The sequence below is a fragment of the Natrix helvetica genome (genome assembly GCF_964273705.1).
Source record: "Natrix helvetica genome assembly, chromosome: 8".
NCBI lineage: Eukaryota > Metazoa > Chordata > Lepidosauria > Squamata > Natricidae > Natrix > Natrix helvetica.
In genome coordinates this window covers 27,169,562-27,237,106 of record NC_138559.1, presented here as the reverse complement: position 1 = coordinate 27,237,106, position 67,545 = coordinate 27,169,562, and the positions used below count along the sequence as shown (strand labels likewise).

Below are 67,545 nucleotides of genomic sequence, written 5' to 3'. Positions count from 1 at the left end.
CTTTTTCTAAAAATGTGTATTATTTGTCAACCTCAACTCCTCAAAAAGGCGATGACAAAATACAGGTAATCCTCAACTCACAATAGTTCATTTAGTGACCGTTCAAAGTTATAACGGCATTGGAAAAAATGACCGTCAGGCTCGGAAGCCATCATTGACTGACCATGGGATGGACCTGTGGGGGTGGGGAGGGGGCAGGGTCTCGAACTTTCAACTGGGTGGGGAAAACGGGGAAGCCTTCAGATTCAGGTTTTCCCAGATGTGCCAACGTGGCTCTCTTCATCCATTGGAACTCTTGAGGAATCCTTTGCCTCGGACTCTGATTTGATTTGGATGCCATTTGGGACCCTGACAGTGACTTATGACCATTTTTTACAATTATGACCGTTGCAGGCTACTGACTCATATTTATGATGGTTGTAGTGTCCGGGGGTGTGTGTGTCAGGTGTTCAGGGAAGCCAGATTCACTTAACAACCTGTCTTATTAACAATTACGGTGATTCACTTAACAACTATGGCAAGAAAGGTCATAAAACAGGGAAAATTCACTTAACAACTGTCTTGTTTAGCAACAGATGTTTGGAGCTCAATTTTGTGGTGGTAAGTCAAGGACTATCTGTACGTTTTCAGCAAAGTTAAGCGTAAGCTATAAAGCCTTCAAAATCCCCACCGAATTGTAGGGCAGGAGAACCTTGACGTAGCACCTAAAATGCCAGATGTTTTCCTGCCTCACTGAGCTTCCCTTCCCAACCTCTGCTCATCCCAAGTCCACCCTCCTCTCTCTCCCACAACTGGGAATTCTGGAGGGCGCCAGCCAGCTGAAGGAAAAGTCCAACACCGAGCGTTCAGTAACCTGCAGAGCTCCTTCACGGTGCTGACGTCGATGATCCGGTAATGCAGATGCTTCATGAACTGTGGCATGTGTTTGTCAAGAAACTTCTTGTCGGCATGAACAGAATTTCCTGTCCAGAAGGAAAAACACCAAGTGAAACCAGGATTCTCAGCCAGGAGAGACAAAGGAAAATGCAAAGGCCAACATTTCCTCTCCACTGATCACAGTCGACTCTGGATTTAACAGACTAAATGTCCCTTAAAGCCAAACGTCCATTAAATGGAGGTCCTGAATACCAAAGGAGCAAGTTGCAGTCAATCAAGTCCTGGCTGCCCTCTTGCCCCCCCCCCCCCCCCAGCAGCCCCTGCCTGGCCACCCCATTGGCCTGACTCCCCCGGCCCCCACCTCCAGCTGCCAGGGCCAACGTCCCAGCACCATGGCATTCTCTTCCAGGGATCGTCTCCTTAAGTCCCTTAAGCCAACCCCTGGAGTCTGGTTCCCAACCTCTCCCCCTTTAAGCCATGCAAACGTCAACTCCCAGAATTCCTCCAGACAGCTGGCTGGCTGGGGACTTTTGGGAGTTGAAGTCCAGGCGTCTTTAACCTTGCAAACCTTGGGAAACCCCGGTGGAAATGGGCGAAAGAGACCAAGTCCAAGGCTCCCACCTGCAAGAGGGCAGAGCCCCGGCGGAGTCTGTTGTCGGATGAAGGACAGAAACTCGTACTCTGCTTGGCGCAGGGAGATCGTGCTCTCCTTCACTGCCTGGGTAAGGCCGGACTGAGAGGAAAGAGAAGAGGCGGGTGAAGAGCTGCATCAAGAGACACTCGGACCCAACCGCCACAGCCTTCAAGGGACCCACTTCTGAGGGATGGAGCCCAAGAGGGCGGCTCAGAGCAACAAGGCCAGGCCTGGGGAGGCGTTTTGGAACAAGGGTCTCCCTGAAGATGTCAGAAGGCAGAAGATACAGAACAATTAGAACTCGGACCACGCGTCTTTTATCCCAGAGCTATAATTGCACTCAACAATGAACTAAAAGGTCACCATCAGGGAGCTGTTGGGCAGCACGGCTTGGTCTGTTGTGTGGATGCTTGGGGGGTTTAAGGGCGGGGGGTTCTTTGGGTGGCTGGGGGTGTGCTTGGGTATTGTTGTCTGTGTTGGGCCTCTGGGGGTTATGTGAATTTCGTTGTATGTGTAAACTGTGTATATACGTAAAATGACAATAATGTAAAGAAGGGCTAAAAGGTAAAGGTTCCCGCGCACATATGTGCTAGTTGTTCCTGACTCTAGGGGGCAATGGTCATCTCCCTTTCAAAACCGAAGAGCCAGCGTTGTCCGAAGACGTCTCCGTGGTCATGTGGCTGGCATGACTCAACGCCAAAGGCGCACAGAATGCTGTTCCCTTCCCACCAAAGGTGGTTCCTATTTTTCCACTTACATTTTTACGTACTTTCGAACTGCTCGGTAGGCAAAGCTGGGACAAGTCACGGGAGCTCACTCCGTTATTGCGGCGCTAGGGATTTGAACCACCGAGCTGCCGACCTTTCTGATCGACAAGCTCAGCGTCTTAGCCACTGAGCTGCTGCGTCCCTCAAGAAAGGCTAAGCAGGCTCTATTATTCCAGAGCCTCTGAAGGGACCCCCACTCCAGGGGATCCAGGGAAAGAAAACTAACAGAGACCACCACTGGGAAAATTGCAGATATAGAAGGTCCAACTTTCTATATCTGCAACCTTAGAGAAATCCAACTGTCTAGTAGCACTTTTTCCTAAGTATCTGCATTCCCAGACGGCGTTTGTCTTGTTGATGCTCCTCAACAAGGGGCCCAGAATCGCCTCTGCCTCGGTAGGTTCATGACCCCTGACCCAAAACAAGGCTCCCTTCCAATTATTCAGAGCAGGACGGGACCCTGGCCCCATTGCTGGGGGGAGACCTCTCTTTGCAACAGAGACATCAATGGCCTTCCCACCCATGAGCTCCTATCACAGTCCCTCTAATAAAGAGTGGGAGGATTGAGAAAAAGATTTAAATTCAGATATCAGGTCGCAGCAGGAATCGGCGATCTCCGAATCCCCAAGCTTTGGTTCTGCTGGCTGCAGCTTCGGTGCCCACCTCTGTGCTACAAAACCCAAGGAAAAGGGTCCCTTCCTCAGGAGGGGCAGAAGGAACCCTAGGAAGGGTGGGAGGAGGGATGGCGAAACCAAGGAGATGAAACCATTTTTCTTACTTGGGCACAGCATACTAAGAAATTGGAGGCCTTACCTTCCCATGATGCTCTTTGCACCAGTCTGACATGCCATCAAGTAACTCATCTGGCTGGTTGATGATCAGGTTAGGACCCTATCCACCAAGAGAGGACATTTATGAATGAATGAATGAACGCCTGGAATGCACTACTGACTCAGTGGTTTCTTCCCTAAACCCCCAACTTTAACCTAAAACTGTCTACTGTTGATCTCACCCCATTCCTAAGAGGTCTGCAAGGGGAATGCATAAGCTCTGCTGGCTGGAGAATTCGGGGAGTTGAAGTCCACAAGTCTTAAAGTTGCCAAATTTGGGGACCCCTGGCATAGCAGCATTAAGTGTCCTCCAGATCAACTTCCTATTCTGGAATAAAACCAGTGGATGAAAGAGCTTCCAAAGCGGCGTTTCTCAACCATGATAACTTTAAGAGGGGGGAGACTTCAACTCCCAGAATTCCCCAGTCAGCAGAGAATTCTGGGAGTTAAAGTCCACAAGTCTTAAAGTTGCCAAATTTGGGGACCCTGCCTTTAACTAGCCGTCAGGAGAGCCAGGAGGAGCTGCAACTTACTTCGGCCAAGATGTTCAGCCCTGAATCTGTGATGAGGCAGGCCATCTCCAGGATCTGGTCCTTCTCAATGTCAAGGCCGGTCATCTGTGTCCGAGAGGTTTGGTTTAGTTTACCTTATTGCCATTGCACAATGTACAACAAAATTAAATGCCGTCTTCAGTGCACATTACAATTATAAAAATAAATTGAAAACCCGATATTGTACTACACAGTTTTGGTTCCTGCCCTGGGAGAGAAGCTGCTTTTCAGCCTATTTGTCCTTGTTTTTATTGTCCTGTACCGTCTGCCAGATGGTAATAGTTGAAAAAAAAAGGCTGCCCAGGATGAGAGATGGATCTTTAAGGATGTTTTGAACTTTCTTAAGGCAACGGGAGCTCTAAAGCTCTTCCAAAGAGGGGAGGGGGCAACCCATGACCCTCTGGAGGCTGTCCTATCTGCCCCTGTGCAATTGGCAAACCAGACACAGGGGCAGTAAGTTAGAATACTCTCTATAGTGCAGCGGTAGAAGGTCAGTTTTCCATTTGGTGGTTGTTTCCTGAGAAGTCTCAGGTGGTGTCATCTCTGCTGGGCCCTTTTGACCAGAAGCAGAGTCAGCCAGGGGAAGATCACGGGAATTAGGCCGGACCTTAAAGGAGGACTGCTAACTGATGGGGGAGGAAGGGGAGACGACCTTCCGCGGGGCGTGTGGTTGGTCAGGAGGAAGGAGGAGAGATTCACTATCATGCATTCAAGGGAAGAAGACAGGGGGGGGGGGGCAACTCAGGATGGAGAGCATCTAAGGGCCTTCCAGCGGGAGAGGCTTGCAGCTGGGCTGGGCACCCTGCCTGGTCAAGCCAGACCGGGTCTTGACCGACCACCTTGGAGGAGCCTTTCCAGGGGGGGCCAAGACCCCAATGCAACTCTGGGGTCCCCCCAAAGGTGGGGAGAATTCCGGCATCCAATGGGGAGCAAACAAGGGGGGGGGGTTTTCTAGGTTCTTCGCTTTAAAGCATGCAGACCCCATAAATGCCCCCGGCCCCACCCCATTGGCTTCTGCCTGCCCATGATGAGACCCCCCCTGCAGCCCCCCCCGCAACCTGGGGAGGGAGGTGCTGCGTCCCATCTTAGAAGAGGGGGGAGGGCTTTAGGAGAGGGGAAGCCTCCGCCCCCCTGCAGCCCCCGCCCCCGCAAGCTGGGTCCCCTCTTAGAAGGGGGGCAGTTGAGGGCTCGAGGAGGAAGCCCCCCCTCCCTACCTCCAGGTCCACCCAGACGATCCTGTGGCCCATCAGGCCGGCAGCCTCGGCCATGGCTCGCCTCCCGCCGCGCCCGGGGACGCCGCCTCCGCAGAGCCGCAGCCAGCCGCGGGCGCTTCCGCAGACGCCGCGCATCCCCGCCGGACTTCCCGGAGACTACGACTCCCGGCAGGCAGCGCGACCCGGCCCCGCCTCCTCCCCGCCCGACGCCCGTCCCAGCCCTGCCGCAAGGGCTGCCGGGAGAGCGAGTCCCGGAACCGACCCCTACGCCCAGCGGCCGCGCCGCGCCAGGCATGCTGGGAAGCGTAGTCCTCCCCCTCTCTCTTTAAGGAAGGCGGAAGCATCCGCGTTGGAGGTCGGAGGGCCACCCGGGACTGGCCTCCCAGGGCCCGGAGCGCCAGCTCCAGATGCCCAGCTCCTTCACCCTGCAGGAGGAGGAGGAAATGGGCAGTTGGCTTGACCACTCCAGCAACTGCCCCCCACCCCTCCATGGGCTGCTCTGGGGCAAGGTGATTTGCCTGCCAAGGGTTGGGGGGGGGGGATTCGAACCACCGACCCTTCTGATCGTCAAGCTCAGCGTCTTAGTCACTGAGCCACCGCGATCCTAGACGGTCATTAGCAATCTTAATAAATTCAATTCTTTGAGTTAGAATTAAATTACCAGGGGAAAGAAATGGCAGAAGGAGAAATAAAGCAACATATCACTGAAGAGAAAGAGTAGAGGGGCAGGTTAATATCCACCCCAAGCAAGGTTTGGACACACAGCCCCTCTTGGGGGCAGATCAATTCTGTCAGATCCTCTCTAGGAATTTAGATTTTAGGGGAACAGGGAAATTAAGATATATAAACCAGGCAGGCATTTTCAGACAGGTGCATATAGCTGACCCCATATGAGAGGCAAATACATTTGGAAAACTGAAAAGAACCACCAGCAATGAATGTAGACCTCAGTAAATTTTGTTTGCACACAGAGTTTTTACAAGAAAGGAATTTATTTTTTGCCATTATATACATATACATAAGCCTAAGGAAGGGCATGTTTAATACTCTCAATGATATTTCTTGGAAAATGTCAGAAATGAAATTTAGGGGCTTTTTAAATTTATGGCATCAAAATCATGGTCATTGAAATACTAGTAGAAAATGTTTTTTGCATATGAACAATGTTGTCAACATTAATATTAACAAAAATCAACCCCTTCAGACATGCAGTGTAACCAAGGCTTAAAAACTTTCTTCTCGAAACAAACAAACAAACAAAAAGCAAAGCAGCAACAGCAGCAAAAAAACACTAGCTCTGTTCTTTCAAGGAATTCTGTTTGGTAGAAAAAAATAACAGTGATCTTGGGACTGTAGAAGTGGGGAAAAGATTAGGGTGAACCAGGTTACAAATGCTGCTTCTTCCCTAAAATTCGCTCCAAGTGAAACATACACCAGTTGCCAATGCAGGCTGGCTACGAATTTCACTCAAAGCAGCAATTTGAAACACAATCCATGTTTCAGGTGTGCCCAGAAAACACAAACACTAATTACCACTCCAAAGGCTAATGTTTTTAAAGGAAGCACTGGAGATGCACACGGAAGCCAAGTGAAAGCTAGGCCAGCTAGTTTCTTATAATTAAAAGTGCTCCCAGGCAAACACCTTTCCCCAAGTGCCAAATCAAGATTTTTCAGAATACAAAGAACTACAGTTGCATGCAGTGATGGCATTTTAGGCGCAAAAGCCAGGAAGGAAGGGGGTGGAAGGGTGGAAAGCATGGAGATCGTTGGGGGGGGGGACGGGACTGAAAAGCAAGATTTCACTCTCCAATTACTGAGCATTTTGTGGTCTCATCAGGAACCAGTCATTTTATGATGAAATGTTTCATTACAAGCTTGCAATGGGTGCACATTCCATTCAATACTTACCTCTTTCTCATTTCATTTAAATATCGGCTTCCTAGCTTTACGAAAATGAGAACTTTCTATTTTTCAATGTGTTTATGAAAGAATTTGAATTTTTCTCCATGTGCTGTGTGGGGCAGAGGAATGCAATAATTTCCTGAGAAGTGGTAATCACTTAAAGATACTGCAGGGTCTCCTTGATATAAAAACCGCGAGATCACATCAGCTAAAAAAAAAAAACCCCAATGAGCCTGCCAGTGTAAAGAACCCATCCTTCATTACCGATTATCAAAGCCTCGGGCAAATTTGCTCTATTTGTAGATCCCACGAAGCAAAACACTTAATACAATGAATATTCAAATAACTTCATTCCCGTAGCAAAACAGTTACCCAAATTATCAACGGCCACCAAACTTTCTCCTTCCCGGCCCTTTTTCTGAGCAACACCAGAACCACCTCAGGGGTTCTTGCTATAAAAATACCAATGTTGGTTTCAAAATAAAACCAAAGCAGCAGAACTTTTTTTCCTTATAAAATAAAGACAATGTCTTCTTTTCTTTACCAGTTTAAAAGTGTGGCACTTCTTTTTTTCCCCTTTGCCTAAACCCTGAAGGGAACTTAATACAATTCCAAAAATTCTTTTCTCTCAAAATACAAACTGCAGATGATATGTATAAAACTTTTTTTCCCTCTTTTTAAAAGATAACTTGTGAAGTTACCGTCTACAAGCTCTCTGTAAAGGGAAGGAAGGAAGCTTTAAAAAGGGAAAGGATGTCCATAAAATCCACTCTGAATACTTGCTAGTGATGGGCAGGGGCGCCATTCCCCGTCCCAGTAACTCCGCCTGTGCTAATTCAGCTCCAGCCTCCATAGTTCCTGTCATCCTGGTAATGGTCTTCCCGGTTCCCCCGGAAGCTGTAATTTGAGCCGCAGTCCGCAAGCCGCCTCTGATCCTGGCCGTGGTGCCTGTGGCCAGACTGGTATGGGTGGGAGCTCACTCTGCCCTTGTGGGGAGGCTCCAAGCGCCAGTGCGCTGGGGAGGCTGAGGACCGGGGGAAGGAGTAGCCCTGCTGGCCTCCAGGCATAGGCTCGGGAAGCAAAGAGTTGTGTCTTCTGCCGTACGATGGGGCCTGTTGCCACGCCGAAGTCATCTGCATAGGGAGGCAAGAGGCCTGGGTCAGCAGGAGTCTCCAGCAAGAGGGGCGAGGAGAGGAGGGCCCCCGCTGCCAAGAAGAATTCCCACGGCAGGCGCAGGCCGAACCCAGGTGTCCACCCCCCCTCCTCCCAGCTGAGGATGGCAGGAAGGCTTCTCAGCCCTCAACTGCAGCCCTGTTGTGAAAGTGCAGAGGTGGAACTATAGTCTGCTAAGCCAAAGAGGCAGAAGGAAACGTCCTTCCTGTTTTGAATCTCTCATAGATCTACAGCAGGAGTCTCCACATTTGGGCTTGGCTGACTGAGGAATTTTGTCAGTTGAAGTCCACAAAAGTCCTAAAAGTTGCCAAGTTTGGAGATCCCTGCTCTAGAGGGAACAAACAAGGAGGAGGACAAAGTTGCAGCAGGCAAGGCGAAGACACAATATGGGCAATCAATGTACACTTTGGGGGTTTTACTGCACTTGCATATAAATGTGCACACGGAGTTCCACTGGAGCCATTGCTAAAATCTTTGGGAGGCAGTTATCCTGCAAGGGAGGGAGGGAGGGAGGGAGGGAGGGAGGGAGGGAGGAATCCTTGGCATGTGAAAAAAGAAGGCTTAGAAAAGCTGATGGAACTATCAAGTTTGAGGTTACTTCAGGTAACCGCAGCATAGAATAAACATGGCTGATGTTGCAGGAGTTCTGCATCTAAGAAAAGAAACGCTGCCCCAGAGGAAAATGCAGGCTCACATCCCATCTGTGAACCCTCAAGGGACCTGGCCTGTCCTCTTCCCAATCTCACTGGGCAGGATCACTCACCATGGCCTTTGCTTGATGGTTATCAACAGAGGAGCAGGATCTCTGGCCAGCTGGCATCTTCTCGGTGTTCCTCTCGAACCTTTTATGTCAAAAGCAGAAATTAGCTGTAGTAATCTTAATAAAGTTGGCATTCAGTTTTATTTTTCCAAGGGACCACATTCCATATATTTGTAAACTCATTATATATAAAGCAGTTCTTTAAAGAAAATTATAATTAACCAGTTTTATAACAGGCACCTTTATCAAATGCCTCAGGAGACCTAGTAGTGATTTCAAATCATGGATCTGAAACGATTCAGAACATTTAGATATTGTTTTAATAAGTGGCTTTGAAATATTTTTTAAATAACTCGCAGCTTCTCCACTTTAGTGCTGTTGTTTCATGAATTTCATTTTCCACCCTCTAACGTAAATTATGCCAGTTTAAAAGCCAGCAGAGAAGTCCTCACAGGCCTACCTGTTGCTGTGGGCTGCTGCCAGAAGCTGAGGACTGGAGGGATTTCCGTTTGCAAATCCATGTGGGGCACAGGGCGAGGCGACCTCTTGAGATGCATGGCTGCTCCCTGGAAGACATTTTGGAAGATGAATTAAAGCAAAAGGCTCTTGAGGGAGGCAAACTGCGAGATGCCAGCAGCCAAGATGGAGCAATTAACTGGCCCTCAAGTATCACACCAGAGAACTACTACAGCACACAAACAGATTTCCAAAACAAATGCTGCAACCTTCTGAAATACCCAGTAGGTGACAATGCAAACATAACGTAACACTAAAGCCACCGGAGCCAAAGTTAACTGCAATCTCATGTCAGATGAAAATGAACCACCTTGAGCTGTGAAAAAACCTACAGACATTCTTTCACAAATACATCAGCCCCATTCCGCAAAAGTTAATTTCACATTTTTCTTTAAAGTAAAAGTGAGATTTAAAGTGTATGGACACCCTGAAACCAAGACTCCAGAATTCACTTCAGCAATGGGGCTGAATTGGGAATAAATTTGTTTAAAGAGGCAGCAGCAGATTGTATTTCACAACTGAACAATTCAAAATGCATACGGCATTCAGTGAAACAGAGCAGCTGTTTGTAGCACAATGATTTGAGGATCTTCATCATATTTGGATGCACCATGTATTTAAATATAAAATCAGCTAAAATTTGGACGAGCCCAGCGATGGTTCTCCAGCACTGACAAACCACCCTCTTCTCAGAAGAATTAGTTCATGTTAATGTACACCCAATGCAATGCCAATATTATCATATCTTCTACCTAAAGTATGGCAACTGTTTAATCCAGAATGGTTACACACGGCCATTTGCCCTCATGGTTTACACACTAGAGCTCCAAGGGAAGTAATACAATCTTTCTACTTTGCCAAGATCATCTAGGCCACTTGAAAGGTTTCATGGATACCTGATCGGAACTGAATTTTGAGTGGTCTCCCAAAAAGTTTGATCCCATTAAGCAGACTCATGCCATAGGGAACAGATTCTTCATGTTTGAAATTCACAAATGCAAACTGTTTTGGTTTCCCATCCCTGTCCTTCGGGATCTTTACTTTAATGACTGGGCCTGCCTGCAAACCAAGAAACAAAACAAAACGTTAAATAAAAAAAGAGACCGGCTCTTTCCTGACACGAAGGGGGCGGGGCAGCGCTAGCCAATCGAACCGAAGCTATTGCCGCCAACAGGAAATGCCCCTTTGCTTGGATTTTAAAAGCCCCCTGCAAGGTCCCTCCCAGCTCTTTTCATCCCTGGGGCCATTTTACACACACCCGATTGCGACTCCATTTCCTCCCCCCCCCCCCACATGAAGGCGCCCACGCAGTCCATCCATCCGGCTTACCAATTCCCTGCTGGGGCTCGTCTAAAGGGGCGGGCGGAGGGGGCACCCCAGACCTTGAAAGGGGGGGGGGGGGGCGAGAGGCTTGCTTATTAATTTGTTAAATCCAGATGCCACCCAAAGCCACCGACTCTGGGCAACCTGCGGATTCAGCCCCTCGTGTTAGGGTGAATGGCGCCTAACCTGGAAGGCGCAAACAGGGAGTCAGGCAAGAAAGGAGGGGGGGGCTATGGTCCGGGGGGGTGGTCTTCAGAAAACAGCCCCCCCTAGCCCTCCCCTCTTGTCCTGGGACGGCTGTTTCCCCCGAGGACCCTCGCAACGTCCCTCCCCCCCTCCCCACGCAGAGCTGTTACCTTGAAGCCCCCCCCCAAAGGCCCTGGGGGCCAGGAGGCGCTTGGCGAGGGGTCGACGGACGGGGGCCATCCTTAAAGCACCCCCCCTCAGCCCAGCCCTCTTCCTCAGCCAGCCGGCCTACCTCGCAGGGCTGTCGGAAGGCGCCGGGGATAAAGCGCCCCCTCCCCCCCAGGCCTAGATCAGCGGCGGGACGAAGAGAAACACCGCCCCCCGGCCACCCGCCGACCCCTCCGGCCTCCGTACCTGGTGGAAGAGCTCGAAGACCAGCTCCTCGGTCACGCGGGGGTCGAGGTTGCCCACGAAGAGCGTCCGGTCCGCCTCCGCCGCTCCCATTGCCTTAGCCCGCCGTCGGCTCCCAGGCGCATGCGCGTTAAGAAGACGAAAATGGAACCTCGAAATCTCTCGCGGGCTCTCGGGAAGCGGAAACTACGCAGGCGCAGAAGGCAAGTAGCGAATGCGCGCGCGCGGGGAGGAAACCCAGCCCTCCCCGAAAGGGGCTGAGTCTGAGCAGCCCCAGATTGATTTGAATGCGTGTCTCCGCCCTCTCTGCGGGAGTCCCAGGTGGGAGGAGTAAAGGAGGATTTTACATTTTTTTAAAAGGCAACCCTGCCAGAAATGATTATCTTTCAGCAGAAGACCAGAACAAAAAAGTTAAAGATCTTATTTTTTAAATGCTTCTCTAAAGCAGGGGTGTCTGGCTGAGGAATTCTGGGAGTTGAAGTCCACAAGTCTTAAAGTTCCCAAGTTTGGATCCCTGCTCTAAACCTATTTTAATCATTGGCACTTCTTAATTTATATAAATCACCACAGGAGATTTAAGCATCCCTAAACCCAGTTTTGCAAAGCGGCCATCGATTATCCAAAAAAAGAACTAAAAACGCTCCACTCCTGGAATACCATCCAACCGAAGCCAAGGAATAGAAATTTGCAATATTCCAATAAGCCTTCAGCCCAGCTGTGGCAGGAGGACGGGAGTCATGTAACCGCCTGGAGAGACAGGAAGGGCTGCTTTCCCTGAGCACGAGAAGCAGGGGTGAAATGCAGCCGGTTCTGACAAGTTCTAGAGAACCGGTAGCATAAATTTTGAGTAGTTTGGAAAACCGGCAAATGCCGCCTCTGGCTGGCTCCAGAGTGGGGAGGGAATGGCATTTTGCAGTATCCTTCCCCTGCCACGCCCACCAAGCCACGCCCACAGAACCAGTAGTAAAAAATTTGAATTTCACCGCTGACGAGAAGCCTCTCTTGATTCATTCCACTTTCCAAGTGGAGTCTTGGAAAGCAACCAGGTGGATGGGCCTGAGTGGTCTCTGCCTGCTGGATGGCAGGATAACTCTCCAAAGACTTCACAAGAGGCAACCAAATTTAAGCTGTGGAGAGAAGCCGGCAAAAACGAGACTGGGCTCAACAAATGGGGTGCATCTGTTTGGGGACTGTAGAGGAAAATGTTCCTGGTAATTCCCCCAGTCCATGGGTCTGGCCCACTCCAGTCCTAAACTCCCCACCTCTTTCCTAGAAGCACAACCACGGATGCTGCCCCCTTCAATGCTGCCTGGAGAATCCACATGCACAAACGCAGAGAGACCCAACCTTAGGAAATAAGATGTATGGATTCATTTAGCGTATGGCATATCAGGAATGGACCAGCAATCTATACTAACATTTCACCTAGATCAGTAAAACACATCGAAGCATAAATGTTAAAAGCTTCTGTGTTCAAATACCAGTGACTAGGGTGGCATTCTTTGTTTAAAAAAGAAAAATCAGATGCAGGGCCAATATATGCCCTCAGCTCAAGTCAGTCATGATGTCATCAACTCTTTTTGTGTGCGTGTATAAAGTTTTTTTATTATTTTTTGTTACAAATTATAAAACCTCTTTACAAACAAAGTGTTGTCCTGGTTCCCTTTAATACATAATTAATTTTACATCACATTATCATTTCTAATTTTGGCCCCACATTTTCTTACCATATTTCTATCTTGAATTTAATTTTTTCTTAACAAGTAAGCAAAATCATTTTTTGCCCTTTCAGAAAAAAGTATACCAACTTTGTCATTTCATTTTCCATTTGTTATTTCTAGTTTCTATATGCAGCATATATCATCAAGTTGACTCAAACTGTATATTAAGCACTCATCTGCGATAAAACAAAAATGGACAAATAATACTTATAAAAAAAAACCCAGCTATCTAATTTTTCATGGGCTACATTTCTGGGCAAGAAGGATGCACCGCCCTTTTGCATCGGCTTCGGGCGGAGGGCAGTTGATCCTGATCTCCTCAATCCACTTAATGACAAAGCCAGCCTGTCTCACTGCCTCTTTGATCACCTCCTTCTCCAAGTAGAGGGCAGAGAACTGGCGCTGGCCCACCGTGTAGTAGTGCGCTTCAAGAGATGAATTGAACAGGAGGTGCCCCCCTGGTTTCAGGAGGGAACTGATGTTGCTGAAGGCCGATCGGTAGGTGGGGATGTCTTTGCAAGCCGCATCAAAGCACAAACTGGAGACCAGACAATCTGCGGGGGGGAGAACCAAGGGGGCCAAAGGGTTGGGTTGGGTCACGTCGCATTTCAGGTACCGCTTGACGGCTCTTCGGACTTTCTCTTCCTTCTCTGGCCATTTTTCCCTGAGGGAAAAGACAGGAAGAATGTGACCTGCTTATCTCCAACCTAGGTCAACCTAGAGGTGGGCTTCTTTTAATGGATGGAGATAAGTCAGGTTTCCCATGTCTACTGTCCTTCAAAAACAGGAAACCCCTTCGCTCCAGAAAATCTCCTTCTTGCCTCAGTTCAAATATCACTCTGAGGCCTGGAAGGCCTAGAACTGTGTCTCTCAACTTGACAACTCTCAAATCTATAGAAAGTCGTATTTCTAAGTCCAATGAAAGAAGAAAGAGAGATGGAAACTAAAGGACCCACCAGGAGAGAGAGCTTGGGAAGCGGAGGCCCAAAGAAGACATGCACCATTGACCAGGAGATGAATCTGCAGCATATCTGGAACAAGTGCTTCAGCCCTTCCGATTTGCTCCGAAGAAACTGGATTTACTTCCACTTTACTTTACAAGCACAATGGGCATAAAAGCTTCCACTTTACTTCCACTTTCTCAACAGCAGCTAGCGAAGCTTCCTGAAAGAGAGTCCCCTTTGGTTCTTCAGTGTGGACTCTTCCGGTCTGAACAATTGTTCTCCTGTTAAGCTCCTGATTGCAAAATCTCTCCTGCTGCATTTTCATACATGGACAGATTAGCCAAAGTGGAAAGACAAGGATCTGGTTGCCTTCTCTAGTTCAGTTTAAATTAATCTGAGTCTTGAAAGGTGTCAAAATCAAAGGATACCTTCTTCCTCTACCTACCTGTCTCCCTCCAGCTCACAGACGTATTTCATGATGGGGGTCCAGTCAAAGGCCCCCGGCTCCTTCTTCAGCCATCGCTGCATTTCTTCCTGGTTCTGGAGAGAGTAATCGGTGGCTATGATCTCCCGGAAGGACTCGCAGGCGGAGAGAAACTGGTAGATGGATGCGCCACTGCCAATGTCGATCAGGGTGTCTCCCTTGATGCCATCTGGAGCCCATCAAGCCAAATAAAGAGTTTTTCAAGCTCAGCCTGCTTTGGCTCCTTTCTATCTGCTGCAAGGCCCTCTATATTTTCCCCATCTAAACTGCCTCAGAAGCACCAGAGACCCTTTAAAGATCATTCTGGAGACCATCTTAACATCTAGCAACCCCTTCTCTTCTTGGCATTCCCACGAATATATTTCCAACTCACCCACTTGTCCTCTCTCAAGAAAAAAATAAACACATGTGAAAGAGATTGGGGAAACTTTGCAGAAAAGTTTGCAGAAAATGCCAAATAGTTAGATACTTGTTCTAACTACAGTGGGTTCCACCAAGGTCCTCTGTTCCGGTGGGAACAGAGGTTTAATCCTATTGGTCGAAGAGTCTGACAGCTCCCTATAAAAGGGCTGCTGTCAGACTCAACCTTCGCTGGATTGTTCTCATTTGTTGTACTTAATAAAGAGCTGTTAAGCCTGTGTGTGCCTATCCATTGCCCAATCTAACACTGGCGCCGAAGGTGGGATCAGAAGGCAATTAGGCGAACTGAAAAGAGCATAGCAATCCAGCAAGTACATCCAGCCCGGAGCTCAGCGCAGCTTGGAGCAGCCATTTTTGAGTGGAAAACTCAAAATGCCCTCTGAACACAAAATGGCCATGCACGCCCCACCGACTCCGTATGACCCAGTCACCGAGCACTGGGACTCGTACAAGCTATGATTTGACTGCTTCCTCGAGGCAAACGACCTCATGGGCCTTTCTGAAGGCTGCAAAAAGAACATGTTCCTTGGATACTGTGGCGGGGAAGTGTTCAAGATGGCAAAAGACCTCTCTGAGCCGACACCGCTACAATCAGTCACCTGGTCTGTGCTTCAGCAGACGCTGAGGACCCACTATGCGCCCAAGCCGTCCAAGCACGTTCGCCGGCATGAATTTAACATCAGAAACCAGAAGGAGGGTGAGTCAATTAACGAGTACATTGCGGCGCTCCGCAAGGCCACAGTGTACTGCGAATTCCGAGACCTGAACAAGCTGATTCTGGACCGCATAATTTGCGGCGTACGGGACATTAACCTACAGAGGACGTTACTCGCTAAATCTAACCTCACTCTACAGATTGCCTTGGACAAAGCCAGGGCATCCAAATCAGCCATCAAATCTACTGAGACTCTGCAGTGCCAAAGTGCTCCACAAGATGTGCGAAAGAGTACACGCATACATGGCGAGGCTGCAGAGCCCAAGAGCTCAGAAGGCCAAGAAGATTAGACCAGCCACACCCCAATTATTCTGCCTCATCGCCCCCAGACTCCACAAGTAAGATTCAGATATTTAGCATAGGGGATTCGGTATACGCCCACAACTACACCGGGGGAACTCTGTGGATTCCTGCCACAGTGATAGGCATCACCGGCCCTGGCTCTTACCTCCTAGAGCTTGAGGACAGTAGGAATTGGAGAAGGCGTATTGACCAACTCCATGGCCACCTCTCAAACTCCACTCTTAGACAACCAGAGATAATTCCTGCATGAGTTAGCCAAAGCCCTACCCAAACGGAGCAAACACTCACTCCTTCCACGGCCAGCTCAAGCCCGAGGGTACCAGGAATGTTGCAGGCCTGCAGCGAGCTCCGAGCAAACCAGCTCTAGAAGCTCCAGCCGCAGCCTGTCAAGGGTTCCAGGAGCTTCCACCAAGTGGAGCTGCAGAGCAAACAGTTTGTCCAACCTGTCCAAGGAAACCCCTCCTACTGAACTGCGCAGGTCAGGCAGAGCTACCCAAAAGCCCGCCTACCTGCGTGACTATGTAACAAGTAGGATTGTTCCATCCAAGAGGGGAGGGGTGTTAGATACTTGTTCTAACTACAGTGGTTTCCACCAAGGTCCTCTGTTCCGGTGGGAACAGAGGTTTAATCCTAGAGGTCTGACAGCTCCCTATAAAAGGGCTGCTGTCAGACTCAATCTGGATTGTTCTCACTTGTTGTACTTAATAAAGAGTTTTTGTTACTGTAAACCTGTGTGTGCCTATCCAATCTAACAACTTTCATTCCTTGTCTGTTTGTACCCTGAAGAGGACCTCTAAGTGGTGCAGATTACGATCAGCAGAATTGTGAAGATGAAAGCATGACTTTGAGATCTGCCTCCTGGCTCCTCCTGAGCATCTCACATCAACAAGCATCCCTTACCTTGACGTTAACATTGGGAAAGTCAAGACTTACCTAAGGTGAATGCCCTGTGGGCCCCTCTCAGGAAAAAGGTTAGAAACTGACCCACTCCTTCATCCACAAGGCTAACTTTGTAGTACTTTTCCAGATGTTCCCTGGGATCAAAATGCTGAGCGTAAAAATATTTCCCCGTGTAAGGCTCTTCCATCATCCCAAAAATACTTTTACCAACTTCTGGTCGTTCCTTTTATGCTCTGAGGATTATTACATCTTTGTCTTTGCTGGTTCCGCCTACTCATTTCCCTTACAGATTGCTTTCTCAACAAAGCTCACCTTTGCATGTTGCAGCATGAGCATCTTACCCACAATTTGAAGCCAGGGCCTGACATGACCTAATGGAACAAGGGAGACTGGTGGATCTCCCATTAAGAAAAAACATACCCCCCAGTCCCGGGAGAGATGATAACTTAGAAGAATGTGATTGCATAACATATAAATTTGAAATGGAGGAAATGGGATAAGACATGTCATACCCAAAATCTGAATAGGAAGTCACGAGGCTTGGCAACAGAGGTAGAATAACGAAATATGGATCAATTGCAGAAACTGCAAGCAAGTGCAAAGGCCACAAAGGGTTAAGAAGGTGTAACTCCATACAAGGTAATAGCTTAGAGGCAAGAACAGAACATAGACTCCTAGGGCCGGAAGAGATCTGATGCCTCCCGTTATTGAATCCAATATTCTCCCTTGGAAAAGAGGCATCAGAATAATGTAGAATAAAATATGGATTAAAATATAAGAATGAAGACATGGCATAAAAGGGACAGTTAGAAGCTTGCTTAAAGGGACAGGGAAATGTCATCAGTCTTCAACCACAACATGTTCCAGCAAACGTCCCTATGTCAAAAGTCCAAAAACCACAAGATTCAATTAAAGTTCATTAATGACACGTGGTCCATACCTGTAACAAAAGGAGAAGTAAGTCCCCCATCTCATTATAAGGCTTTTTCCTCAAGGTAACCAATAAGAAATGAGTTAAGTGTTTCCGTGTTACGCTGCCTTTGAGAATGTATAAGAATGCGTGCTCCGATAATGAAGGTCGTTCAGAAATTGCAAGTTAGCCATGTGCTAACTTTCTGAACCTGGCTGCCAAATAAACTTTTCCTGTATCCTGAGAAGTCTAAGCTTGTCATTTTCTGCAACAATTCTGGCGACCACGGCAAGACTTAGAGCGATATTTTGCTGAGGACGGAACGGACTGACTGGTGCCCCATCGAGGCCATCTAGCCTGTCTTCTTTGGAAGGGGGGCCGATGACCCCTCTTGGGCATCCGGAGGACACCACCGATCCAAGAATCTGACCAGGATCAGGACAAGTTAATAAAAATTGCGCTGGCTGAGAAAGAAGACGCCTGCAGGCAAGTATCAAAACAATTGTAGACCCACTCGGTTAGGAGTGGAAGAGGGGGACCGATCACCCCCCTAAGCCCGGGATAGTGTCTCTTCCAAACGGAACCGGCGTATCCTATTGAGGATCTAGATTTGTGTGGGTGGTTAAGTCACCGCAGTTCCTGAAGGCAACCGTGATACTCCGGCACCTCAGGTCAGTGACAGTGTCTTAGAAATAGAACATGGGAAGGTGGGGAGCGTTCCTCGAAGGTCTCTCCAATGCATGTTGAAAAAAAACTCTGAGAAAGTTTTAGTAAAGTCTCTGACAGAGAAATTATCCTCACCCCCATTGTACAAGCCTCAAGGAGGAAAGAAAAAGAAAGTCTCAACAAAACATTTATTTCCTGTCTGTTTTAACTTGCATGGTTGTCCTTGAAGATGTGTTTGAGTGTTTTTTTGTTTTGTTAAAAAAGAAAGAACAAACATTAGGTGGGGCCAGGAGGAAGAAAACCAAAAAAGTTATCGAAGGGACAGATCAAGTGGACCACAAGCCTGGTCCAAGGGAGCAGTTGAGATAAAAACTCAAATTGCCCCTAAGGGAATTTTATTGCCAGAAGCTGAGGGGGAGCTATGTAAGGTGTGGGTATATGCTCCGTTCTCAATGGTTGATTTCTATAATTGGAAAAATCAAATTCCTGCTTATAGAGATGCATGTCCTTGTTGCATCCATTTTTCTGAATTCACCAGTCTACTTGGGCTGACATTTAAAATCTGATGGAAATTTTATTAACCCCAGAGAAAAGAAGGCTGGTGAAGGGAACCATGAATAAGCCTTTTCAGAAGCATCATGCAAAAGATCCAGACTGGACATGGTTACTGAAAGAACCAGATTGGAAACCTAGTCCATTCAGCTGCAAAACTATTGGACCTTAGTTTTGTTAGGATTCAAACAAAAGTTAAGAATTTAGGGAAGGTCTGTTAAATTCAACAGAAACAGGATGAAAATCCAGGGGAATTCCTAGAATGCATTTATCAAACCTTTAGACAATGTACCTCATTAGATCCTGAGGTTGAAGAAAATAAGAGAATGGTCAATATGATCTTCATTGGTCACTCTGCTGATGACATTAGGGGAAAAGGGGGGGGGGCAGGAAAAGCATCTCTGAACTTGTGGAATGAGCATACAAAGTGTTGATTAATTAGGGCTCAAAACCTCAGAGAAGAAGGAACTTCAAAAGGCAAGAGGAAACACATGTTTTTCTTGCCAAGGCTCTTAGACAGAGTGGGAGGCCAGGGAACCTGCCGGAAGAATTGTCGAGGAGGTTGTTTGCGGGGATCAATAGTTAGAGGCACACATGCTGTTGTTAATCAGGTTGCTGCAGCCTGTCTCTGTTGTGACAAAACAACCCAAAGACAGGATGGAAACTTCCTTTGGAAGTCCTTCTACAGGGCTCCCGGGTGCTGTGTGGCAAATAGATTTCCCCACAATTTCCCCAGAAAGTGGGATTTAGAGATCTCTTGGTTTGGTGTGTACTAAAAGACATTGTGCCAAGGTTTGGGGTGCCTTTGAATAGGGCCTCAGATTCTGGCCACCACCAGATGAATCAAGAGCCCCACCCAGATGCAAACGATGTGTTAATGAAAGTCTCCATACATCTGAATGTGTCCTTCGATAATGAAGGTCGTTCAGAAATTGCAAGTTAGCCATGTGCTAACTTTCTGAACCTGGCTGCCAAATAAACTTTTCCTGAGAAGTCTAAGCTTGTCATTTTCTGCAACAAGACCCTCCCCGTCCAGGGAAAGAAAGGAAGGGGGAAAGAAAGGAAGGGCGAAAGGAAGGGGTGGGTCCCCTTACCGGAGATCAGGAGAAGTAGGGCAGAGAAGAATGCCTTCAGGGCCAGGTGTCCAAATAATTAGGTCCGCTTCCCTTTTCTGACCATCCTACTTCTGGGACAGAAAACATCTGTTTTGGGCTTGAAGCTTTTCTCGTGTTGTGCCTGGCTGCCCAATGCTCCTGTGAATCTCCCTTTCTCCAGGCCCCTTGCCCAGGGTTGTGTGTTAACAGGTTCCCCCTCCCTGCACATGGGACACCAATTCCACGCCTGTCCAACTCTTCCTTGGCAATTAGCGCTGGGGAAGGGAACAGCCTTTCTATTTTGGGACCGGATGCCAGTGCAGGGGCCAGGCTCCCCGGAATGCAGCTTTGCAGTGGGCAGCAGAATCCCTTCAGTGCCTCTTGGCTGTGGCATCCTGACTTTGCTCAGTGAGAGGCCTGGAAGTCTGCAGAGCAGAGGGAAATGCAAGAGGGCATTTGGGGTTGGAGCCTGGGTGCGATGCCAAAGGGGCCTCAGGGAGAGTTGAAATGAAGAAGTCATAAACCAGAACCCAAAAGTAAACCAAAGGCATTTCTCAGTTTCCTGGAAATATACTGTAAATCAATTATTTTTATAACTTATTTCCATAGGGGAATTCCAGGATTTGAAGCCCACCCATTTTTGAGCTGCCAAGGAACCACAGAAGCTTCTGAAGTAGTAAAGATCAGCTGAATCACCCAGCAGAGCCTGGGGCTGCCTGGGGCTCAGAAGGAGGGTTTGTGCCCAGGAAGAGCGTGCCACCTTGGCATAAAATCAGCTTGGCAGACACTGACCGACAAGTGAAGGCAGCTCAGCTTTTGCATCAGCCCCACGTGTCTCTCCAGTGGCACCAAAGCAGTCACCAATCAGCTGCATCTCCTTGGCACAAGTGCAGGAAGGTAGCCTGCCCCTACCCAGTTCTGCCTCTTTGCCAGCTGCGCTTCCTTGTCCCGACCTGCTCCACAACTTCTGCTTCTGCAGATTGCAGCATCCTTTAGAAATGGGGCAGCTGCCTGGCACGAGGGTACCTGTGGACAGCCTGAGCCATGCCAAGGGGCATGGGACTGATCAAGGTGGAGGAGGGGATGGGTTCATCATCTTGAACCAGCTCTGGCATGCAGCTGCTTTGCAAAGCAGCCTCCCCCCATGTCCTGGAAAGCCCTCCCCTCTCCATGCAGAAAAACTCTAGAAGACTCTCTCAGCTGGAAACACGGCTGGCCATGCCTGACCAAAGAACCAAAGAGCAATATGTTTGTCCCAGCCTTGCGAGAGCCAGATGTGGGCGGGAGACATTTGGAGATGGGGCCCTGGGCAGAGGCAAAGTGGGTAAGACCAAGGGGGCTGAAGAAGGCTGGCCTCTCACCTCAAAGCAACCGGTGGCTGATCTCTCTCTGCTTTTGAACTGGCTCAGCATTGCGGGGCATATGGGGCAGCGAATAGGGAGGGAAGGGTGGCTCCGACTTGGACAAGAGCAGCGAGAGAGGGTCACCCCTTGACTACTGGGTTGGTAGCTGAGAAGAAGGGAGGGCAGCCTCGGAATGGGCAAAGCCAAGGACAGCACAGGGCAACACAGACACAGAGAATCCACATAGATAGAAAACAGTGAGACACAACACAAAGAAAGCACAAACCAACACATGAAAACAGAGGCAAGATGCTACTTTATTACACACTGAGCCATTTCTGTTCATTGCTTCCTATGTGCCTTCTAGGAAAGTCATGGGAAGGATCCCAGGAGACAGCTTCCATGGGTTTCCCTTAACATTTGTAACAAAATCACAACAATGGAGAAGTCTGGGTGTTACACAACAACTGCCTAATTTTCACACACTACATTTCTGGGCAAGAAGGATGCACCGCCCCTTCCCATCCGCTTTGGACGGAGGAGACTTGATTTTTATCTCTTCAATCCATTTAATGGCAAAGCCAGCCTGTCTCACTGCCTCTTCTATCATTTCCTTTTCCAGGTAAATGTTAGAGAACCTGTGTTGGCCAACGATGTAATAGCGTGATTGAAGGGTTGAGTAAAACAGGAGGTGCCCCCCTGGTTTCAGAAGGGAACTGATGTTCCTGAAGGCCGATCGGTAGGTGGGGATGTCTTTGCAAGCCCCATCGAAGCACAAACTGGAGAGCAGGCAATCTGCGGGGGGAAGAACCAAGGGGGCCAAAGGGTTGGGTTGGGTCACGTCGCATTTCAGGTACCGCTTGATGGCTCTTCGGACTTTCTCTTCCTTCTCTGGCCATTTGTCCCTGGGGGGAAAGAAAGGAAGAATGTGACCTGCCTACCTTCAAACCTTGGTCAACCTAGAGTTCCCCTTCTTTTTATGGATGGTTTCAAGAACAGGAAAGCCCTTCTCTCTAGAAAAATCTCCTTCTTGCCTAGGTTCAAATATCAATCTGGAAAGGTTGTGGACAATGTTCCTCCACCTTGGCAATTCTTCAGATGTTTGGGTTTCAACTCCCAGAATTCCCCAAACAACACAAGAAATCCCAGTCTTGAGTGTTGCCCATGGAAAGCAACAGACATGTAGCTTCCATGGCAGTCACCAATCTCTTTCTCTTGGTACCACTACCTCAGAGATGGGGAGGGGATGTCAGCCTCTGTATCACTATTGCTTTCGGCTGCCCTTGAAACAGGGGGGAGGGAAAGCATGGCATTTGAGAAGGGAAGTTTTAAATACAGGAGGGAGTTTTGTTCTCACCATCTAAATAATAAATAATTTCAATAAACTAATTATGAGCCATGAATGACTATGTTATCCTGAAAATTTCATAACTTCTGCCCCTTGATTAAATGATCAAGATGGAAATAGGTGATGGCAGCCTTTGTGTGACGATGCCCCCTCTCTGGCATCTTAGAGTTGCTGTGGAAATGGTCAATTTATATGTTCTGTTAATTCACTCCTGAGCAGCACATAGATTCCTGCTGCCTTTCTCCAGTAGGAAGTGGCAGGATGAGGACCACTGGTGTCCTTACCAGGTTAATGGGTAAGAGTAATGAGTGAGCCCACCAGGCATTTGGGCCAAGTAAAGCAAGGAGGAGAACATCAAGGTATGGAGGGTTGAATAGGCTGAAAACTTTGGTTCTTCATCTTTCTGAGTCTGATGCAAGAAGTACCTGAGAAGCTCAGTTTCTTCTTGAGAAACTCAAAACATGAGATGGAAGCCAATGGAGTATGGCTAGAGAGACCCTGGCTAGATGGAGATCCCACCAGGAGTGAAAGTTTGGGAAGGGGAGATCCAAAGAAGAAATGGATCATTGAGGAGGAGAGGATCCTGTAGATCCTGCAGAAGACTTAAACCAGAGACTGAGTCTGGAACAACTGATTCTCCACTTCCCATCTGCTGAGAAGAAACTGTGGGCTTCTTCCCACTTTCCTTTCCCAGCAAGATGGACCCAAAAGCCATGTCTCAATCTCAGCAGCGGCTAGCCTTGCTTCCTGAAAGAGATTCCCTTTTGGTTCTTCCGTGTGGACTCTTCCGGTCTGCACAATTACTCTCCTGTTAAGCTTCTACTGCAAAATCTCTCCTACTGCATTTTCACACACGTATGGATTAGTCAAAGTTAAAAGAAAAGGATCTGGTTGCCTCCTCTAGTTGACTCTTAGTTAATCTTAGTCTTAAAGACTTCCAAAGGAAAAGCTAAGTTCTTCTTCTACCTACCTGTCTCCCTCCAACTCACAGACGTATTTCACGATGGGGGTCCAGTCAAAAGCCCCTGGCTCCTTCTTCAGCCATCTCTGGACCTCCTCCCGGTTCTGGAGAGAGTAATCGGTGGCTATGATCTCCCTGAAGGACTCGCAGGCAGAGAGGAACTGGTAGATGGATGCGCCACTGCCAATGTCAATCAGGGTGTCTCCCTTGATGCCATCTGGAGCAGAAGTGGTATTCAGCAGGTTCTCCTTCCCTTCCCTTCTTAGCATTCCCATGAACCTGTCTCCAACCCACCTGTCTCCCCATTCTTAGGAAGAAATAAACACATGTGAAAGAGATTGGGGAAACTTCTTCGTTGTGTTTCATTCCCAGATCAGTTTGCCCAAATGATCAAGTAATAGAGGATAAAATTACAGGATTAGAAGGGATGTTTGTGACCATTTTGGCACCTGCCTTTTGTGAGCTACTTTCATTCCTTGGCTGTTTGTACCCTGAAGAGGACCTCTAAGGGGTGCAGATTACGATCAGCAGAATTGTGAAGATGAAAGCATGACTTTGAGATCTGCCTCCTGGCTCCTCCTGAGCATCTCACATCAACAAGCATCCCTTACCTTGAGTTGGGGAAGTCAAGACTTACCTACGGTGAATGCCCTGTGGGCCCCTCTCAGGAAAAAGGTTACAAACTGACCCATTCCTTCATCCACAAGGCTAACTTTGTAGTACTTTTCCAGATGGTCCCTGGGATCAAAATGCTGAGCGTAAAAATCTTTCCCTGTGTAAGGCTCTTCCATCATCCCAAAAATACTTTTACTGACTTCTGGTCGTTCCTTTTATGTTCTGAGGATTATTATACTTTGACCTTGGCTGGCTCCACCTCCTGCTTTCCCTTACAGATACATTCCTCAAGAAACCACACTGTTGTATCCCACAGCGTTATCCTTTTGCCCATTTCTTGATTTGAAGCAAGGAACTGACCGCTCCATTTTATGCAATCAGATGTTCTCCCTTGGAAGAGAGTCAGCAGAAGAGCCCCTTCCCCTCTCGGGACGAAGAAAGGAAGGGGGAAAGGAAGGGCTGGATCCTCTTGTGGTTGAGCCAGAGAAACCAGAGAGGCATGGCAGAGAAGAGTTCCTTCATGCCAGGGCCAGACAGCCAAGCCGTCAGGCTCCACCTCTCCTTTCTTACTGCCCTACCTCTGGCCCAGAATCATAGGGCTGGAAGGGACCTCAAGGATCTTCTATTCCCGCCCCCTGCCCAAGGCATGAGTCCTGTACCATCCCACTCAAATGGCTGGCCAGTTTATTTTTGAGAACCTCCAGTGGTGGAGCACTCAAGAAGGCAAGCTATTCCATTGTCTAATTGTTCTCACTGTCAGAAATTTCTCCTTATTCCTAAATTGTATGTCTCTTTGACAAGCTTCCACCCATTACTTCTTATCCTGACTTCGGGTGCCCTAGATAATAGTTCAAAATAGGTAGTTTGTGTCCTGGGCTGCCTCGATCCTCAGGGCCGTGGAAGCTGTTCTTCAAAGCCAACACTCTAAACTGATTGTGCAGGGCAAATTCCGGGTAGGACTTTTCCCTGAAAAATCTGAGGAATACCCTCTGTTCTCCTGGATGCCTTCTCTGTTCTCAGAAACATTTTGGGTTCTGGGCATTGACCATCTCTTGTCTTCCAAATAAGGGAAACCCAGCAAAAATGGATCTTGTGATAGTGGAAATCTTCTTCTTCTTCTGTGACCACGTCTGCCACCAGCCCACTCAACGCCTTCTTCCTGCTAGAAGCACAATGGCAGAACTTGGGAATATATTTTTTTGGGAAAGAATTTTTTTGTTGTTAAACAGACAAACACAACACAGGAAAAAAAATCATCTTTCATTACATATTGTGGAAGTGTGTCGATTGGTTACAAATAACTTTCGTGCATCTCTTCCGCAGTCATTACTTATAGTTCATATCATATTGTATATTTAAATCAAAAATCTGTATATATCTTACTATCAACATCTCACAATTCTCACTTGACTATAATTGTTTTAATGTCCTTTTGCATGAAATAATCCAAAATTGAAAAACACAACCACATAATGACATTTCATAATTATTTCTAATATCATCTAATAACATTACACCTTTATAACATGTTCTAAGTAAGAATTAATTATGATAACAAAATTTCTAATCCTCTTTTCCAAGTCGTTGTTTACTATTTGTATTCCAATACCTTTTATTGAGCCAGTACACACACACACACACACACACACACACACACACACATATGCGGGTTTTGTTGTATTCGGGTCTTTTCCCGTGTAAGTAACTTTCAAGCATCTCTTCCACAGTCATTGCTTATAATTCAAATCACATTATGTATTTTAAATCAAAAATCTTTATATATCTTACTATCAACATATCGTGCTTCTCATTTGACTGTCGTTGTTTTAACATCCTTTTACATGAAATAGTCCAAAATTAAAAAACACAAGCGCATCGTAGCATTTCATTAATTATTTCCAATATCATCTAATAACATTACTCCTTTATAGCTTGGGAATATTGATCATCTCTCTCTCTCTCTCGATGTCCTTATATTAGCGCAGAGCCCCTAAAGTTGCATCCAGAAAGCGGGATGACCCCCCAATGAGCCTCCAGGAAATAAATGGAAGAGAAACTCCTGGAAGCTCATCTCTCCCATCCATCCTCCAGGGAGCTTCAGGCCTCTTCTTCCCAACCTGGTTCCTACAAATAGCGTGCCTGGAGCCACCCTTCTCTCCTTCTGAAGACACCGCATTCTGCAGAAAACTCTTTCGGGCCCTGAAGGCCTGCAGGGGACCTTTGCAAGAGTCTTCAGAACCTCTGCAGATGAGCGGCTAAGTCCATTCAGGAGTTCTGCCAAGATGCAGAAGCAAATCTTCATGTGAGGAGCAAAGTGCAGAGCTGCTCAGCCTGGACAGCTCAGATCTGCAAGAACCCATCACTTGCCTCCCCTTGCACAAAAGTACTTGCCAACCAATTTCCTCTTCTGGACACAGGTACTATCTTCTTCTGCTTCTCCGCCAGCTGTGATTCCTTGTCCTCACTTGCTCCACAATCTCTGCTTCTGCAAACAGCAGCATCTTTTAAAAAACGGGGCGACTGCCTGGCACAAGGGTGCCTGTGGGCAGCCTGACTTGTGCCAAAGTCCATGGGACCTACTATCAAGGTGGAGCTGGGGATTGGGTCAGCAGCTTAAGACATTTCTGGCATGCAGCTGCTTTGCAAATCCTCCTCCCCTTTGTCCTGGAAAGATCCCACAACCAGATAAACTCTGTTGGAGCCCCTCCCTGGCCAAAGGACCAGAGTGCAATATGTTTCACCCATCTCTGCATGGTCCAGATGTGGGTCGGGGGACATTTAGAGGTGGGTCACTGAGAAGTTAAGAAGGGGATAAGACCAAGAGGGCTGAAGGGAGCTGCTCCAGTGGTGGGATTCAAATTTTTTACTACCGTTTCTGTGGGCGTGGCTTTGTGGGTATGGCATGCCTTTGTGGGCGTGGCTTTGTGGGCGTGGCAGGGGAAGGATACTGCAAAGTCCCCATTCGCTCCCCACCCCACTAACCTGCTTTCCAGCCCCATTCTCCTGTTCAGGGCAACAAAAGAAGATCGGCTGGGAGGCAGGGAGGCAGCAGGGGCGGGGCCAGCCTCTTTGCCGGTTCTCCGAACTACTCAAAATTTCCACTGCCGGTTCTCCAGAACTGGTCAGAACTGGCTGAATCCCACCTCTGAGCTGCTCCCTCATCTCCCAGCCACCAGGGACGGCCCCGTGGCTGATCTTGCCTCTGCTTTGAACTGGCTCAACCTTACTGTTCATTGGGGAAGCAGACAGAGAAAGGGGTGGGTTGCTACTAGTTTTAATACCAGTTCAAAAACCCCATGCGTGCCAGACCTGCACTATGCGCACATGCGCTGTACAATGTACATTGTTCTTTGTGCATGCGCAGAACAATTTACAGTGCACTGCACATGCACAGTCACTAAAAACCAAAATGGTGACGGCCCAACGACGGTGAGGGGACCACTTCGGGGGCGTAGCAGGCCTCAGTCGCTGCTGGTTCTGCGGCCCAGTCCTGAATTCCACTACCGGTTCGGCCAAACTGGGAGCAACCCACCTCTGGATAGGCGGTTCTGACTTGGAGGAGAGCAGCCGCCAGAGGCACGGAGAGGCTCACCCCTCGGCCAACACATGCTCAGAGAATCCACATACATAGAAAGCAGAGAGACTCAAGACAAGGAAAGCAGAAACCAACACACATACAGAGGCAAGGTGTTACTTTATTACACACAGAGCCGTTTGCTAGATGTTTTCCAGGAAAGGCATGGAAAAGAGCACGGAAGCCAGGTGGTGTGTGCTTTCCCTAACTTGTATAACAGATTCATTACAATGGTTAGGGAAACCTTTAGATGTTACACTGACAGCTGTCAAATTTTCATGGGCTACATTTCTGGGCAAGAAGGATGCACAGCTTCTTCCCATCAGCTATAGAAGGGGGGATCTTCATTTTGGTCTCCTCAATCCACTTAATGGCAAAGCCAGCCTGTCTCACTGCCTCTTCTACTATCTCCTTCTCCAAGTAGAGGGCAGAGAACCTGCGTTGGCCCACCATGTAGTAATGCTCCTCAAGCGTTGTGTAAAACAGGAGGTGCCCCCCTGGCTTCAGGAGGGAACTGATATTCCTGAAGGCCGATCGATAGGTGGGGATGTCTTTGCAAGCTCCGTCAAAGCACAAACTGGAGACCAGACAATCTGCGGGGGGGAGAACCAAGGGGGCCAAAGGGTTGGGTTGGGTCACGTCGCATTTCAGGTACCGCTTGACGGCTCTTCGGACTTTCTCTTCCTTCTCTGGCCATTTTTCCCTGAGGGAAAAGACAGGAAGAATGTGACCTGCTTATCTCCAACCTAGGTCAACCTAGAGGTGGGCTTCTTTTAATGGATGGAGATAAGTCAGGTTTCCCATGTCTACTGTCCTTCAAGAACAGGAAAATCCTCCTTTCTGCAAATTTCCTTCTTTCCTAGGTTCAAATATCAATCTGGAAAAGCCAAGGGCAGAATTCTTCAACCTTGGCAATTCTTAAGATATACGGACTTCAGATCCCAAAATTTCCCAACCAGCACAAGGAACCCTGGATTAGTGTTGGGTCCCCCTGTAGCTGCCACCGCAGTCACCATTTTTTGTCTTGGTACTACCTACCTCACAGATGGAGAGGTCCCTATAAATTATTTCAATAAATTAATAATGAGCCATGTGTGACTTTGCCATCCTAAAAATCCCATGGTCAGGATGGAAATAGGTGATGGCAGCCTTTCTGTCCTAAAGTCTCCTCTCTGTCATCTTAGGGTTGCTGTGGAAATGGTCGATCTATATGTTCAATTAATCCCCCCTGCGCAGGACATGGATTCCCACTGCCTTTCTCCAGGGGCAACAGGCGGGAAAAGAACCACCCAGACCCTGAGAAGACATGGACCACTGAGGAGGAGATGATCCTGCAGGTCCTTCTGAAGCACTGCAGAAGACTTAAATCAGAGACCTGGAACAACTGGTTCTCCACTTCCCATCTGCTCAGGAGAAACTGTGGGCTTCTTGCCACTTTCCTTTCCTACCACAATCGCCCTAAAAGCCATGTCTCAATCTCAGCAGCAGCTAGCCATGCTCTCTGAAAATAGACTCCCCTTTGGTTCTTCAGTGTGGACTCCTCCGGTCTGCACAATTATTCTCCTATTAAGCCCCTGATTGCAAAATCTCTCCTGCTGCATTTTCATACACGGACAGATTAGCCAAAGTGGAAAGACAAGGATCTGGTTGCCTTCTCTAGTTCAGTTTAAATTAATCTGAGTCTTGAAAGGTGTCAAAATCAAAGGATACCTTCTTCCTCTGCCTACCTGTCTCCCTCCAACTCACAGACGTATTTCACGATGGGGGTCCAGTCAAAGGCCCCAGGCTCCTTCTTCAGCCATCGCTGCACCTCCTCCCGATTCTGGAGAGAGTAATCGGTGGCTATGATCTCCCAGAAGGACTCGCAGGCAGAGAGGAACTGGTGGATGGTTGGGCCGCTGCCAATGTCAATCAGGGTGTCTCCCTTGATGCCATCTGGAGCACATCAAGCCAAATGCAGAGTTTTTCAACCTCAGTCTGCTTTGGGTCCTTTCTATCTATCTGCTGTTATGTCCACTGTTGCATATCCCCCCCCTCTAAACTGCACCAGAAGTATCAATAGCCCTTCGAAGAGGCTCCTGGAGAACACCTGATGACCTGGCATCCCCTTTTCTCCTTATTATTTCCAACCTGGCCATTTGCTCGTTTCTCAAGGAGAAGTACACACACATGAAAACTTTTGTCCACAAGCCAATGGCTTGTGTTTCATTTCCACATCAGCCTGTAAACTATTTCAACTTCTCTCCTCTGGATGCCGCTCTAGGGCATTGCTACGCCACACCATTCTAGAAAAGGTCAAGTAATGTTTTGTCATCTGCCTTTTGTAAGCTATTTCATGGCTGTTTGTCCCTTGATGAGGACATCTAAGTGGTGCAGGTTATAATCAACAGAATTGGGAATATAACAGAATAACAGATTTGGAAAAGACCTTGGAGGTCTTCTAGTCCAGCCTCCTGGACATGCAGGTGACCCTATATCATTCTGGACAAATGTCTGTCCAACATCTTCTTAAAAACTTTCAGTGTTGGAGCATTCACAACTTTTGGATCCAAGTTGTTCCACTGGTTAATTGTTCTCACTGTTAGGAAGTTTCTCCTTAATTCCAGATTGCTTCTCTCCTTGATTAGTTTCAACCCACTGTTTGATGTTCTGCTTTCTGGCACTCTGGAAAATAGCTTGAAACCCTATTCCTTGTGGTGGCCCCTCACGTATTGGAAGCCTGTTATCATATCACCTCTAGCCTTTCTTTTCACTAGATTAGATACCCCCAATTCCTGCAACCGTTCCTCATATGTTTTAGCCTCTATCCCCCTAATCATCTTTGTTGCTCTTCTATGCTCTCTTTCTAGAGTCCCAACATCTATTTTATATCATGGTGAACAAAGCTGGATACAACCTTCCAAGTGGGAATATGAACAAATGAGCTTGTGTTGTGCCTCCTGGCTCCTCCTGGCCATCTCTGATCAACAAGGCTCCCTCGCCTTGAGGTTAAAATGGGGAAAGTCAGCACTTACCTGTGGTGAATGCCCTGTGGGCTCCTCTCAGGAAAAAGGTTACAATCTGATCATCCTCAGAAAAGTTAACTTTATAATATGTCTCCAGATAATCTCTGGGAACAAAATTCTCAGCATAGAAATCTCCCTCTGTGAAAGGCTCCTCCATCATCCCAGAAACTCTTCCCAACCACTTTCAAGTTCTGAGCTTTTTCGTACTTTTTCCTTGCTTAGCTCCACCCCCTGATTTCTCTTACGGATTGGTTTCTCAAAAAAGCGCCCTGCTGCAGCCTGCAGCCTGATTGTTCTGCCCATCGCCTGCCAACTGATTTGAAGCCAGGACCTGAGCTGTCCTGTCCCTCTTATGCAATCAGATATTTTCCCCTGGAAAGGAGACAATAGAAGGCCTCTTTCCTCTCTGATCAAGGAAAAGAAGGGGGAAAGGAGAGGGTGGGTCCTCTGGCCAGAGGGCAAAGGAGGCATGGCAGAGACTAGGGGTCTTTGGGGCCAGATCTTCACAGCGAAATCCACCCCCCCCTGCTCTGATCAGCCTATGGAGCAGAGTTTTAACCCACTAAGAGAAACCAGCAAAAATGACAGTGGGCTCAACAAACGGGGTGCATCTGTTTGGGGACTGCAGAGAAAAATGTTCCTGATAATTCCCCCAGTGCGTCTTGCCCTCTTAGTCCCTCCTCTTTCCTGGAAGGCTAGCCCAGGAAAGTATCCCCCCAGAGGATCCACTGAGAGGTACAACACAAGGGAAGCAAAAACCAACACACCCACACACATAGAGGCAAGGTGTTACTTTATTACACACAGAGCCATTTCCTAGAGGCCCACTAGGAAAGGTGTGGAAAAGATCACGGAAGCCACATGGTGTGTGCTTTCCCTAAGTTGCATAACAAAATCACAACTATTGTTGGGGAGGCCAGGCAAGGAATACTGGACGGAAATGGATCAAGGAGAGATTCAACCTAGAAATAAGAAGGAACTTTTTGACAGTTCCTTTCCAACCCATGGAACAGAAGTTGCCTTTGGAAGTTGTGGGGGCTTCATCACTTGAGACTTTCAAGAAGAGACTGGATTGCCATTTGTTGGAACTGGTGTAGGGTCTCCTGCATGGGGGGTGGTTGGACTAGATGACCTATAAGGTCATTTCCAACTCTGTTAATCTGTTTCACCTCTGGGTGTTACCTCAACAGCTGCTTTATTTCATGGGCTACATTTCTGGGCAAGAAGGATGCACAGCTTCTTCCCATCAGCTAATAAAGGGGGGAAGTTGACCCTTGTCTCCTCAATCCACTTAATGGCAAAGCCAGCCTGCCTCACTGCCTCTTCTATCACCTCCTTGTCCAAGTAGAGTGCAGAGAACTTGTGTTGGCCCACCATGTAGTAATGCTCCTCAAGCGTTGAATGGAAGAGAAGGTGCCCCCCTGGTTTCAGGAGGGAACTGATGTTCCTGAAGGCCAATCGGTAGGTGGGGATGTCCTTGCAAGCTGCATCAAAGCACAGAGTGGAAACCAGACAATCTGCGGGGGGAAGAACCAGTGGGGTCAAAGGGTTGGGCTGGGTCACGTCGCATTTCAGGTACTGCTTGACAGCTCTTCGGACTTTCTCTTCCTTCTCTGACCATTTTTCCCTGGGGAGAAAGACAGGAAAAATGTGACCTGCTTATCTCCAACCTAGATCAACTTAGAGTTGGCCTTCTTTTCATAGATGGAGATAGGTCAGGTTTCTCAGGTCTGCTGCCCTTCAAGAATAGGAATGTCCTTCTCTCCAGAAAATCTCCTTCTTGCCTAGGTTCGAAAGTCCTCAACCTTGGCAGCTCTAATGATGTACGGGATTCAGATCCCAACATTCCCCAGCCAACACAAGGAACCCTGGATTAGAGTTGGGTCCCTATGTAGCTTCCACTGTAGTCACCAAACTCTTTGTCTTGGCACCACCTATCTTACAGATGGAGCGGGTGCTATAAATTGAGTAAATAAATAAATGAGTAATCAGCCATGTGTGACTATGTCATCATAAAAATCCCATGACTTCTGTCCCTGGATAAAAGGTTTGGACACAAAAAGATAGTGGCAGCTTTCCATTATATCTCCCCTCTGGCACCTTAAGGTTGCTCTGGAAATGGTCAATTTATCTGGTCAGTTAATTCACTCCTGAACGGAATGTGGATTCCCACCGCCTTTCTCCAGTTGGAACTGGGAACTGAAGAAGCACACTTTTTCTTATCCGGTTCGTGGGTGAGTCCACTGGGCAATGTGCCAATTGAAACAAGGAAGAGAATATCAAATTGTGGAGGGTTGAATAGGCTGCACAGTTTGGTACTCATCTTTTTTACTCTGATGTAAGAAGAAACAGAGATGGGAGCCAATGGAAGGCTTTGGCTAGAGAGACCCTGCTTAGATACAGTTCCCACCAGGAGAGAAATCTTAGGAAGGGGAAGCCCAAAGAAGACATGGACCATTGAAGAGGAGATGACCCTGCAGATCCTTCTGAAGCACTGCAGAAGCATTAAGACAGAGACTGAGTCTGGAGCAACTGGGTCTCCACTTCCCATTTGCTCAGGAGAAACTGTGGGCTTCTTGCCATTTTGCTTTGCTACCACAATGGGCACAAAAGCTACTGCAGAGCCAGCTAGCCTTGCTCTCTGACAGAGAGTCCCCGTTGGTTCTTCAGTGTGGACTCTTCCGGTCTGCACAGTTACTCACCTGTTAAGCTCCTGATTGCAAAATCTCTCCTGCTGCATTTCCATACACGGACAGATTAGCCAAAGTTGAAAGAAGAGCACCTGATTTCGTTCTTTGGCTGAGACTCAATTAATCTTATAGTCTTAAAGACTTTCAGAGCAAAAGCTATGTTCTCCTTCTACCTACCTGTCTCCCTCCAGCTCACATATATATTTCATGATGGGGGTCCAGTAAAAAGCCCCTGGCACCTTCTTTGGCCATCGCTGCACCTCCTCTCGGTTCTGGTCAGTGTAATCAGAGGCTATGATCTCCCCGAAGGACTCACAGGCGGAGAGGAACTGGTGGATGGCTGGGCTGCTGCCAAGGTCAATCAGGGTGTCTCCCTTGATGCCATCTGGGGCCCATCAAGCCAAATACAGAGTTACTCAAGCTCAGTCTGCTTTGGGCCCTTCCTATCTGCTCTTCTGGCTACTGGTGCCAATTTCTCCCACCTGAACTTCCCCAAAAGCACCGGAACCACTTCGAAGACCGCCCTGGAGGGCACTCGATCACCCAGCAACCCCTTTCCTTCTTAGCATTCCCATGAACGTATTCCAAACCCCCTGTTCGCCCCTATCTCAAGAAGAAGCACGTCAAAGAGATTGGAGAAACACAAACCAATTGCTTGGGTTTCATTTCTGCAGAAAAAATCAAGTAATGTTTCTTACCATTTTGGTCTCTCCCTTTTATAAGTTAGGTCCACTTTGTGACTTGGACCCCCTGAAGAGGACATCTAACTGGTGTGGGTTATGGTTGTCAGAATTGTGGAGATGAGAGCATGACTTTGAGATTTGCCTGCTGGCTCTTCCTGAGCATCTCAGATCAACAAGGCTCCCTCATCTTGAGGTCAACATTGGGGAAGTCAAGACTTACCTACAGTGAATGCCCTGCGGGCCCCTCTCAGGAAAAAGGTTAGAGGCTTATCCACTCCATTTTCATCAAAGTGAATTTTTTAATATGTTTCCATATAGTCTCTGGGAACAAAATCCTCAGAGTAGAACTCTCCCTCTGTGAAAGGTTCCTCCATCACCCCACAAACTCTTTCTCCAACCTCTGGTTTGTCCTTTCAAACATTGAGCATTTATATATGTTTATCTTTGTTGGCTCAGGCCTCCACTTTCTTTTACAGATTGTTTTTTCCTCCTAACTCCTTCCCTGACTCTGGTCCATTTATAATTTTGCCAGGCGGTGGAACCTTCTAATGTTTGGATTCCTCTCTAGACATCTTCTTTTCTCCCATGGCAGAGAGGGACACACACACACACACACACACACACATACAACAACAACAACAACAACAACAACAATGTATTCTTACAGTCTTAGACCAGTGACCAGAACAAATAAAAGCACTCAGTGTATGTACACTTAAAGCCTCTAGTATAAAATAATAAATAACAACTAAAATCTATAATAAAATCCAGTGTCAATCATACATGGTCCGACTATACAATCCCTAAACTGCCAGTTCAGTGTCTGCTCCGCATGTATGCGCATTTGCAAATAAAAATGCCTGCGCATGCGCAAAACCTTTTAAAAAATTGCAACGAGAATTGTTCTGCGCATACGCAAAACCTAAAACCAAGATGGCATCGCTGTAGGAGAACCAGTTCGGGGGCATGGCAGGCCTGGGTCACTGCCAGTTCCAAACCAGTCCGACCCAGTAGGGATCCACCTCTGCCCTAAACCATGTGGCCCATTGTAGGTTCAACGCTAAAAGGGAAGTGACTAAGCAGTGCAAAGGGTTTGCCCAATTGCTATATAACATTGCTATGGCGGAGAATGCACCCAATTTTGCCCAAACCCAACTTTTCTTTTATTCTCCTTTCTCTGCATTTAAGTTATTTCTCTTGCTACTGACTCCTTTTCCTCCAGTTCTGCTCCAGAGCCCACCAGTCTTTTGGGACTCCCTCTCTCCCCTTCCCTTTCTGAATTCCACCTCTGTTTTTTAAATGTCCAGCTTCCCTCCCAGTCTTTGCCCCAATCTATTCATCTCTTACTTCCTGCTTATTGGCACGAAACCCTGCAGTGAGACCTGTAAATCTGATATTATCTGATCTGTCCTAAGATCCTTGGAGATGCACTCTAAAAGCAACATATTTTGCCCCCCAGAGGGCCCCTATCCTAAGGGCTGAGGGAGCTATTCCCTCAGGGGAACGTTGTTCAATGTTATCCTTCTATTTGCAAACTAAGCAAACTAAGACACAGGGACAATCCAGCATGCAACTGGCCTGGTGGGCTTCGGGGAACCTTTCCCTTCCACCCCCTTTCTCTCATTTTAAACTTTCTGTGCATGCTTCTTTGAGGAATTGCTAACATTTCAGGGGCTCTTATTGATGTAATGAATCCTGGCTGCTCCAGAGTGATGATGACAAGGACTCTTTGGGGCTTCTCCCCCCAAAACAGATTTCCCTGGGTGCTATTTCTGAACCCATAATTTTTGATGGTTTCTACAAAGAGACATGACTATTGATACCTGAAAATCTGTACACTAGCCCTCCAATCTCATGAAATGAAGGGGTAGCTTTGGCTTAGCAATAGCACTTAGACCACTGGGTCTCAACCTTCCTAATGCCGCGATCCTTTAATACAGTTCCTCATGTGGTGGTGACCCCCAACCATAGAATTATTTTATGTTTTCCGTATTTTTTCGAAAATATGTGTTTTCCAATGGTCTTAGGCGACCCCTGTGAAAGGGTCGTTCGACCCTCAAAGGGGTCCCGACCCACAGGTTGAGAACCGCTGACTTAGACTTATATACTGCTTCACAATGTTTTACAGCTCTCTTTAAGCAGTGTACAGAATCAGCCTGTAGCTCCCAACAATCTGGGTCCTCATTTTACCCACCTCGGAAGAATAGAAGGTTGATTCAACCTTGAGCCAGTCAGGATCGAACTGCCAAACTGCCGGCAGCCAGCAGTCAGCAGAATTAGCCTGCAGTAATGCACTCTAACCACTGCGCCTCCATAGAAGCAACCTTTCTGAGTAGTGACAGAATGTTGACTGCCATTCTTCTCTTCTTCTATCCATTTTGCTGCAAAATTGCTCTTTTTGAGTAGTGGATCGAGTTTTTGAAGTGGCAGGAAATAGATTTCACTTCAAGTCTGTATCAAGGGCTATTTATCATTTTTTTGTTTTATGTTTGCCTTTTTTCCAACTCATAAAGTATCATTAAATTCCCCAAATATCCTTCCACCGAAGCAGGCTCAGCTGAGGGCCACATGTTTTCGTGTGACACAGTGTACCATATTCCCGAGAACTCACAAAAAGGACTTCATGTATGAAAGATATCAAAGAATCAGAGGATTTTCTTCAATCGGCCCTTGAATAATTTCAACAAGACAGAATGAAAATCAGTTTATTTTCACTCCATTTTCAGAAGGCAAAATGAGGACAGGTCCATATTCATAAAACATTTTGTTACACTGGAATTTGACATATTCTTTTAAAAACATCCATATAGACTCTTTATGGGACTCAGGTAAGCAGAGACAAATGGAAATTTAAAATTATGCAGCCAGAAATCTCAACTACCAGTATCTTTCTTAGTTGATAATAACGACAGCTATAAACCTCAATAGCTCCTAGCTGCTACTTCATCTCAGACACTGCTCCTGCGAGCGAGGAGTACACATGCCCCCTTAGAATTGGTGTTTGAGGAGGGCAGTTTGAACCTCATTTCTTCAACCCAGTTAATAACAAAGCCAGCCTCTCTCATGGCCTCTTCCACCACCTCCCTCTCCAAGTAGAGATTGGAGAACATCTGCCGTCCAACCATGTAGAAGCTTTCCTCGAGGACCGTGGATAAGATGAAATGCCCTCCTGGTTTTACCAGGGAGCTGATGTGCTTCAGGGCAGACCGGTAGGCGGGAAGGTCTTTGCAGGCCGTTTCCAGGCACAGAGAAGACATCAAGCAATCTGCGGGAGGAAGAACCGCCGGTGCCAAAGGCTTTGGTTTGGTCACGTCACATTTTAAGACTTGTTTGATGGCTCTTCGGACTTCTGCTTCCTTCTCTGGCCATTTTTCCCTATGGGAAGACACAACGTGAGGTCAACATCCCTTCTTCCCAAACCTTCATGGGGAGAATTGGTTCGAGAACAAATGCCCATTGTTACACTAGGTTAACCTGACCTTCCTTAAGGAGGTGCACTCTTGATGTCTTTGACCATCACTGGCCTGGAGTGAGACATCTGGTCAGTTGACTGTTTTAGGAATTTTCTGTGGTTTCCAGAGGAGATCCCATTGGCTTATTTTGGGCTTCTCTGGCTTATGTGTGATCTGTACTGTTTTATTCAGTATATGTAAAGGCTTCTCTTTCCTCCAGGCTATAACTTATATGAGCCCTTCTAGAAGGCAGGTGTGGATCACAACAAATTGTGGCAAGTTCTTAAAGAGATGGGGGTACCAGACCATCTTATTTGTCTCTTGAGAAACCTATATGCAGGTCAAGAAGCAACAGTGAGAACTGGATACAGAACCACTGATTGGTTCAAAATTGGGAAAGGAGTCCGGCAAGGCTATATACTGTCACCCTGCCTATTTAACTTACATGCAGAGCCCCTCATGAGAAAGGCAGGACTAGATGAATCGAAAGTTGGAATTAAGATTGTCAGGAGAAATATCAACAACTTCAGATATGCAGAGGAGACCACTCTAATGGCAGAAAGCGAAGAGGAACTAAAGAGCCTCTTGACACGGATGAAGGAGGAGAGTGCAAAAGTTGGCTTGAAACTCAACATTAAGAAAACTAAGATCATGGCATCTGGCACTCTCAATTCCGGGAAAATAGATGAGGAAGAAATGGAGGCAGTGACCAATTTTACTTTCCTGGGCTCCAAGATCGCCGCAGATGGGGACTGCAGCCAAGAAATTAAAAGATGCTTGCTCCTGGAGAGGAAAGCTATGGCAAATCTAGGCAGCATCCTAAAAAGCAGAGACATCACCCTGCCAACAAAAGTGTGTATAATCAAGGCTATGGTTTTCCCAGTTGCCATGGATGGCTGTGAAGGTTGGACCATAAGGAAGGCTGAGCTCCAAAGAATGGAGACCTTTGAACTCTGGTGCTGGAGAAGACTCCTGCATTGAGTCCCTTGGATTGCAAGACGATCCAACCGGTCAATCCTAGAGGAGATCAACCCTGACTGCCCTTTAGAAGGCCAGACCCTGAAGAGGAAACTCAAATCCTTTGGCCACCTACTGAGAAGGAAGGACTCCCTGGAGGAGAGCTGAATGCTGGGAAAGACTGAGGGCAAAAGAAGAAGAAGGGGACGGCAGAGAAGAGGGTGTCTGGATGGAGTCACCAAAGCAGTCGGTGTGAGCTTCAATGGACTCCAGAGAATGGTAGAGGACAGGAAGGCCTGGAGGAATGTTGTCCATGGGGTCTCAATGGGTCGGACACGACTTCGCAACTAACAACAAGAAAGCAGGACAAAACGAACAAACAAAAAGTTGTGAAGTTGTTAAGTGAAGAGTGGCTAGAGGGCCAATGTGGCTCCTTTCTCCATACCTGTCTCCCTCCAGCTCACAGACGTATTTCACGATGGGGGTCCAATCAAAAGCCCCCGGCTCCTTCTTCAGCCATCGCTGCACCTCTTCCCTGTTCTGGTCAGTGTAATCGGTGGCTATGATCTCCCGGAAGGACTTGCAAGCGGAGAGGAACTGGTGGATGGTTGGGCCGCTGCCAATGTCGATCAGGGTGTCTCCCTTGATGCCATCTGGAGCACATCAACCCAAACACAATTTTTCAAGATCCTTGGGCAGCATTTCCTTGACTCTGTGCCTTTAATGCCGCTAACCTGCTAACTTGGGTTGTGTTTTGCTAAAGTGCTGGAGCTGTGGGCAGAGTTAGAAACCCCTCCACTGACACCTGTGCTCCATCAACTGAAGCATGATTTGTGGCAGTGACCCTTCATGTCAGGCAAACAGATTCAACAACACCTTTGGAAAGAAAATAGCCTCTTTACGGAATAGATACTACCCTCCTTTTTACAACACACAACTGGAAGCCGTGTGTGTGTGTGTGTGTGTGTGTGTGTGTGTCCATTGCAGTTTCTAAACACCTTTTTCAGTCTATGCATGTGATGCATTTTCATAGACACAACCCTGTCCGGGTTTTTAATCAATAAATGCATGTTATGTAAATGCGTCATACTAACCATATCTTAATATCTGTAAGATAACCTGAGCAAAATATTTACAGACATGTGGCCTTAACATCTATTTTTGAGCCAGTTCTGTTGCATAGTTCACATATTTGCAGAAAGGACTTTAGTCTTGTGTTCTACAGTCTCTGTTTGTTAGTTGGAGATCATCAATTACACTGATTCCACTTAAAATGGGAGCTAATTTATCTCCACCGCCACCTGTTAAAAACACTTACCTGAAGTGAATATCCTGTGGAGGTTTTTCAGGAAGAATGTTAAATGGTCCCTGTCTGCATCGTTTCCAGAGCTCATGGTGTAATACGATTCCAAAAAATCTTTTGGAACAAAATGCCTAGCATAAAATTCTTTTCCTGTGAACGTTGGCTCCATTTCGCTCCAAAATCTTGCTTCAGCCCTCACTTTTTAGTTTGGTTGTCTTGAAGGTTTTCAGGTGTTTACTGGATGCCTCCAAATCTTGGTGCCCAGAATTCCCCAGTATGAAGTTTGTCCTCTTTATACTGTTCTTTCTTCTTTGTTCTTTTTGGCCAAAGCCTTTATCTCACTATCTGACCTTTTTCAAAGATGCCTCAGAGGCCCAACAGTTGATCAAATGGTTGCAAGGAGGACATTCCTGGGAGAGCAGCAACTTTTATGATGAGGCTGAAGGATTTCCCCCATGCTAAAGTCCTCACCATCCACTCTTGGCTGGATCAAAAATTAACTTGTTGCTTCAAGCAACAAGACTAAGGGTCTTGACCCCCAAGATTCGCCGTGGTTTTAGGTCAACAGAGAAGACACATTAGGTTTAAGAAAGAGGCAACTTTCCTCACGTCTGGGGTATTTTTTTTTGTCCAAAGGTCACCTTGATCGAACAGGTGTGTAGGTTTCTGCAGCAGAGCAAAATTTCAGGGAAGCAGAAGTGATATTCAGATGAGGAATGTCACCATTGATCGATGCAAGAAAACAGCTGGGTTTTTAATCAGTGTTTGCTCTTGATCATTTTGTGGCATAAATCTATATGATCTAAGCCAGCTTGGTCTAGTGGTGAAGGCACCAGTTTAGAAATCAGGAGACAGTGAGTTCTAGTCGCACCTTAGGTCTTGTGGCCCACCAGCGACCAGCAGAACTGGCAGCAGATTCGGGCAGTGAGGAGGTTGGGGAGGAAGATGGGCCAGTCCTGGAGTCTGGGGAAGGCTCGGATGAGGGCTCTGTGTCGGAGGCAGAGAGGGGGCCAGGGCCGTATGCCAGTTATCAGCTGCCTTCGGAGTCAGACATCAGTGAGGCAGAAGAACAGCTGGAGCCTGTTCCCAGTGCGCACATGCGCAGAGCTGGCAGACGAAGGGAAGAGCTAAAGAACAGGGGTCGACTTGGGAGTAAGGCCACGGGTGAACGACGAATGGCCCCTCCCAGGGGGAATAAAAGAGGAGCGAAAGGGGAGTGGAGTTTGCAGGAGACAATTAGTTCGCTTAATGGGTTCGTGACTCTCCGAGACTCCTTGCCAAGTTTTGCAGATATCGGCCTGGCAGCTCTCCCAGCCAGAGAAGGTCTGTGACTGTAAATCCTCCCTTGAAAGACTTTGCTGGAGGTGAATTCACAGTCAATTAATAAAAGGGTTTTTTGTCGGGACCAGGAGTTTGCTTCATGCTCTTGGGAAGCCTTGGTCAGAATATTAGGCTCAAAAGCTGGCTGGGAGAATTTAAGCCAGCCCATCTTTTTCAGCCCAATTCATCTCACAGGGTTGACATTGCCAGAAACTAGGAGGAGGAAGGAGTACTGTGGTAGATGTGTTTGCTGCTTTAGATTGTTTATAAAGGCAGGATAACAACATTCTAAAATAAATAATGACAAATAAATAAGTTCTCTTGGGAAAAACCTTTGCCCTTACAAAACCGCCTGGACATTTGCCAATCTGCAAAAACGTTGATGAGCCACAGCCAGTCAGACGCACAAAACTCCAAGAAGCGCCTCTTGCAAACCTTCAGGAATGCTACCCTGTCTGCAACCTGCTCCACAAGAACCTTCACCTGTGACCCACCGCTGACCAGGCGACCTCCACTGATCTGCTTTCTTAGTTTGTAACTGGGGCAGTTTGCAAACTCAGAAAATGAGTTACTTTGGTGTAAAGGTGGAGGTGCCTGATTAGAAACTCAGAATCCCACTCAGCGTAGTAGATGTTATGATGGTGGCATTTTCAGACGAAAGGCTAAGCTGTTGCTTTCTATTCAGCTGTGTGAAATTCAGGAATAATCCAGTCTGGGACCCAGGGTCCTTCGCCCCTCTGACTCCTCCATGGGGCCTCTTGAATAGAATAGAATAACAGAGTTGGAAGGGACCTTGGAGGTCTTCTCGTCTAACCCCCTGCTTAGGCAGGAAACCTATACCACTACAGACAAATGGTTATCCAATCTCTTCTTAAAGACTTCCAGTGTTGGGGCATTCACAACTTCTGGAGGCAAGCTGTTCCACTGATTAATTGTTCTCACTGTCAGGAAATTTCTCCTCAGTTCTAAGTTGCTTCTCTCCTTGATTAGTTTCCACCCATTGCTTCTTGTTCTACCCTCAGGTGCTTTGGAGAATAGTTTGACTCCCTCTTCTTTGTGGCAACCCCTGAGATATTGGAATAATGCTATCATGTCTCCCCTAGTCCTTCTTTCTCTTAAGCTAAACATACCCAGTTCCTGCAACCGTTCTTCATATGTTTTAGTCTCCAGTCCCCTAATCATCTTTGTTGCTCTTCTCTGCACTCTTTCTAGAGTCTCCACATCTTTTCTACATCGTGGCGACCAAAACTGAATGCCGTATTCCAAGTGTGGCCTTACCAAGGCCTTATAAAGTGGTATTAACCCTTCACGTGATCTTGATTCTATCCCTCTGTTGATGCAGCCTAGAACTGTGTTGGCTTTTTGGCAGCTGCTGCACATGGCTGGCTCCTATTTAAATGGTTGTCCACTAAGATCCCTCTCACGGTTGCTACTATTGAGCAAGGTACTAAAGCAGAATAAAATGTGATTTAAAATATAAAAGTCAGACGTGGCAAAAGGAAGAGATAAAAGCCTGTTTGTAAGTCGTGTACAAAACCAGGAAAATGTCATCAGCCTTAAACCACCGAAGTCCAGTAAAGGTTCCAGTAAAAGTCCTTATGTCAAAAGCCCCAAACCACAAGGTTCAGCTAATGTTCACATAGAGACACATAGTCAGTACCTCTGGCCCAAGACGAAAGGAGAAGTAAGACAATATCTACTTACAAGGCTTCTTTCCTCAAGGTAACCAATAAGAAATGAGTTAAGTGTTTCCGTGTTACGCTGCCTTTGAGAATGTATAAGAATGCGTCCTTCAATGATGAAGGTGGTTCAGAACTTGCAATACTAGCCTATGGCTAGTTTTCTGAACCTGGCTGCCAATGAACTTCTCCTTGCATCCCGAGACGTCTAAACCCTGTCATTTTCTGCAACAGTACCACCTATACTGTACCTGTGCAGTTCGTTTTCCTTGCCTAAATGTAGAACCTGACTCTCTTCACCATTGAATTTCATTCTATTAGATAGTGCCCAATGTTCAAGTTTGTCAAGATCCTTCTGTATCTTTAGCCTGTCTTCTGGAGTGTTGGCTATTCATGCCAGCTTGGTGTCATCTGCAAATTTGATGAGTTCTCCATTTATTCCCTCATCCAAGTCATTGATGAAGATGTTGAAGAGTCCTGGGCCTAAAGCAGAGCCTTGGGGTCCTGCACTGTGTACTGAGCCTACAAAAGGCAGACCTGGGTTTTCCTGGGGGCTGATCTCTTCTCAATTCCCCCTTGAATCTTGGGAGACGTGGCCAAGGGCCGTGGGGCCCTCAAGGGTGTCCTCCCTTGGGCTGAAAAGGCTCTGGCCTGTCTGTCAAATGCAGAGCACGTCACAGAACAACCAAGTAGAAACTGTGACATAAAAACACCAGAAGATTGAAGGACTCCTTCTTTTACCCAAATGTAGGAGTTTTATTTTAATCAAGTGTATTGTGTATTGTGTAAATGCAGCCTGAGAAAAACTTTGGCTAATCTTGATGCCCAAATGTTTTAAGCTCACTGAAAAGTCAATGCTTACCATCAATAAATAGAAACAACTGGCCCATTTATGAAAACCCAGGTAAATGCTGTCATTTTCATTGTTTTCTGCATGATTTGTTTATTTTTCATTAAATCTTCACTAAAAGTAGATCAAGACAAAGCTTTTTTTTTTTTAGAAAGGGCTTTATTTTAACTCCTTTGTTGGGGCCTACAAGATCGGCTATGATGCCTTCATCATGTGTCACTTAGAAAGCTAAAACTGAGAAGAGGCTGCAATAGAGACGGGCTTGGAACAAACACATTCCAGATCCAAAGTGATGCTGTGGCTTTTAGGATACAATACAGCCACGGGGCTTACACTTCTTTCTCCTTGCGGGCAAGAATGACGTACTTTCCGGAGAAATCGCAGTCCTCCATATTGGTCTTAAAGACCCTGGGCTCCATGTTGAATTCCACAATGGCAAAACCAGCAGCGCTCAGGCCATTTTTCAGCATTTCCTCCGTGAAGAGCATGCTGGAGAACTTGTGAGGGCCCACCCTGTAGAAGGTGCACCCTAAAACCCCACTGAGTAGGAAGTGTCCCCCGAGCTTCAGCAGAGAACTGAGATTCTTCAAGGCGGCATGGAAAGTTGGCTGGTCATTGCAGGCCGACTCCAGGCACTCGGTGGAGAGAAGGCAGTCAGCCTGGGCCAGAGAGATGGGAGCCAGGGGGTTGCTTTGGTGGACATCACACCTGAGGACCTGCTTGATGCTTCTCCGCAGCTTGACCTCCTTCTCTGCACACGTCTCTCTGCAGGGAGATCGGAAAGCCAATAAGCAGGCGGCTGGGAGACCTCTCAGGAATGCAACAGAACCAGCTTAGAAGTGGCAGATTGAAGTAGCTCTCCAGTACAACCCAAGTATGTTGAGGAGGAGTATGGTATCTGCAGCCTTAGATAGACTCCCTCAAGTACCAAAGCAAAATGCCTGTCAATCAAGGGGCTCAAAGAATATAGAATGCTGAGAGGGAAATATGCTAGGTATACATCAGGATGGGAGGGTCCTTGGTGCTCCCTGAGTTTGGTTGTTTCCCAGCAGATGTTTCATTACCCAGCTAGGTAACCAGTAGTATATAAAATGGGAGCAATCCCCATTCTTTTCTAATACTGATGATGTTCCCTAGTTGGGTCATGAAATGTCTATAAGGAAACAACCAAGCTTAGAGAGCACCAAGGACTCCATAGCCCTCCTCCTCTCCTCCTCCATCTCCTCCCTGCAAATCCCATCCACCCCATTCCAGCTTGGGCTGAATATTCCCTCCCACCCGCCTCTCTCTGTCCCTGCTCTATTTTCCTTGGCCTGTTTGACCGCTTCCCTCTGGCCAGCCTCTCTCCCTGTTGCCTCTTATCAGGATGGCCTCTCCCTTCCCCCACAGACAATTTCAGCCTTTGACTGGCCTTTCTCCATTCCTGCCATTGGCCAATCATGAACTTTGTCTGGGACTTTGACCCGATCAGCTGTAAGATTAAGCCCATGTTCCAGATCCTTCCCCTCCCTACCTGTTCCCCTCCAGCTGGCACACATATTGAACCACCGGGGACCAATCGAAAGCGCCCGGCTCCTTCTTCAGCCATTTTGTAATCTCCTGGCAGTTCTGGTCCAGATAATCGGTGGCTATGATGTTCTCGAAGGACCCGCAGGCAGGAATCAGCTGATAGATGGTGGGGCCACTGCCAATGTCGATCAGGGTGCCACCTTTCAGGACCCCTGGCATAAACGAGAGGGAGGAGGAAAGAGAAGGGGAAAAGATTCAGGTTATCTCCTCTAATCCCTTTTGCCCAAGACAGTCATATGTGAATTCCCTGTGGATGTTCAAATAAAACTTTTAATTTTCCTAAGCAAAAGAACGATGTAGCTGTAGGAGAGAGAGAGAGAGAGAGAGAGAGAGAGAGAGAGAGAGGGAGGGAGGGAGGGAGGGAGGGAGGGAGAGAGAGAGAGAGAGAGAGAGAGAGAGAGAGAGAGAGAGAGAGAGAGAGAGAGGGAGAGAGAAAAACTATTTTTACAGCCCAAATGTTATTTGTTTAAATGTTAACCCCGGAGAATACCTGATGATATTTGGAAGATTCCAGCAGGCTCTCTTGAAGTTCCACTCTACACTGAAGCCCTCCATGTCCTTCAATACAGTCTAACTCAGGGGTGTCCAAACTTGGGAACCCCTGGTCTAACTCCTCCACTTTTTCCTATTTTGATTTTTTTAAACTTCAGCACATTTATGTGGAATGCTTCCAATGCATTATAAATTCATTTTCTGGAATCTTATCCCCCTCCCCATTGCATTTTATTAGGTTTAATGTTCACCAATTACAGATGTCTGAAATGCAGGGATGTGGCAACGACACATATGAAACAAATAAAGCCTAAGAAGTCCACAGGATCCTTGAATGAGTAAAACCATGAGCTTAACGTAGCTTGAAGCAAACCACCTGTCAAAGGCACAAAAAGTTGCTTGAGAATAAATCGCAGTTCCCAGCAAAGTCCCAACCCAGTGATGCTGAAAACTTTCAAAAGACCTTTTCCCTGGAGCTATAGTTTGCCTCCTTTTAAAACATAAACTTTCTCCCCCCCCTTAAAAGTTGCAGCAGTGACTGGATCACCTACCTGAAGAAAAGATTTTGCAAAAGCATTTCAAAACAAACTCCAGGAATTCATCTTCCACAGACCCTTTCCCGAAATGAAAATATTCCAGGTAAACTTTGGGATCGAACGCCTTCTGGTAAACGTCTCTTCCGGTGAATTCCATCATGGCAGCCCAGCCTCTGAGTTTGCAGTTATCAAATGCAGACTTTCCCTGCCAGGAGCCTCCAGATATAACTCAGAAGAGGAGAATCTGTGCCAGCTGGCCTTGGCCAGCAACTCCCCTCAGCCTATCGCAGCAATACAGCTGGATGTTTGGACTGAAAAATTAAACTATTTCAAAATACACTTCCCAACAAACAAAAACATTCACAAAATATTTGGGTGATCTTTAAAATAAGGTCAGTAAAAACACTTCACTAAAAAGGACCATTAATAATGACTAAATCAGAGGTCTTCAAACTTGGCAACTTTAAGACTTGTGGATTTCAGCTTCCAGAATTCTCCAGCCGGCTTAACTGGGAGTTGAAGTCCACAAGTCTTAAAGTTGCCAAGTTTGGGGACCCCTGGACTAAATGGTGTCTGTAATTACTGGCTCTAACATGGTGAGAAGTGTCATTTGCAAATAGGCAGGGCAGATCTTGAGAAGCAGCAGATAACGTTCTCCAAATTTTGCAGAACTGGTGTTTCCAGAACTATGTGTAAAAAAGAGAGGAAATGAGATTTTATTTTCAACATTTACGTTTCAGGATTGAAGAGGAAATATGTAAACACAACAACGGAAAGAGGGAATGGAGAAAGGAGTAGAGGGAAAGGCAGTAAGAGAAGAGAGGAAAGGAGAGGGAAAGAAGAAAGGGAAAGGGAAAGGGAGAAGAAGAAATGGAGGGGTAGCAAGAGTAGGAGAGGGGGCAGGAAGGGGAAGAAGAGGAGAGGAGTGGGGGAGAGGAAGGGGAAGAAAAGGAAAAGGAGTGGAGGAAAGAAGAAAGTAGAGAAGAGGAGAAGAAGGGAGGGAAGGAGAAAAGGAGATGGAAGAAGAAGTAGAGTTGTTGTAAAACAAGATGGATATATGGAATGGCAGGAAAGCAATCGCAATTATATTTTTTTATTTTAGGAGGAGAAATGAATTGTTATAAATGTCAGACGATAACACATATTATTAATAATAGTTATGAGATTGTATATGTGTGAATGTATGTATGGGAAATAAAAATAAAACACTTTTTCTTTCAGTGTGGGATTCGTAGCATCTGTCAGGCGCTCCCACAATGCCTCTCTCCACTGGGCACCTGGTCATGTCTCACTCCACCCACGGAGGGGGGGGGGGGCAGGGCTACAAATCCTGACCAAAGGAACGATTCCAAGGCCCCATTCAAAGCAAACAAACCAAGAAGAGTTGGAACTGTTGGATGAAGAAAACAGATAAATGGTGTTGGGATTCTTCCTACCAAACTTTGGGGCTGTGAGAGTCCATTGGTTTCCATTTTTTTTCCAATCTCATGTTTATTTACACATAAAAGCACCACAGGCCATATTGTCAGATTTATTTCTTTTCATTTCCCCCCCCCCCCACCTTTTAATATACAAGCTTCCCTTATCCAATGAATTGAGCAAGATTTAAATCTGGCCATTTCCTAAAGCAAGCATGTTCTGCAAAGACCTTCTTGGCTTCTCCTGCTGGGACTCCATTGGAAGGTCTCTGAAGAGACGGCTGTGGTTGCACACAAACAGAGACGCCAAGACGGCGTCCAGATTGAGCTGCTTGCTTGGTGTTGGTGCGGGCCAAATCCCTTGACAAACAGTGGATGCTGTGATGTTGCAATCTTGCGAAATCTCAATACAACCCTTGTGTTTGTTTCTGTAGAAAGGAATCTTTGTTCCTTCCAGAGGCCTTGCTCTCACGCAAAATGGCCAGAACATGAAATCTGGGATTCAAGGAAGGACTTGGCCTGTGGCCACGGGCTATTTCTCTGCTGGACTGAAGGAACTCTTAGGCTCCCTGGAAACTCCTTTGGGTGAAAACACAGATAGAGAGATAGATAGATAGATAGATAGATAGATAGATAGATAGATAGATAGATAGATAGATAGATGGATGGATGGATGGATGGATGGATGGATGGATGGATGGATGGATGGATGGATGGATGGAGCATAGATAGAGAAATAAATAGATAGATAGATTGGATGGGATGGATAGAGATATAGAGAGAAAGATGATACAAAGAAATAGAGATAGAAGGAGAGGGGGGGGCAGGCAGGCAGACACAAACTCTTTCTCAATCAATCCACCTCATGGGTTTGTTGTGGAGAAAATAGTAGGACAAAGGAGTACTAGATACAGTATATTTGCCACCTTGAGTTGTATGTATGTATGTATGTATGTATGTATGTATGTATGTATGTATGTATGTATGTAGTGTGTGTGTGTGTGTATGTCAGGATATTGAATCGAATAAGAATAATTCACACAGATGTGCTTCTAAAAACTGGATGTCTCACTTTCTTAAGCCTTTGGCTCCCTCTCCTGGTGTCTCTGCCTAATGCAGGCTATGAAGAAGCTTTCAAAGGTTTCTCACTCGGCTTCTGCTTACAAAGCAGAGAGAAAGTTTCCTTCAGGATCAAGGATCTATTGGCCCTTTGGTGCCCACCAAGAGAAGAGAACGAGTGTCGCTCAGGGTTGAACTGCAGAGTCCTTGGTGCCCTTTGGGCTTGCAAATATTTGATTATCTGACTAGGTAACCTCACCTGTGCTAGTGAGGGTGAGGTTTGGTGAAGGGAAGGACTTGTTTCCTGGTGGGAACTGGGAGGGAAGGGCCTCCCAGGTGCTGGATTGCTTATGCTCTGAAGTATAAATTGACCTGGACAATCCACAGATCCCAGTGGGGTCCTTTGTGCTCTCTGAGCTCGGTTGTTTTCTTGCAGACATTTCATGACCCAACTAGGGAACATCATCAGTGCTAGAAAGGAGGGGGGTTTGCTTTCTGTTTATATAAAGTGGCTTTACCCTGTTTGTATTGATGGGAAAGATGGCTTCTCTCATTCATTCATTCATTCATTCATTCATTCATTCATTCATTCGGGAATACTTGGTGCTCTCTGAGCTTGGTGGTTTTCTTGCAAACTTTTCACAAACTGTTCCAAAAATGCTTTTTCAGGAGGCAACTGGACTTTCTTATTTTTTTTCTTTTGAAGACGTTTCGCTTCTCCTCCAAGAAGTTTCCTCAGCTCTGATAGGATAGTGGGGAATGAAAGAATCTTCTTGGATGAGAAAGGAAACATCTTCAAAAGAAAAAAAAAACAAGGAAGTTACCTCCCGAAAAAGCACCTTTGGGACAACCATGACCTGGTTGATGGACAATCTCTACTCACATTTCATGAACTGTTTAGGTAACATCATCAGTGCTAGTAGGGCCTGCGGTTTGCTGTTTATATACACGTGGCTTGCCCTGTCAGTGTTGGCAGGAGTGCCATTTCCTTCTTGATGGTTCCTTGATTAAGCTGTTATTTAATGTTTGATTGTTTGTCTAAGTCGGTAGTACTTTGGAGTATTGCTTACTACTTGATTGTTGGTCTGGTCTTCCTCCTGGCGTTAATCCTGTACTCAGTCCATGCTGGTCTCCAGCAACCTCAATGTTTTGGGCTGAATAGACATCAGGCAGCAAAAACGTGGATCTATATGAACAAGAATAAAGGGTATTTTGAAAAATGCCATCAGTTATGCTCCTCTCCCGGACGGTACGCACAACCATGGACTCTTCCCAGTTTAATCACTTCGTCCCAAAGAGAACAGCCCACACCGGACAGTCAAAAGGATTCAAAATATTGCAGAAAGTCACTGCAGTCAGCCACAAAGCTCCCGAGGAGGAATTTCTGGTATTTGCAAGAGGAGAATGACTTCCTTTCCGAAGGGACCGTTTCCCCAGAGCTTAAAGCAACCATGCAGTTCCAGGTGCTTTCCACTAGATGGCAGGCAAGGCCTGGGAAAAGCAGAGTACCCAGCAGAGAGCAGAGCCTGGCAAAGCTGGGAGGGAGGGAGGGTGGGTGAGCCAGGGCTGGGGGCAGGAAAGAGGAAGGGAAAGCAGACCTGCGGTTGATGCCCTCAACCCAGCACTGGATCTGCAGGCAGAGGGCAGCCAAGAGGTGCCCAGGCAGAGATGCTGAGGGCTCCATGGGCAGGCAAGGACTGATCCCATGGGAACTGAGCTGCCCAGGTGGATGTTATGAGCTGCTCCCAGGGAGGGGTTTGACTAAGTGGCTCAGTGGCTAAGACACTGAGCTTGTCAATCAGAAAGTCGGCAGTTTGGTGGTTCGAATCTCTAGTACAAGTCTCCTGCGTGAGGAGGGGGTTGGACTAGATGACCTCCAAGGTCCCTTCCAACTCTGTTACTGTTAAGGAGAAGGTCTCCAGCTGAGCCTGGCATGGGGCTGAGACCGCGTAGCTCGGGGCTGTCCAACCTTGGCAACTTTTAAGACTTGTGGACTTGCAACTCTCAGAATCCGCCAGCCGGCTCTGCAGGGAATTGACGTCCACAAGTCGCCAAGGGTGGAGACCCCTGGCTTAGCTTAAGATCTTGAAGAGGCTGGGGGGAGCCTGCCTGTGGTTTTCCACACACACTGAACTAGAGGCCATCTTTCCCCCTTATACCCGGCGCCAACTGGGCTCTCTGGCACTTCCACAGGGTGTGTGAATCCCAGCCTAGCTTTGCCAATCCACCCCCTGCTTAAATTCCCCACCTGTCTGTGCTGTGGGGTGTGTCCCCCCAAGGATCTCCTTGGGCTCATGCTGAAAACTGAGGCCACCCAACCATTTTTGAGCCACTTGCTGCGTTTTCCATCCCTTCTCACTAGAGGCAGGTACAAACCGAAGCCAACATGCGTGCAAACAGACTCCCAAGCAAAGCCAAAATGAATGCAGTCAAACATTGGTAACGCTAAGCACAGCTAACTCTCCCATAAAACCCCAAATTCTTATTAATTGTGCTTCGGGGGAGGGGGGAGAGAAGATCAAATGGCCCTCGGCCCTCGCCTTCCCTTCTTCTAAAAGGGAGAGAAACAGTGGAGCTTTTAAGGGATAACAACATCCACTTTATTTTCTCAAGCACCGTTCTCAAATTACTCTTCTGGGATCCAGCAAAAGCTTCTGGGCATCTCGTAATGTGACTGGGCTAAAAAAAGCCGCAGGCCCCCTTCCTATTCCCAATTCTGTGGAAAAGTGCATTTGTCTGCAGCCCATTTGCACACGCTGGGAGGAACCGTATTGAATCGTGCCCATCAAGTGTGCAATTTGCAGCGTGTGCGCTTAAAGAGCGGGAATTAAAATCAAGATTTGGATGAGTGTGTGTGTTTGTAAGGTTCTACACTTATAAGTCAGGTTCTACATTTAGGCAAGAAAAACGAAATGCACGGGTACAGTATAGGTGGTATCTTCCTCAATAGTAGTAACTGTGAGAGGGATCTTAGTGGACAACCATTTAAATAGGAGCCAAAAAAGCCAACACAGTTCTAGGCTACATAAACAGAGGGAGAGAATCAAGATCACATGAAGGGTTAATCCCACTTTATAAGGCCTTGGTAAGGCCACACTTGGAATACGGTATCCAGTTTTGGTTGCCATGATGTAAAAAGGATGTGGAGACTCTAGAAAGAGTGCAGAGAAGAGCAACAAAGAGGATTAGGGGACTGGAGACTAAAACATATGAAGAACGGTTGCAGGAACTGGGTATGTCTAGTTGAATGAAAAGAAGGACTAAGGGAGACATGATAGCAGTGTTCCAATATCTTAGAGGTTGCCACAAAGAATAGGGAGTTAAGCTATTCTCCAAGGCACCTGATGGTAGAGCAAGAAGCAATGGGTGGAAACTCATCAAGGAGAGAAGCAACATAGAACTGAGGAGAAATTTCCTGACAGTGAGAACAATTAATCAGTGGAACAGCTTGCCACCAGAAGTTGTAAATGCTCCAACACTGGAAGTCTTTAAGAAGATGTTGGACAATCATTTGTCTGAAGTGGTGTAGGGTTTCCTGCCTAAGCAGGAGGTTGGACTAGTAGACCTCCAAAGTCCTTTCCAACTCTATTATTCTATTTGTGTGTGTGTGTGTGTGTGTGTGTGTGTGTGTGTTTGGAATCCTGAGTAAAAATGTCAAAGGTATGGGTTTTAAGTATGCCTTCTCTATCTGACATTTAAAGTCTTCCTTTTAGAGTACTGAGTGGGCCAGTGGCCAGATGTGCAGCACCAGAGATGCGATGGCCTCTCACCATTAATTGGCTAATTACCTGGCATGCCAAATGGCATTTTACACCTTGCCTGCTTCTCCTTGACTCCTTTCCCAGAGGCAGCTGTCCATTTCACTGGATTTGGCCTCTTTTGATAATCAGGGGTTCTCCCCCGCTTCTCTTCTTGGAAACTCAGGGAGAAGGAAGGGATCACGTAGGTCAAATGTAGGAGAACGCCCCTGCTGGCTCTTTGGCTTGGTGGTTTCTTGCCTCCTGTGAGACGATTCCTTGGGCTTTTCTTTTGAGGGCTAAGATGTTGTCTTGCTTGTGCAGTCACAAAAAAACCGCCAGTAATTACAGCCTGGAGATAGATTTACCGCACACACACGCAAGGCTCCTCTTATCCTCTTTGTTTAAAACTCTTCCGTCTTTTATTCCTTGCTTTCAGGAATATAAAACGTGATGGCGTTTTTGGCAAACCTGCCACTTTGCTTTGCCATTTATGACTCCCTTTGTAGAGATATCTTGCTCATAAAGGAGGCTTCCCTCCCTCCGCCCCTTGCCTGGCTGAAAGTGGTTAGTTAGGAAATGCACCACTGCCCAATTGGGGGGGTTTCGGGGCTCCCCTTAGCCAGGAACCCATTGCAGTGGAAGGGCAGGTTAAAGGCCTATGGGTCAGGGCCCTTCCTGCCAGCCTCTGCCCTCAGCTCAATCAGAAGAGCGCCAGGAGGGGCCCTGGTGGTGGGATTCAACCGGTGTAACAACCAGGTCACTGGGTGCACACTTTGCGCCCGCCCGCTAGCTTCGTTCGTGTACTCACCAAATATGCACTCTACGCATGCGCAGTTCATTTCAAAACAGCTCTAAAAATGTCCTCCTACGGCAGAACAGCTGAGGCGTGGCAATGCGCTCTGCTGCACCTGTCAGCTGGGCTTCAGACAAAGGAAGTATAGGACAGACTCGTGCAGGGGCAGGCAGGTGGGCCCATCTGATTGTCAGAGTGAACCTGTTCGCTTCCAGCTGATCGTCGGAGCCACCAATTTCCCCGAAACGGTCTGAACCAGCTGAATCCCTCCCCTGCTTGGGGGTCTTCTAGTCCAATCCCCTGCTCAAGCAGGAGACCCCATGCAATTTCAGACAAGACCTCTAGACTTCAACCCACAGAATTCCCCGGCCAGCCATGATTTATTTGTTTATTTAGAAAATGTATATTGCCGCCTACTCGCACAGACTCAAGGCAAAGGCAAAGTAAAGGCAAAGGTTCCCCTCGGACTCTAGGGGGCGCTGCTAATTGTATACGTACAATGACAATAACGTAAAGAAGGGCTAAAAGGCAAAGGTTCCCCTTGCATGTATGTGCTAGTCGTTCCTGACTCTAGGAGGCGGTGCTCATCTCCGTTTCAAAGCCGAAGAGCCAGCGCTGTCCGAAGACGTCTCCGTGGCCATGTGGCCGGCATGGCTCAATGCTGAAGGCGCATGGAACGCTGTTCCCTTCCCACCAAAGGTGGTTCCTATTTTCCCACTTGCATTTTTTACCTGCTTTCGAACTGCTAGGTTGGCAGAAGCTGGGACAAATCACGGGAGCTCCGTTACACGGCGCTAGGGATTCGAACTGCCAAACTTCTGACCTTTCTGATCGGCAATATCGACAACAAAGCGGCTTACAAGGATATAAAAGAAATAAAAAGAAAAATGATAAAATAATAGCCACATCCCGGTGACAACACACATTCGTAGTAGCCATTTAATGGGCTCCATCCCACTCTGGGTTCCCCAGGCCCACTGTCAGAACCAGGACTTCAGGGGCTTCCAAAAGAGTATCGGGGGGGGGACCAGTCTAATTTCCAGGTGGGGGGGGGGTGATGATTTTCCAGAGAGAGGGAGCCACCATGGAGAAGACCCTTCTTCTGGGCTACACCAGAAGTATCTCCTTAGGGGACAGGACCCGCAACAGGTCTTCCTCCCTGCTCTAGTGGGTCTGCTAGATGTGACCGGCAAGAGATGGTCCCTTAATGACTGTCTGATTCACTTAACAACCACAGCAAAAAAGAGCACGAAACTCAGATGCAACCCACGTATCATCTTGCTCCACAATGAAAATTCCGGTCCCCGTTGTGGCCAAGAACTCTTTGTAATCCCAGTGGAACTCCCTGCTACCAGATCTGTTGTGACTTTGCAACCCCCGGGACAAGGACAGAAGGATCCTTTTCAACCCTGCCTCAATTTCCCTGGATGAGAGGAGCGCCCCAACCAGAGGAATAAAACTTTTCCAGGCGCAGGATACCGCCACCGGGCCAAACGATCGTGCACAGATGGTAGCGAGATAAATGGTGCCATCTTTTTACTGTAGCTTTCGGGCTATAATTCCTCCTCGACATTTATGAGATGCAGTTCCCCCCCTCCCCTTTCCTCTTTCCTTGCGGGGCTGCGCATCTCCCGACAGCGGCAGCCAGCCAGCCAGCCAGCGAGGTGGGAAGCGGCACCCGACGTTAATAATGTGGCTGGCACTTCAGCCCTTCTCCATTTCTCTCCTCCAATTTTCCTCAGTGACAATTTATAGGCGGGTTTGATGCTTGAATAGCTGTGGCTGCTCAGTAATATGTATTCTCTGTAAGTGTTCCCTGCTGTGGCGTATCCTAAGAGAGCTCCATCAAATAATTATCTCCCCCTCCTCCGTTTTTATATATATTCTCAGCCTCTTTCATTCGATCTGCATCACTATAAAATATTCCACTCTCGGGGAGGTGGACCGGCTCGGCTCCCAGCCTTCGCTGACTGTAAAAAGGGTATTTATGTCCGATATTAAGTCCACTCGACGCAGGGCCTCCATCTTAGCATTTTTCCCACTGTGGATGCCTTCCCATCTCCATAAGTTTGTCTCGGCTGCTTCCATCACATCGGGAGGCTTAGAGGCGCTTTGCAAGGACCGTGGCTGGTCCACAAAAGCCGAAGTCACGCATGAGAGCTTCCCCACCGCAGGTTCTGTGGTGCTTTCATGGACCTCCCTAAAACTAATTCTCCTGGGCTCAACGGGGATGGATGTCACCCAACAAAGCATCCTGAAGCATGCCTGAGATCCAGCTGGCAGTGGTAGCTCTTCTGGGGCCTTATCCTGGAAGCAAAACGACCCTTTCTTCAAAAATACTTGATGGAACCATCAAGTTGAAAGCCTGTTATGGGACTACTAGAGTCCCATAACAGGAATATGGCAATAGCAATAGCCTTTAGACTTATATGCCACTTCACAGTGCTTTACAGCCCTCTCTAAGTGGTTTGCAGAGTCAGCATCTTTTCCCCAACAATCTGGGTCCTCATTTTACCCACCTCGGAAGGACGGAAGGCTGAGTCAACCAAACTCCTGAATGTGGGCAGACTTTGCCTACAATACTGCATTCAAACCACTGGGAAGGAAGGAAGGAAGGAAGGAAGGAAGGAAGGAAGGAAGGAAGGAAGGAAGGAAGGAAGGTCCATAGCAATAGCACTTATATGGCACTTCACTGTGCTTTTACAGCCCTCTCTAAGTGGTTTAGAGAGTCAGCATCTTTTCCCCAACAATCTGGGTCCTCATTTTACCCACCTCAGGAGGACGGAAGGCTGAGTCAACCTTGAGCCTTGGTGAGATTTGAACTGCCAAATTGCAGGCGGCCGGCAGTCAGCAGAAGTAGTAGTACTGCACTCTAAGCAGAGGTGGGTTGCTCCTGGTTTGGCCTGGATCGAGCAAACTGGTAGTAGTGGTGGTGGAAGGCTCTGCCCACCTGCCTGGATGCTTTTGCGCACGTGCAGAACCTTCTGTGCACGCTCAGAAGCCTTGCGTGTGTTTGCGAGCGTGCCCAAACCAGTAGTAAAAAAATTGGCAACCCACCACTGATTCTAACCACTGCGCCACTGAGGCTCTATCTCCTGAGAGAGAGAGCCCATTATGGGCTCCTTTGCACTCTGCACATGATATCTGGCACAGACTCTGCTTTAGAAGGTCCTCCTGCTTAGAGGAGATCTTCCGAAGGGATGCTGGAAGCTCACGTTGGAGCTCATGGCTTAGCGTGCACTTGAATCTGATCTATGGATCACCATTTAAAACAAATGATTGTCCAATCTCTTCCTTAAAACCTCCAGTGTTGGGGCATTCACAACTTCTGGAGGCAAGCTGTTCCACTGATTAATTGTTCTGTTAGCAAATTTCTCCTTAGTTCTGGTTGCTTCTCTCCTTGTTTAGTTTTCATCACTTGCTTCTTGTCCTGCCTTCAGGTGCTTTGGAGAATAGCTTGACTCCCTCTTCTTTGGGGCAGCCCCTGAGATATGGGAACACTGCTATCAAGTCATCTCTAGTCCTTCTTTCCATTGAACTGGACATTAACTAAACTACTCAAAGAGAGAAGCAACTTAGAACTAAGGAGAAATTTCTGGACAGTGTGAACAAGTACGGCCATCAATGGAACAGCTTCCCTCCAGAGGTCATGGGTGCTCCATCACTGGAAGCCTTTAAGAAGGGAAGCCACTTGACCAGGATGGCACAGGGTCTCCTGCTTGAGGGGCTGGGGGGGTTGGACTAGAAAACCTCCAAGGTCCCTTCCAATCTGTTGTTCTGTTATGCATTCCACCTCCTGTCCTTCTCTGGGGTCCAAGAGATTGTCTTGCAACATTGCTCTGGAGACAGATGGTCAGCAACAGGAGTGGAAATATTTAAGAAACGTTTAAAAGAGCAACAGTTAAACTGAACGGAGCCTTCTTGTTTGAAGGCCAGTCGGAAGTTGCGGGAGGGACGACCCATGGCAGTTTGGCTACTATTCAGAGCCCCTCTCTGCTCCAAACTCCCCAAAACTCCATGTTGCAAGCTCTTTGCAGATTTGGCTGCTGCCATTAAAGTGGGAAGAATGGCCTGGAGAAGAGGGGACTCTGCTCTCAAGACCTTGCCTTATTTTGGCTTCTTGGCTTGGCCTTAAGCAGCTGGAATCTCTCCCCTAGCAAGGGTTAAGCGGAATATGTAAAATAAACTCCACAGCTCTGCTCTTCAGGGTTTGGGGTGGTTATTTTTCTTTCTTTCCCTTTTTCTTTTTTTAAGCAATGCGGTATAATCACAGTCTACCAGCAGGTTGCATTTCCAGCAGGAGGGTTGAGAATTATTTTCTGGAGTTTGCAATATAGAACTTAAATTAAGCCACAGAAGTCGGGGGAGCTCCCTGATGCCACGCTAAATTCTCAGCAGCCTCGGCTTTGTATTAAAGTCTTCGCTGGCAATTAGGTTCATTAACTATCACAATACCTTATTTATTACGCGGCGTGCCATATGGTTTCCCAAGCTAAAGAACGGCGCCCCGCTCCGGCACGAACCGTTCGGTGTCATAAAAATGTTCACAAATAATGTTACAGCTCTCGGGGGCAAAGAGGCTCCGGAGGTTGTGGGGGTCAGAAACAGCGGGGAGGAATATGAGGGCATATTTCTTCCTCTTTCCCTCTGGCATGCAGAAGAGAGAGGAATGGAGGCAGGAAGGCTGGCAGGATGGATTCCCCGGGATTTGCAAACCTTCCTGAATCTCACATTTCCCACAGAGCAATGGCCAGAACAAAAAGGGACTTCTAGCATGCACCCAGATCTTTGTCCAGCTGGATCCTGCCAAGGGCTCCCTTTGGCCCTTTCCCCTGGCATGTGGGGTGCAACGGCAGCAGGACCTTCTTAAGGTGTGGTCAAAAAATGGAAATAAGCTCTGCAAACAAAGCTGGCCTGGCATTTACTTAATTTGTTGGACACATTTATTTGGCAACCCAACCCAAATTTCATGGTCCCTTCTATTAGGGATGTACATCTGGTGGGATCATGAACCTTTTCAGTGGTGGCCGCTTCACTTTCGAATCGAGGGGAGATATGGTCCCTCAACTAGGCCATAGCTTTTGAGAACTGAACTAAAGCCTACGTCCTCAGAGATACAACTAGGTTAACCTGGGTAGTAAAGCCCCCAAGATATTTATTGCAGCAACAGAATGGACTACAATGACCAGAATCCACTTTTTGTCTGCCCCAGAAAACTGGCTTGAGTCGTCCGTCCCCTTGGTTCCCACCTGACTGGCACTTCAGAGCTGCCACTCTGGCAAGAGAAGCACCCGCCAGGAAAAACTGGGCAGGAATCCAAAGGAGGAAGACACAAATTAACCATAGCTTCTTGGGGAGAAATGGGCCTAAAAATAAATAAGCCACCCTTTTGACTAAAAACGAGCTGCCCGTGTGGTATAGCTGCATTGGGAGAAAGCGGGCACCGAAGGGAGCCTTGCTTTGTTAGTGACGCTGGATGCTAAGTTTCTCCTGAGGTCACAAGTTCTGGGCCTGGTGGAGAGTCCAGGCTTCAGTCCAGAAGGCTGGGCTATTTCTACTGACCCCCAGCATTTCTCCTGCCAAATCAAATGAGCAGGGGGAGGAATTGCTGGGTGTTAGCGGGCATATCTGCAAACCTTCACAAAGGAGTGGGAAGATCTGGTGAATTCCTTCTTCATCTGGATGGGAGAAGAGGAAAATTCAGAAGAAGGTGAGCCCTGAGGCTGGGTCAGATCTAGAATTGCCTTAGCCCACCTCTCCGTGGCCCTCACATTCTGCAGATGTTTCCCAGCAGCTGGCACTTGAGTAAGGAACACGGTCTTTGATTGGGTGATACAGCCATCAAGATGACAGCAATGCCCTCCATGATTCTGGCCACCTTCTTCCAAACCAGTGGCCCTCAACATCTCCAAAACCTGCCTCCCATTTTTTAACACAAAGGAATAGATCCGCTCATTTATTCCAAGGGAATTGCACCACCAAGGCTGTCTCTCGATTAACCAGGGCCGCTGTTGCAAAACTCTGATGGGCTACCTGTGGAGCTTCAGCCTCTCCCCCGGGCGGCGGCTGCTCTGTCCCTTGACCAAGACCTCTTATTAAAGCCTCCTTACTCAACGGGCAATTGATCTTATTGACTGGCTGGAGCCATGCCTGATTTCAGCCCAATTGCTTTGCTGTTGCTCTTGAGTTGCTCAGTTTCTGCCCTTAGGAATTCTTCATGCTCAACCCCTTGGACATAAATTTCTTGGGAAACAGACCCTTGGGACATGAAAAGCCCATTATTCCTTCCATTCTGCACCAGACAGAAATGTAGCTTGCATTTAACTGTGCACAGTTAATCCTAGGTACTGTTCATTTTTTTTAAAAACAAAATGTCGTATGGGGATGAAAGCTACTGTACAAGGAAATAAAGCCCGTGGCTGAGAACCCAACCTGGCTGTAATTAGAATTATAGTCCACATTTTTGTTTTTGGATGGGGAGTGGGCTGCGTGGCTGCATAGGAAGTCCATAAAGGTAAAGGTTCCCCTCGCACATATGTGCTAGTCGTTCCCGACTCTAGGGGGCGGTGCTCATATCCGTTTCAAAGCCGAAGAGCCAGCGCTGTCCGAAGACGTCTCCGTGGTCATGTGGCTGGCATGACTAAACACTGAAGGTGCACAGAACGCCGTTACCTTCCCATCAAAGGTGGTTCCTATTTTTCTACTTGCATTTTTAACGTGCTTTCAAACTGCTAGTTTGGCAGAAACTGGGACAAGTCATGGGAGCTCACTGCATTAAGCGGCGCTAGGGATTCGAACCACTGAACTGCTGACCTTTCTGATCGACAAGGTCAGCGTCTTAGCCACTGAGCCACCGCATCCCTCTAGGAAGTCAAGTGCAAGACTGTAGTTGGGCTTTTGAGAAGCCCCTTCAGGTATCTGATCCAGACCCTGTGAAGAAGCAGAGCGATGTGTCCAGACAAGGATTTGGGATCTACGTCAGCAGCCCTTCTCTCCACGGCATCGGCTGGGCTTTGAAAAGAAGGGGAAGTGGGCCTCTGCCATGAAAGTTGCAGGAAGATTCTTCTTGCAAAGCTCCATTGTACCAACCAGAATTTTTTAGAGTCGAGCAGAATGGAAACGCAACCAAGAAGAACCTTGGTATCCACCAACTAATATGCAGTCATCTCAGTAAGTTTCTCATTGTTTAGATATGAAGGTTTCTGTAACTGCTTCTCCTTGTCTTTTCAAGCCAAAGGACTTTGTCAATTGTCTTGATTGACAAAACTATCAGAAGTCTCTGAGGCATTGGGATTTCTAGCAGGATAAGAGACCAAGGGCTGCTGTATCTCCTGCAAATATATTAAAGAAATAAAATGGGTTAATAGATAACTTAGCAAATTGCCAGTCATGGTTGGGTGTAGCTACTTGATGAGGCTTTAGCTCTCTGGGAGGAGATCAAAAACCAGTTCTCCGATAGCAGAAGATGCTCTTCCACTGCAGTCATCTAGGTCAAAAGCAGGAAGAATCACATGGGTCTTTCAATTGAAGCCAAAAGAGATGGAAGTCCATGTTCCTCAGCATTGGCTTGCTTCATGGGAGGCCCTACCTGAGAGGGATGCTCCCTGTGAACCTCAGAAGGAGCCATCTTCTCACTTGTCTGCCAGGAAAGATCTGTCTTCCCTGGCAGGAGGCCCTGTCACTCACAGCATTCAATGAGGCTGGTTGGCAACCCTCTGCTGCCTCTATGATGCTCTTTATCATCTTGGATAACCACCTCCTCCTCCTCCTCCTCCTCCTCCTCCTCCTCCTCCTCCTCCTCCTCCTCCTCCTCCTCCTCCTCCTCCTCCCTAGCATATTCCCACAAGTGCAGGGTCTACGTTTCTTGGAAAACCATGACTGCCCAAAATAAACAGGATAATGTTCCCTGGAAATTATGCAAGGTTCTTTCATTTCCTTAAGAATGGGGGGAGGTAACGGAGACGATCTTGGGAATTTTGACAGGAAAAAAAGGTGAAGATTCACCAATTGATACCCTCTTGAAATCTTCCCTCCCAATGAAACAAAAGTAAATTAATCTATAAATGACTCTTACAATCTTAGGTTGATAATTTCACAAGAAGCAGTGTTTATCATGGCCAGGGTGTCTGATGAGTCAAGAAGATCTTAACTCAAATTCTCCTTCTTGCACAAAACTTTTGATATATGATCATCTTCCTTCTCTTCTTGGGCAATGTTCTATCTTGTCCATCCCGTCCTTGGGGAGCTAATCAGAAGGCCATTAAGTCCAAGGAGTCATACCCCTGCCAGACCCCTTCGCTGGGCCCTTCTTAAGGGGGCATTTTCATGTTTTAACTTTGCCTGAGTGTAGGTGTTTTTTTGGAGGATGAATGGCTGCAAAAGTTGATGGAGTTAGCAAGGATGGCTAAATTGACTGCCTTGATTAAGAAATATAATTAATTTTGTTTCCATTTGGAAACCACTTCTGGACTTTGTACTTGAGGTGGGGAAAAAAAAGAAACGTTGATTTGGGGTTTCACTGATTAGATAGGTTTGTAGTTACAGAAGTCGCTAATCTATATTATTATGTCAAAGTTAAAAGTTGAGGTTGTATGTTATTGCCTTATTCTACTGCGCCAAAAGGAGTTAGAAGTCAATACTTTTCCTTTTTCCCCCTTTTTCCAAACACTTTTCCCTTTTCCCCTTCTCTTCCCCTATTTTCCTATCATTCTCATTTTACTTTGCATTTTTTTTTTTGGTATTTTATATTTTAAACGAATAAAAATGGATCACTGCACAGAGAAAGCAAAGTCTGTTGGATCTCCTTGAAGATGGCTAAGTGATCTTGTCCCATTTCTAGTGGTCGAAGGGAAGAGATGGACGTACGGAGGGCGGGGAAAGAAAATACACCATTGTGCAGCCAATGTGGTGAAACACACACCTATCAACTCAACCCAGGCTGCTCCTTCCAACGTTAAGTCTACGGAAAACGAAGGAGAGCTGCTGTCTACGTAAGAGTTGTAAAGATGATTAGTTCGTGGCTGCTCCAAGGGGCATTTTATGACAACAATGAGTTGAACTGCATTGTCAGAGAGGGAAAAGAGGAGGGGGAGCTTGAATGCCCAGGGCTGGCAGGCCCATTTCGCCATGCAATGGAAGCCCCCCTCTCTTGCTGAGTTACTCTTGATAATAAGCTTCCTTTTTCTCTAGCTGGTTCAGGGAAATTGGAGAATGAAATTCTGTGATCTGGGCTGCCTATCCTGGCCCATGGCTGAATAAAGCCTCCAAGTGTTTGCAGGCTTAGGACCTTAAGCTCCTTCTTCCCTCAGGGATGTGGCCAGATCCCTCCCTCCCTCCCTCCCTCCCTCCTGGGTCCCAGAGATTAGAAATAGGAGCCAGCATGTGATATGATTCCTCTACTCTGCCTGCAACTCTTCCCAGTTCAGAGTGGATTCAGATGATGGTGCAGAGAAGGAGATACTGTAAGTCTCATTTCTGCTCCTTTTTGGTAGAGCTTCAAGGTCTCATCTTCTGCCTTTGCACGGATTTGATTTCCGACAGAGAAGGTAGAGGAGTCCTGGGTGCTCTCTGAGCTTGGTGGGTTTTCTTGCAGACATTTCATCACCCAATCTAGGTAACATCATCGGTGCTAGCAAAAAAAAAGCAACTTATGGCATTTGTTCCAGCAGTGCAGCAAGAAAACCACCAAGCTCTGAGAGCACCAAAGACCCCTCATTTCAACCCTGAGCTACAAAAATTCTCCTTTATTGGTAGAGAAGTCAGAATTTGGCCCATTCTGGCTCCCCCTCCGGATTTCCAGCTATCTCTTCTGCATGTCCTTTGCCGATTCCTACTGAAGGAGGACACTTTGCTTTCTCGGGACTTGCCACCAAATGTGGCCAGTTGTGCTCAGAAAGTACGATACACACATCAGGCTGGAATTCATCGCTCCTGTAGGTTCCACGTGTGTTTTGATAGAATGGGTTTTTTTCTACCAGAAGCCACCAGCGAGGAGACCGTTCTGCTCCTTAGGACCTCCTGTCCCCTGATGTCTTTGGCACCCCCAAAAAGGCCGGACCTTAAAACCAGCTTTATTTTGGAGGCCATTGGTCCATCCCAGTATTTCCCACCTGCCTGCAGAACAACTGATGCAATCTTTCCTTCAGCAAGCCAGAAGCTCAGCCCAGAGGCCTCCTGGTGCTTCTCTGCAGCTCAGCTAAGGGCTTGGCATCCCTGCCCTTTGCTACCAGGCTGATCCAGCTAAATAGGTGCTCTTATCTGCTCCCTGCATACATTAAACACTATTATAATTATCAGCACTTTTCCCTTCTGCAAATTACATTCGCCCTGGCATGAGCCTTGGGGCATCTCTGTTCTTAATGCATTTCTTACTTTGCTATTTAACTGGCAACAATATTGGGTCACGGCCTATTTGTAGCATCTCAGGGCCAGGCCGGGCACTGCCTTCCCCAAGAGGCAGAGATCAAACCCAACTCGCCGAAGTCGGGGAAACCTCTCTTGGGCTCTGCTCTGCAGAAGATCCTGCCACCCTGGTCACCTTGCTTGGTTGCAGCAGAGGTGGGTTGCCAATTTTTCTACTCCCGGTTTGGGTGTGCTCCTGTGCGCACTTGCCCATGTGCAATGCTTTTGCTGATCCAGGCCAAACCTGTGGCAACCCACCTCTGGTTTGCAGCCTTTTGACTAAAATGGCAAGATGCGTCAGTTGGAGGACAGCCGTGCTTCTACATAATCCGAGTCTGTGGAAGCCGAATTGAATGTGCTTTTCAAAAAACTTTTGCTTCTAAATGTCTACAGAGATTCTCAGCCCTCCAGCAGGTCTTGGTTGTCCCAAAGGTGCTTTTTTCAATAGGCAACTGAACTTTCTGGTTTTTCTTTGAGGAAGTTTTGCTTCTCATCCAAGAAACTTTTTCAGCTCTGCTTTCCCACCATCCAGTCAGGGCCGAAGAAGCTTCTTGGATGAGAAGCAAAACTTCTTCAAAGAAAAAACAGAAAGTCCACCTGCCTCTTGAAAAAGATCACCTTTAGGAATTTGTTTCTAGAGTACAGGGAAGTAAAGGATGAAATCCTGGAGGGGAGTGCTGTGTGTGTGTGTGTGTGTGTGTTTTGACACTGCTTCTTCTTGTGTGGTGTGTTTTGGCCCAGCTCAGGCAGGGAAGGGGTCAGGTGAAGTTTTGCAAGTTAGCAGGTATGGTGTCTTCCTCCTTCCAGCAAAGGTGAACTTATTCTGGCACAGACTCTCCCAGTGGGTAGGGTCCCCCACACCCCACCCCTCACTCCTGGGTCATTCTTAGGGCTGGACAGCCCAGGGGACGGATGCGGACTTGGCTCCTTTCCTTTCCTTGCTTGCAGCCGCTCCCTGGCATCCCCCCCCCCAGGTTAACAGATGAACAGAGTTAGAAGGGACCTTGGAGGTCATCTAGTCCAACCCCCACCCAAGCAGGAGATCCTACACCATTTATGACAGATGGCAGTCCAGTCTCTTCTTGAAAGCCTCCAGTAATGAAGCTCCCACAACTTCTGAAGGCAACTTCTTTTCCATGGGTTGATTGTTCTCACCGTCAGGAAATTCCTCCTTATTTCTAAGTTGCTTCTCTCCTTGATTAGTTTCCATCCATTGCTTCTTCTCTTGCCTTCTGGTGCATTGGAGAACAGGTTGACCCCCTCCCTCTTCTTTGGGGCAGCCCCTCAGATATTGGAAGGCTGCTATCATGTCTTCCCTGGTCCTTCTTTTCGCTTTACTAGCCACGCCCGGTTTTCCTACAACCCTTGTTCTTCCCCAACTGGCGCCCTCCAGCCCCCCCCCCCCCCCCCATCCTCGCGCTGCAACTCTAACGGGCTCCAAGTGAATCCATCTAAACGGGCCTGGAGCGGACAACGCCGCGCTTCCCTCCCACCTCCTCCTGGACGGGGCGGCCGGGTGTGCCGGGGAAGGGCGCTCTCGGGGACGGGGACGGGGAGCTGGCTGCCGGGGTCGGAGGACTCCCGCGCGGCTCCCCCCACTCAGAGTCGGGGCGCGGGCGAGCCGGGGCAGCAGCAGCAGCAGGTGCGTGGGGGCGGGGCCGAGAGAAAGGGGCGTGTCTGGCCTCCGCCCGCCCTCGCCAGCTGCCGCCGCCGCCTCCATGTTGGAAGCGGGCAAGCGGCGAGCGCTGTCCAGCACCGGCGCCCCGCTCGCTCCAGGGCCGGAGGGGGGGGGCGCCTGAGAGGGCGGGGCCGCAGCCGGGCTGCCCCCCTCCCTTCCCCTCCCCCCGACAGCGCCGTTACCTCAGCCCCCCCTCCCAGCACTCCTGACTGGGACCCCCCACCCCGCCCGAAGAGAGGCGGGGTGGAGGGCGACCCTTCGGCCTCTGCGCCCCCTTTTGCCCCCGTCCCGCGCGGCTGGGGGTGGGCAGAGGGGGCCAAGCGGGCGTCTTCCCGAGGTGCCAGAGCATGTGCAGAGTGCCGCTCCGCCGCCAGGCGCGCATCTTCCCTCCTTCCGGGGGGCGCGGCCGAGCGGAGCCAGGACGGGCCAGGGGTGCCAGAGCATGTGCAGAGTGCCCTCGGGCGCCGGCCCCCCATCTCCCCCCCCCCGCACCGAGGGGGCGGAGGAGGCGGGGGCCGCGCCCCCCCCCTCAGTCCGAGCGGGCCGAGTGTGGCGGGCGGCCTGTGCTCCTCGGGGCCGGGCACTAGGGGTCAGGGCAGCCCGGGCGGGCGGGCGTCGGGCCGGTGCCAGCAGTCAAGATGGTTTCCGGCGGGGGCTTCGCGGGGGAGGCGGGCGGGGGAGGGGCGGCTCCGACGCGCCTCGCCAGCCCGGCAACGTCAGGCAGCGGCTGGTGATTTGCTGGCCGCGCCGCCGAGCCCCGCTAGAGAGGCTGGAAGCGGGCGCTGCGAACTCGCCTGCCGCGCCGCCGGCGATGCTCTGTCCTCGGCCGCCGCCGCGGGGTCTCCAGCAGCCCGCCCGCCTGGCCCGGGACGCCGCGCGACGGTGAGTGGCCCGGACGGAGCGGCGGAGAACTTGTGCCCGGCTCCTCCGCCGCCTCTGCCTCTCGGGCGCCGGGCGGGCTCGGGACGGGGCAGCGCAGCTCCTGCAGCCCGGCTCCCGCGAGGCTCCCCCGGCTCGCGCCTCTCCGGCGGGACCCGGGCGAGCGGCAGAGGGGCGACGGGCGCCGCTGCCAGCCGCCTGCCCCCCTCGGGGCGCTCCGAATGCGGGGCCGCCCGCGAGGGACCCGAGGAAGGACAGCCGCCCCCTTTCCTCCGCCCGGGCTGCCCGCGGAGGGGGACGGGCGGCTGCTCCGAGGTGCGGGGACGCCGCCCGGGATGCGCGCCGGGCGGACGGGAGCAGCCCGAGAAGAGCGGCTTTTCCCCCCGAGTCAGCCCCCCCCCTTCCCGGTCGTCTGAGCGCGGCTTTGGCTCTGACACGCGACTCGGGGGGGCGTGGGGAAGGGTCGGCGGAGCGAATGCGGGACGGGGCGCGGGCTGCTCGGGGTCTGCTGCGCTGCAGGCGACGGGGCGTTTTCGGCCGCTGCTCCCGCCCTTCCTCCGACGGTCAGCCCGGGACCCTCAGGGCGCCCCCTCGGGCGGGACTCGCTCCGGAGGAAAGGCTCGCCGGAGGCCAGTAGCTCCCGCGTTGCGCAGCTGCCTTGGCTCGGGAGGGGGGGCGCCACGGGTTCCGTTATTGCACCCCCTTTTTGGGTGGGTGGGGGGCGTCCGTACCGTCCCTCTGCTAGACTCCAGCTTTAAGCCCCTCCTCCCGCCCCTCCTCAATCAGGTGCCCCATATCCGTGGGGATTGTCCTGCTGCTCTGCCGCTGCTGCTGAGGGAGCTGGGGAGGGGGTATTGCACGGGAGCCCCCTCCCTCCCCCAGTCCCCCGAGAAGGTAGGAATTGAGGCTTTTCCCTCGAAGTGGCCAGAGTTATCCCGGCTGACCCCGGGCCGCTTTTAAAGGCAATTTCCTCCTTAGAAAATCCCCCTCCCAGTTTTAAAGGGGGGGTGGGGGCCTGTCGTGTGGAGGAGCCTTTTAAAGCTTGGGGGGCCTGGGGGGGGTAAGAAGTTGCTCCCTCCGAAGAAGTTCGGCTTAAGCCTTTAAGCCAAATTGAGCGTAGAATTGCCCCCCCCCCCCAATCTCTTCCCTCTCTTTTCCTCTTCTTTTCTCCGTCTTAACAACTTGGGGGGGGGGGGGATGACAACACAAAACTCCTGTCTCAGAAGCCTCTGGATGGTTGGGTGTGCAGTGACGCTACAAAACTGTCCCTATTCAAACTGGGAAGAGATAAATGACTATTATGGATGGGACACCACTAAGAAATCCTGAAGGCTGGTTGGGATTAAAG

General features: G+C 48.2%; 7 protein-coding genes across 8 annotated transcripts in view; all 7 read right to left on the bottom strand.

The window, feature by feature from the left end:
• Window positions 1-5,033, bottom strand: part of REXO2 (RNA exonuclease 2) — a 6,382-nt gene extending 1,349 nt beyond the window's left edge. Inside the window, exons 1-5 of the mRNA XM_081960627.1 lie at window positions 4,873-5,033; window positions 3,641-3,724; window positions 3,091-3,168; window positions 1,498-1,609; window positions 854-962 (exon numbers count right to left, since the gene is read on the bottom strand). Coding sequence (XP_081816753.1) covers window positions 854-962; window positions 1,498-1,609; window positions 3,091-3,168; window positions 3,641-3,724; window positions 4,873-5,007 — 518 coding nt within the window. The 5' untranslated portion in view covers window positions 5,008-5,033. The remainder of the gene's footprint in view (window positions 1-853; window positions 963-1,497; window positions 1,610-3,090; window positions 3,169-3,640; window positions 3,725-4,872) is intronic.
• An 811-nt stretch (window positions 5,034-5,844) lies between these two features.
• Window positions 5,845-11,302, bottom strand: RBM7 (RNA binding motif protein 7). Its single transcript, XM_081960626.1, has 5 exons — window positions 11,147-11,302; window positions 10,120-10,282; window positions 9,168-9,273; window positions 8,711-8,789; window positions 5,845-7,907 (listed from the first exon to the last, which is right to left on the bottom strand). The coding sequence occupies exons 1-5, from the start codon at window positions 11,234-11,236 to the stop codon at window positions 7,611-7,613; spliced, it is 735 nt and encodes a 244-aa protein (XP_081816752.1). The 5' UTR covers window positions 11,237-11,302; the 3' UTR covers window positions 5,845-7,610.
• A 1,418-nt stretch (window positions 11,303-12,720) lies between these two features.
• Window positions 12,721-16,828, bottom strand: LOC309395927 (nicotinamide N-methyltransferase-like). Its single transcript, XM_081960611.1, has 3 exons — window positions 16,664-16,828; window positions 14,254-14,461; window positions 12,721-13,528 (listed from the first exon to the last, which is right to left on the bottom strand). The coding sequence occupies exons 1-3, from the start codon at window positions 16,818-16,820 to the stop codon at window positions 13,102-13,104; spliced, it is 792 nt and encodes a 263-aa protein (XP_081816737.1). The 5' UTR covers window positions 16,821-16,828; the 3' UTR covers window positions 12,721-13,101.
• A 4,704-nt stretch (window positions 16,829-21,532) lies between these two features.
• LOC309395928 (nicotinamide N-methyltransferase-like) lies at window positions 21,533-25,309 on the bottom strand. Of its 2 annotated transcripts, XM_081960613.1 has the most exons (4): window positions 25,106-25,309; window positions 24,142-24,242; window positions 23,514-23,721; window positions 21,533-22,100 (listed from the first exon to the last, which is right to left on the bottom strand). In XM_081960613.1, exons 1-4 carry the CDS (start codon window positions 25,159-25,161, stop codon window positions 21,674-21,676), a joined length of 792 nt encoding a protein of 263 aa, XP_081816739.1. In that variant the 5' UTR covers window positions 25,162-25,309; the 3' UTR covers window positions 21,533-21,673. The 2 variants fall into 2 exon arrangements, with proteins under 2 accessions (XP_081816739.1, XP_081816738.1); XM_081960612.1 differs by lacking the exon at window positions 25,106-25,309 and having other exon boundaries at window positions 24,142-24,481.
• A 2,485-nt stretch (window positions 25,310-27,794) lies between these two features.
• Window positions 27,795-31,003, bottom strand: LOC309395930 (nicotinamide N-methyltransferase-like). Its single transcript, XM_081960615.1, has 3 exons — window positions 30,708-31,003; window positions 29,421-29,628; window positions 27,795-28,396 (listed from the first exon to the last, which is right to left on the bottom strand). Exons 1-3 carry the CDS (start codon window positions 30,856-30,858, stop codon window positions 27,970-27,972), a joined length of 786 nt encoding a protein of 261 aa, XP_081816741.1. The 5' UTR covers window positions 30,859-31,003; the 3' UTR covers window positions 27,795-27,969.
• Window positions 31,004-31,214: 211 nt separating this feature from the next.
• On the bottom strand, window positions 31,215-39,874 carry LOC309396013 (nicotinamide N-methyltransferase-like; the record flags this gene model as incomplete). Its single annotated transcript, XM_081960722.1, has 3 exons — window positions 31,215-32,325; window positions 38,926-39,145; window positions 39,799-39,874. 3 exons carry the CDS (start codon window positions 39,872-39,874, stop codon window positions 31,899-31,901), a joined length of 723 nt encoding a protein of 240 aa, XP_081816848.1. The 3' UTR covers window positions 31,215-31,898.
• A 3,895-nt stretch (window positions 39,875-43,769) lies between these two features.
• LOC309395929 (nicotinamide N-methyltransferase-like) lies at window positions 43,770-46,442 on the bottom strand. Its single transcript, XM_081960614.1, has 3 exons — window positions 46,245-46,442; window positions 45,146-45,353; window positions 43,770-44,397 (listed from the first exon to the last, which is right to left on the bottom strand). The coding sequence occupies exons 1-3, from the start codon at window positions 46,387-46,389 to the stop codon at window positions 43,962-43,964; spliced, it is 789 nt and encodes a 262-aa protein (XP_081816740.1). The 5' UTR covers window positions 46,390-46,442; the 3' UTR covers window positions 43,770-43,961.
• Window positions 46,443-67,545: the final 21,103 nt, after the last annotated feature.

What these genes read in the sequence shown, in the direction of transcription:
- RBM7 (XM_081960626.1), bottom strand. Translation starts at nt 11,236, where the DNA reads ATGGGAGCGGCGGAGGCGGACCGGACGCTCTTCGTGGGCAACCTCGAC. An exon ending in CAAAATTCAGTTCCGATCAG is followed by an intron (nt 9,274 to 10,119) that starts GTATCCATGAAA and finishes AATGTCTTCCAG; the next exon opens with GGAGCAGCCATGCATCTCAA. An exon ending in GCAGCAGCCCACAGCAACAG is followed by an intron (nt 8,790 to 9,167) that starts GTAGGCCTGTGA and finishes TTGACATAAAAG; the next exon opens with GTTCGAGAGGAACACCGAGA.
- LOC309395927 (XM_081960611.1), bottom strand. Translation starts at nt 16,820, where the DNA reads ATGATGGAAGAGCCTTACACGGGGAAATATTTTTACGCTCAGCATTTT. An exon ending in CCACAGGGCATTCACCTTAG is followed by an intron (nt 14,462 to 16,663) that starts GTAAGTCTTGAC and finishes GATGGGCTCCAG; the next exon opens with ATGGCATCAAGGGAGACACC. An exon ending in TGTGAGCTGGAGGGAGACAG is followed by an intron (nt 13,529 to 14,253) that starts GTAGGTAGAGGA and finishes CTTTTCCCTCAG; the next exon opens with GGAAAAATGGCCAGAGAAGG.
- LOC309395928 (XM_081960613.1), bottom strand. Translation starts at nt 25,161, where the DNA reads ATGCCCAGAACCCAAAATGTTTCTGAGAACAGAGAAGGCATCCAGGAG. An exon ending in GGCATCCAGGAGAACAGAGG is followed by an intron (nt 24,243 to 25,105) that starts GTATTCCTCAGA and finishes TTTTGATCCCAG; the next exon opens with GGACCATCTGGAAAAGTACT. An exon ending in TGTGAGTTGGAGGGAGACAG is followed by an intron (nt 22,101 to 23,513) that starts GTAGGTAGAAGA and finishes CTTTCCCCCCAG; the next exon opens with GGACAAATGGCCAGAGAAGG.
- LOC309395930 (XM_081960615.1), bottom strand. Translation starts at nt 30,858, where the DNA reads ATGATGGAGGAGCCTTTCACAGAGGGAGATTTCTATGCTGAGAATTTT. An exon ending in CCACAGGGCATTCACCACAG is followed by an intron (nt 29,629 to 30,707) that starts GTAAGTGCTGAC and finishes GATGTGCTCCAG; the next exon opens with ATGGCATCAAGGGAGACACC. An exon ending in TGTGAGTTGGAGGGAGACAG is followed by an intron (nt 28,397 to 29,420) that starts GTAGGCAGAGGA and finishes CTTTTCCCTCAG; the next exon opens with GGAAAAATGGCCAGAGAAGG.
- LOC309395929 (XM_081960614.1), bottom strand. Translation starts at nt 46,389, where the DNA reads ATGATGGAATTCACCGGAAGAGACGTTTACCAGAAGGCGTTCGATCCC. An exon ending in TTGCAAAATCTTTTCTTCAG is followed by an intron (nt 45,354 to 46,244) that starts GTAGGTGATCCA and finishes CGTTTATGCCAG; the next exon opens with GGGTCCTGAAAGGTGGCACC. An exon ending in TGCCAGCTGGAGGGGAACAG is followed by an intron (nt 44,398 to 45,145) that starts GTAGGGAGGGGA and finishes ATCTCCCTGCAG; the next exon opens with AGAGACGTGTGCAGAGAAGG.